The 71905-nt window shown below is 48.4% G+C and overlaps 1 protein-coding gene across 6 annotated transcripts; it reads right to left on the bottom strand.

Moving 5' to 3' along the window:
- Positions 1–22914: 22914 nt before the first annotated feature.
- On the bottom strand, positions 22915–60321 carry JCAD (junctional cadherin 5 associated). Of its 6 annotated transcripts, none has more exons than XM_086333924.1 (5): positions 60182–60320; positions 49135–49242; positions 45570–45911; positions 29972–33570; positions 22915–24617 (listed from the first exon to the last, which is right to left on the bottom strand). In XM_086333924.1, the coding sequence occupies exons 3-5, from the start codon at positions 45851–45853 to the stop codon at positions 24583–24585; spliced, it is 3918 nt and encodes a 1305-aa protein (XP_086190050.1). In that variant the 5' UTR covers positions 45854–45911; positions 49135–49242; positions 60182–60320; the 3' UTR covers positions 22915–24582. The 6 variants fall into 6 exon arrangements, with proteins under 6 accessions (XP_086190050.1, XP_086190049.1, XP_086190052.1 ...); XM_086333926.1 differs by lacking the exon at positions 22915–24617 and adding an exon at positions 29259–29594; XM_086333923.1 differs by lacking the exon at positions 49135–49242 and having other exon boundaries at positions 60182–60321.
- Between the last annotated feature and the right edge of the window lie 11584 nt (positions 60322–71905).

Here is a 71905-nt window from a genome sequence, read left to right as displayed (position 1 = left end):
ATGGTGCACTGATGTGGCGCTTTTATCTTCAAGCAATTTATGACTGTTCACTAGTTGAGTTGGAACAAAAGATCAGAAATTGGCGGGAGGTTCTGGGTATGTGATTTTAAGAAGAATGGATGGGACAGAGATCAAAGAGACAGCCCTCCACCCACTAGGCTTTGTTAAGTGTCCCCCTGGAACCTAAAAGGAAGCCTGCAATTCTACCCTGGGGGGCTGGTTTCTTCTGGACAGTGGAAGCTGACAATTCAGTGGCAGAAAGAAAGTTGGGCTTTTTTTTTCATCAAATCCCACTCCTCCAGCCTTGTGTGGTCATGGTCCTAGAACCAGTGAAGGCCAGCCGATACATTCCCCACAAGGGTCCCAATGTCCACCTCACACTCAAAAGAGGGGAGACATTTCAGCTCGTGCCATGGTCTCTACCTCTCTCCAGTCCCTTTGGGCCAAGGTGGCCCCACAGTCTGAATCCAAGGTCATAATAGTGGTTCTGTGTGTGGGAGGGGTGAGGGATAGTTAGGGAGTTTGGGATTGACAGGTTCACCGTTTCAGGTGTTCAGCAAAATTATTCAGTTATACGTGTACATAAGTCTATTTGTTTTCAAATTCTTTTTCAGTTTTGGTTATTACAGAATATTGAGCAGAGTTTCCTATGCTATACAGTAAGTCCTTGTTGGTTATCTATTTTAAATATTGATATAGTGTGTGAACCTGTAAATATATATAAATACATATATCTATATAAACCTGTAAATATATATATACACACACATTGGGTACATCATGCCTGGATTTGCTTCCACGTGTCTTAATGAAGTATTTCCTGAGTACCCACTCTGGACCGGGTTCTCTGCTGGGTGCCGGGGCCATGGCTTGAATAAGACAGTGTTGTCATGGCCCTCATGAAGTTTCTGGTCTAAGAGGAGAAAGCATTCGACCCAGGAATGAGCACTAATGTATGGATGAAATGCATACTTGTGGATGAAAACTCTAGGGAACTGAATGAGCAGGAAGTCTTGACCTCATCTGGGAGTCAGGAAAGGCTCTACTAAGACAATGTTTGAGGTAGATGCTGGGAAATCAACAGAGAAAAGAGAGGTGGCATGGGGGGAAATTCCAAGAAGAGACACTGGTTCCTCGGCGGAAGCCAGTGAGCCAGGGGACTTTTGAAAAGGACAGTGTGGCTAGAATCCCAGGAGCGAGGAGGCAGTGGAGAGGGAAGAGAGGCTGGACCAAGGCTTGCAGTGTTTTGGGAGTCTTGGGGCAGGCTTGGGTTTTAATCCCCAAAGCAGTGACAAGTCATCAAAGCGTTTTGTTTTGGCATGCAGGATCTTTGTTCCTTTACCAGAGATTGAACCTGTGCTCCCGCAATGGAAGCATGGATTCTTAACCACTGGATCACCAGGGAAGTCCATCCATTACCTTTTTTAAAATGTATCCATCCATCAACCATTTATGACAATGACTGTACTTACGTTGTACAAAGTCACCTCAGCTATGTCCAGCTCTTTGCAATCCTGTGAACTGTGGCCCACCAGCCTTCTCTGTCCACGAGATTTCCCAGGCAAGAACATACTGGAATGGGTTGCCATTTCCTACTCCAGGGGATCTTCCTGACCCAAGGATGGAACCCTCATGTCAGAGGTCTCCTGCATTGGTACACGGGTTCTTTATCACTAGCATTATCTGGAAAGCCCCGTACTTACATTAGTGGAGACATATACTTTTTTTTTCTTTTATTTTGGCCACACCATGTGGCATGTGGGACCTTAACTCTCCGACTAGGAATCAAACCTGTACCCTCTTCATTGGCAGCATGGAGTCTTGACCACTGGACTGCCAGGGAAGTCCCCGTCCAAAGGTTTCAAGGAGGAGGGTTGTATCTTCCTCCTCCTGATTTTTAAAGGTGACCCTGGCTTCTGTGGCACAGAGCCAGGGTGGAGGGAGCGATGTCCAAGTAGGACTCCCCATGGCCATTCAGTGAGAGAGGATGGGCTTGGTAAGGGGGTGTTGGACGAGATGGCGGGGACTGGATGGATGTCAGTTCCACAGGCCCCACAGAGAGCTTTTGCATATGTTCTCCATCAATTATAAATGTTTTTTAGCTGTCAAACATCATCATGACTGTTATCGGTCTGTATATTTGGTTTGGAAATACATAGATAAATTAACATAACCTCATTAAGGGAAACGGCATTCCAGATCAAGAGCTGGCAAACCAGTCCATCTGTGGGCCAAGACCGGCCCTCTGCTACTTTTGTAAATAAGGTTTTATTGGCCCACGGCCACGCCCACTTGTTTCCATATTGTTTATGGCTGCTTTTGCCTGGCAAGTTGACTAACTCTAACAGAGACCACATGTCCAGCACAGCTTAAAATACTCCCTGATTTACAGAAAAGTTTGCCTACCTCTGTTCAGATCTTTATGCTTCCTGTTGATGAAAGCTACACTTCTTAACCCTTTCTCTCTGGCTCTGCCAGTTCTGAGAGCTTCGGGCTCCTCTCTCACTTCTGCCCTTGAGGTGAAGGCAATCGCCAGTCTTCCTGGGTACAAGGAGACCTGATGGCTAAGGTTAAGTCATGAGCTTCTCTGATGGCTCAGTAGATAAAGAATCCTGCAGGGGACGTGGGAGACGTGGCTTCGATCCCTAGGTCAGAAAGATCTCCTAGAGGATGGAATGACAACCCACTCCAGTATTCTTGCCTGGAGAAACCCATGGACAGAGGAGCCTGGTGGGCTACAGTCCAAACTGTCACAAAGAGAAATGACTGAGCAAGCAGGTAGGTGCATACTCTAGTTAAAATTCTATGTCTTCTCATTTTACAGAATAAATAAAAATATAGTTAAGACATTGGCCCCAGGGACTTCCCTGGTGGTCCAGTGATTAAGACCCCACACTTCCAATGCAAGGGACACAAATTGGATCCCTGGTTGGGGAACTAAGATCTCATATTCTGTGTGGCATGACTGAAAAATAAAACAAATTAAAAAAAAACCTTTAGTTTCTCCATTGTAAAATGAGGATAACGACAGCACTAACCTCAGAGGTTGTTTCAACAAGTATTTATTGAATAGCTACAGGGTACTAGGGACCATCCTTGTTCTGGAGAAGACAGTGAGTAAATCAGATAACATCCACGCTCCAGGAGCTTATAGAGTGAGAAGAGGCATCAGTAGGGCCCTGCGGGGACAAAGCGCAGCATAAATGAAGCTGGTACAGACATGAGGGATTATCTACCCACCACATTATCACCCATCATCTCCCAGAGCTCTGTAGTGACCCAAGCTTCCAGGCTTGTGGCTGTCTTAGAATCGAACACAAACTCAAAGCCAGCATTGGGTGAGGGAGTGAGGCAACCATCTCAGGCGCAAACTTTAAGGCGACAACAAAACACTCCAACTAATGCGGCATCATCAAAATAAAAACTAGAGAAAGAATCCACGGTGAACAAATGACCAAAATTTTACATAAAGACAGAATCATCATTGCTGAATTTTCCTTTTGCCTCAGAGTCCTAGATGGCTTGGCGGGAGCTGCACAGACTCGCACCCACACGTCCAAGTGCATTGCTCTACTCTAGGGCACGCGCATCCCTGTGCTGGGCACCAGCCCGAGTCCTCACTTTTCTCTGAAGTGTGACCTTTAGACACAACTCGGACGGCTGAGCGAACGTTCAGAAACCCCCTCATCGCCTCTCTTTGGAGGCCTCGGGAATGGAGTTCCGCTGTGTTTTGTTTTGTCGACATTTGCCAGAACCGTAAACCAGAGAGCGTCCAACTGTTATTGGCAGGGCCTAGGAAAGTTTAAACGGCACCCCATCAATCTAGAAACGCAGCCTCAGAGGCCTGCGGGCCAGGCTGGGGGGAACCCGCAGACCTCACAGCCTGGATGGAAAGAACCCAGACTTGAGACCGAAGAAGAGCCTCCTTCAGTCAGATCCCTGGGATTCCCGGGGGTATTCCTCATCTGTAATACATGCTCACTCACTCTCACAGACACAGGCACACATGCACACACCCACTCATACACTCACACACAACACACACACACACACTCTCACATATGCTCACACTCATACACACTTCACATACACTCACACGATCCCATACCCTCACACACTCACACACACTCACACATAAGACACACACACACTCACACACAAGACACACACCCTCATATACTCACACACTTTCATACACCCTCACACACACTCACACTCACACACAAGACACACACAGCCTCACACACACACTCACATTCACATAGAGACACTCACATACAGATACTCAGACACACACAGATGTATGTATACACATGCATCTGTGTTTGCCAGAAAACTGACATTGACTCTTTCAGGGAGTTAAAACAACAGAAGGCAAAATGATTTGTGTCATGTCAAGGGTATGTATAGGAGCAGAAGACTGAACAAGTAAGTTGTGTGTGTGTGTGTGTGTGTGTGTGCCTGGGAGCACTGCACGCCCGTCCACGTCGTCCGGTGGCTATGGCCGCACAGATGTGGGGCTCAGGGCCATGGCCCAGTGGCTGCCCCGCTGCCCAGTGACAGGGAGCGATCCCACAGGGATGCTGATATATGGAACATCCTGGATCTGGTTCACTAGAAGGAGGGTGGTGGGTGTCTAGCACTTTGCTCTAGATTCTGTTTCTAGGTACGGAGTCTTCTGTGTTGCAGGCAGGAGAAAGCCTGATGCCTCACGTGCAAGCTGGGTCACTGATAGAGGACAGTCCAGCAGGTGAAGGGGTGGAAGAAAGGCCTGGCTAGTCGCTCTTCCCGGGCATCAATCAGTGGACCTCAGGAATCAGGAGAGGTTGAGGTGGGTTAGTCCTATCAGGATAGTCATGTCCATTACTCGTTTGTTACACGTTCATAATAGCCAGGTGTGGTTTGGTGTCCTGGGAGATTCCAGGAAGAGGGATGGACGACGTGACTCCTGCCTTCCAGGGGCTGCTAGGTTGGTCGATAACTGGTAGGGTAACTGGTTGTGAAATAATGACACTGTTTGGGGAAGGATTTGTGCGGTCAGTTCTATGGCTCGACCCCACCCCTGCTATGCACAGTGTCATAGGCTGGTAGACAGGACCGGGAGCAGAAGGACACGGAGCGTCGTTCTGCCCAGGAGGCTTGGTTCTGCGGCTCTGTGACCTCAGGCTGGTGCTTCTCAAAGTGTGAGCCTGATGGGTGGGCCCAGCAGCATCACCATCCCCACGGGAGCCTGTGAGCATGCCAGTTCTCAGGCCCCACCACTGACCTATTGGATCAGAAGCTTCAGGAAGGGATCCAGAAAACTGTCTTAACAAGCCTTCCTGAAATTTGCTCACACGTGAGAACACGGCCTTCAAGCACATCACTTGACCCCTCTGGCTCTATTTCCCTCATCTCCCACCAAGAGAAAGTTACTTGTCCCAGTCCGCCTATTTAAGTTATGAGAATCGAGTAAGCTAATCAAAGCACCTAATAATGCTAAGTGAGAGTCGCTCCTTCGTGTCCGACTCTTTGCGACCCCATGGACTCCATAGTCCATGGAATTCTTCAGGCCAGAATACTGGAGTGGGTAATCTTTCCCTTTTCCAGGGGATCTTCCCAACCCAGGGATTGAACCCAGGTCTCCTGCATTGCAGGCAGATTCTTTACCAACTAAACTATGAGGGAATGCTAAGGACATCAACAAATTATTACCATAAAGAAGATGTGGGACATATATACAATGGACTATTGTGCTTGTCTAAGTCGCTTCAGTCATGTTTGTCTCTTTGCGACCCCATGGACTGTAGCCCACCAAACTCTCCTGTCCATGGGATTCTCCAGGCAAAAATACTGGAGTGGGTTGCCATGCCCTCCTCACAATGGACTATTACTCAACCATAAAAAAAGAATGAACTAACACCATTTGCAGCCACATGGATGGACCCAGAGATTATTATCCTGAGAAAGACAAAGATAAATGTTTATGAAATCACTTACATGTGGAATCAAAATATGATGAATCTATTTAAAAAACAGAAATAGACTCCAAACACAGAAAATAAACTTATGGTACCAGAAGGGAACGGAAAGTGGGGGTGGAACAAATTAGGAGTTCAGGATTAACGTATACACACTTACATATAAAGTAGACAAGCAGCAAGGACCTACTGTACAACACAGGGAACTATATTCAGTACCTTCTAATAACCTATAATGGAAAAGAATCTGAAAAATATGTATAAACAATCACTCTGCTGTATACCTGAAACTAATATAATGTAAATCAACTATTCTCCAATTTAGAAAATAACAATTATTACCAATACAAAGCAGAAAACTTTAAACAAACAAACAACAAAATCCAGTCACTTCCGGCAGTGACTATGACATTCTATTCCAGGAGCGGTCTTCATCAGAGAAAACATCCAAGAGGTGCCTCCCATCTAAGACCATACTGTAAATACCCACATCACAATAAAACCCATCACTCACCCTCAGCAGGGCTGCTCAAGTTGTTCAACAGCCCCTGAGTGAACCGGATTCCACAGCTTCAGACGCACAGGCCCAGCGGGGGTGGGCGCCAGGCCAGGTTGCTTCGGGCCAGACAGGTTGGAACGCTTTTCTTCAGAGTTCCTGAGGAGGGAGTGGTAATAAACTCAAGAGAGAAACAGCCAGGAGGGCTTAGGAAAGCTACCCCATCACCTTACAGGCAAGTTAAATATACAATGGTGCATAGAAGAGAGAAGCTTGCTTCTTAGAACACTCAAGGGAAAAGATTACACAGAGGGTTCAGAGAGAGCCACTCTCACCATTAAAAAACAGAGTGGTAAATCTACAGATAAATTTACAGGTAAAATTACAGATCTGTAAATCTACAGATACAGTGGGGTATTAAAAAAAAAAAGGAATTTTAACATAGAAATTTTCAAAGTGATAGGATAGTCTATCTGTAACATCGATTTCTCCCATGACAGTACTTTTCTATTGTGACAATATAAATATTATAGAATTTACCATTTTTAAATGTATCAGTTTATTTTTGGTTGCACTGGGTCTTCATTGCTGGGTGCAGCCTTTCTCTAGTTGTGGAAAGTGGGGCTACTCCTCACCGTGGTGTGCAGGCTTCTCATTGTGCTGATTTGTTGCAGAGCGCAGGCTCTAGGCTCTTGGGCTTCGGGAGTTGCAGCTCACAGACTCTAGAGTGCAGGTTCAGTCGTTGTGGGGCACAGACTCAGCTCCTCTGCAGCCCATGGAATCTTCCTGGACCAGGGATCAAACCTGTGTCCCCTGCATTAGCAGGCAGATTTGTAACCACTGGACTGCCAGGGAAGTGCCATTTTAACCATCCCTAAGCGTACAGTACTCTGGCATTAAGTACATTCACATTATCATGCAACCATTGCTACCATCCACCTTCAGAACTTTTTCATCATCTCCAACTGAAATCTGCACCTGCTCAACACACTCTCCCCCACCCGCCGGCAACCACCGTTCTGCCTTGACCATGAATTTGACTAGAATACTTAGGTACATCATATCAAAGAAATCAAGCAATGTGTGTCTTTTGTGACCACCTTATTTCACTTAGCATAATGTCTTCAAGTTCATCCAGGTTATAGCATGTGTCAGAATTCCTTTCTTTTGAAGGCTGAAAAATATTCCATCGTATGTCTATATCACATTTCGCTTATCCATTCATCTACCGATGGATAGTATTTTGACTTCCAGGCTTCTATGTGCTAACCACCTGGAAAGGTGGAAAATAAATGAGGTGTGTGGAAAACACTAGGCACAGCCAGATGGGTGTCATGACCCCAGGCGGTGAGTCAGCAGGCAAGTGCGTCTGAGATGTCACTGCTCACAGCCGGCAGGAGACGCGGACGGAAAATGTGACCTAAATGTCCATTCATAGAGAAACAAATACGATCAGGGTAATGTGGATGGTGACATCAACTCTTCTGTCAAGAAGCTCCCAACAGCAGCACTCTGAAATACCAGAAATGAGGCCGCCGTGGTATCTGGCCAATGTTTGTATGCACACAAGGAGCCTGTGTCCACTAAAGATGATGGCAGAAGTATTTGGTGTCTGTGTTGATGATTCTATTTTCAAATTAGTACTGTGTTGATTTCAGAAGAGCTGACTTCTTCCTAAGTGTGTATAAATGCTTTCAGGATGGAAATGTTCAAAGTGCTAAATCACTGGGGACAAAAACAGTGTTTGTTCCAATGTCCGCCTTATTAGGGTCTTAGCAAAGAGTTAAATTTTTGTTCCAATAAAAGGGAAGTGGCAGGGAAACAGGGACCACCAACAGGCTGACCATCCGTGGGCTGTGGGTTGAATATGTGCGTGATGATCAATAAACAAGAAGCATCACCATCTATCGACCTGCGATCCTGACTCCGAAACCTCCCCATTGCCTTCTTTGATAGGAAACAGAGGAAGTGAGGCCCTGCTGCCCCAGCCCTCGCTGCCCTCGGACCCTCACACACCAGCTTCTCTCCCCTTTGGCTCACGTTGCAGACTGAATAGGATGCAGGTGTCGTTATTTAGAGTCTGCTTACTAAGCAGAATGGAAAGGGAGAAGGAAAGTTCAGCTGCACATGTGTAAGGCAGCAAATAGCTATCCAGGGGGAGAGAAAGCCCTGGCCAGCATTTGTGTAGGAAGAACTGCGTGCTGGGGGAATATTTCATTCTTATGCGCTAGTGAGGCAGCAAGGGGGTGATTAACACGTTATTCACCTTAAATCAGGAACCGAAAGGAACCGAGAGAGACGAATCCCTTCCCATCCCTCACGGGATCCCCCCAAAATGGGTCTTGTCATTTTCCTTTGTGCATCTATGCTTATTAATAAAGAACCGGCCAAGGCAGACCTCTCAGGTGTCTTACTCACATCTGGACTGACCAGGTGAATCTGTTCAGGGACAACTGTCCCCATCTGGGACAACTTCAAGCACGTAACTCATAAAAGTCTACATCTCTCACAAACTGACCCCACACGGATCCCGAGGCAATTGCAGTGGGAGGGACATGCATCACCGAGGTGGCAAGAGTTGGAAGAAGTCTTCTAGAAAAGTCCAGAGTTGAAGAATGCCAGATGTCCTGCTTCACTTTGGGGGACCTGAAATTCCCACCCGGCTATGAGGCAATACCTCGCATGCTGGGTGCTTTGCTGTACACTATACCCTCCTGTGTGAGGTTCTTTCCCCACTGCTGCCCCTAGAGATCACTTGTTCACTGTTCAAAATGCATCCCAAACTCTTTCCTCCTCTGGGAAGTCTCCATAGGCCTAGTCAAGCAATGAATTGTGTTATCTTCCCTGATTCCAAATCCATTTATTTAGAGATATCTCTTCTCTTCTTCCCTTGTGGCTCAGCTGGTAAAGAATTCACCTGCAAAGCAGGAGACCTGGATTCAATCCCTGGGTTGGGAAGATCCCCTAGAGAAGGGAAAGGCTACCCACTCCAGTATTCTGGCCTGGAGAATTCCATGGACTGTGTAGTCCATGGGGTCGCAAAGAGTCGGACAAGACTGACTGATTTTCACTTTCACTACTCTTCTACTTAGAAACTGCTCAGTGCACTGAAATTCTCTGTCTGCCCCTGTCTCTGTCTCTCCATCTCTGTCTCTTCATCTCAGAAGACACTGAGAATCTCTGGCCTGGGGACTGACTGACTATGTATTTGGCAGGAGGTATGTGTTGAATGAGTGAACAGGTAGATCACCGTATCCATCCAGAAGGCCAAGTGGAACTGCAGAACTGGAACACAGAAAGGAGCAAAGCATCAATCCACCAGCTTATCAGGTTAGCTGGCCACCACCTGGCACAGAGCTGAGACCTGAAAAAAATGGGATTTAATAAGAAGGGAGGGATTTTAAGCCTCTCAGTGACTGGAGCCCCACTGTGCTCTCCATGTGGCATGCTCAGATGAGCCTACATTCAGGGTGGTAAGGACACTCAGTCACCTGTTTACATGTGTTCCCAACACATGAACATTTGTACCACATGTTTTGGGGATCAAAACTCAGGAATCTCAGCCATCAGACATCATGCCTTATTTTTTCTTTTCTTAAAAAATTATTTTAATTCATTAAGTAATATATTTTTTTGGCCACACCAGGCAGCATACAGGATCTTAATTCCCCCACCACGGAGGGAACCCACGCTCCCTGCATTGGAAGCACAGTCTTAACCACTGAACCACCAGGGAAGTCCCTTCTCCCTTTTTATAAAAAATGCTTCTACCATTTTATTTGAAAATCCAACTAGTGAATTATCAGTGTTCTTGTTTGTCTCTCCAGTGGAGGATCCAACGGGGCGCCCTGCTCCCCTCTCCCGTTCCTTGCCATAGCAGGGAACATGTGGACTACAATAGACTTGAAGGAGAATTTCCTACTTAAGACTTCCGGTGGCCCGCAGAGTACCGCTATTCAGGAATAATTTTGTGTTGGCCAGAGATCAGCGCTGCACAAGGCTCCTGTGGTGCGTGGGGACCCCCAGTTTGTAAACAGGAACTATTTCCTTACTGTTCAAGAATATTTGGACCCAACAACTGCTGCTCGGAAAATGGGAGGAGAGCGACGCTGAGGACCACTGTCAGCTGAGAAGTATTAAAACAAGCGCTGGTTTGTGCACACGCACCATCACCCATACACATGCACACGATGTACACAGCAGTAACACGTTCTGACGACAAAACCAGGCATCTCAGCGCTTGAGACCTGGCTGGGCATTTCCACGAACTGGCCAGCAGGGGGCAGCATTGCAAAGGCGTCGGAGGCACCCAGCCCGGATGCAGCCTATGGATGTAGCCCGCCTGGCTCCTCTGTCCGTGAGATTTCCCAGGCAAGAACACCGGAGCGGGTTATCGTTTCCTTCTCCAGGGGATCTTCCGGACCGAGGGATGGAACCCGCATCTCCTGCATCAGCAGGTGGATTCTTTACCACTGAACCACCTGAGAATTTGTCAGTGACTTCCAATTCCCCAATAGCACTTTCAAAAAGGAGAAGAGATGAAATTTAGTAATGTGTTATATTTAACCCAGTAAAATAGTATTTCGATGTGTAATATAAAAATATGGAACTACTTTGCATTTGTTTTTTGAAGTCTTCAAACCCGGGGTGCAGTTTACACTTTTACAGTTTCCATCCCTGTGGGGAAAGCGCATCACAAGGGTTCTTCCGGGTGAATCAGGCCTGGCGACTGTGGGAACACGCTGGGTGTTTACAAAGCCCCAGGGCCAGAGAGGGGTGGGAGCGGCAGACACGTGACCAGGCCCCACTGCCTGAATTTGGTTTTGTCCAAAACTTGAGGTTGTCACCAAAATCCCGAACGCCAGCCAAGCCCGTTTTCTTTCCCCTTTCCAGTGTGCGTTCCCACCCTTCTCTCTCTCCACACACACACAATGTTTGGAACCTGCAGTTGAAGTTTCCTCAGAGGTCTCTTTAATTAAAAATCTACAACAAAAGGGACAGAAGAGCAGCCACTATGGAGAACAGTATGAAGGTTCCTTGAAAACTGAAAATAGAGTTCCCATATGACCTTGCAACCCCACTCCTGGGCATATATCTGGAGCAAACGTTAATTCGAAAAGATACATGCACACCGATGTTCATCGCAAAACTATTTACAATAGCCATGACAAGGAAGCAACCCAAGTGTTCACTGACAGATGAATGGATAAAGAAGATGTGGTACACATATACAGCGGACTACTACTCGGCCACAAAATAGGCTGAAATAATGCCACTTGCAGCAACAGGGACGGACCTAGAGATGATCATACTAAGTGAAGTAGGTCAGAAAGAGGAAGACGTATCACTCATGTGTGTCATCTGAAATACGACACAATGAACTCAACTACAAAGACTCACAGGCACAGACAACAAACATGGTTACCAAAGGGGAAGGGGGAGGGGTGAATTAAGACTGCGAGATTAACAGATACACACTGCTGTATACAAAAGAAACAGCAAGACTGTTCCGTGTAGCACAGGGAACTATATTCAGTATCTTGTAATAAATTATACTAGAAAAGAATCTGAAAAAGTATATATTGTTGGTTAGTTGCTAACTCATGCCCAACTCTTTTGCCACCCCATGGACTATAGCCTGCCAGCCTCCTCCAGCCATGGGGATTCTCCAGACCAGAACACTGAAGTGGGTAGCCATTGCCTTCTCCAGGGGATTTTCCCAATCCAGGGAATGAAACCGGTCTTCTGTACTGCAGGCAGATTCTTTACTGTCTGAGCCCACCAGGGAAGCCCCAAAGTATATGTACGTGTCTGTAAATATAGAGGTATAGCGGAATCACTTTGCTCTACACCTGAAACTAGCACAACATTGTAAATCAATATAAAATAAAAATTAAATTTAAAAAATTATAACAACAAACACAAACTTGGCAATTAAAAATTTTTTTAAAAAAAGAACTACCATATAATCCAGCAACTCCACTGCTGGCTAATTATACAGAGAGAAAAAACCCAGTGACTTGGAAAGCTGTCTGCACCCACATTCATTGCAACATTACATATATATATATATATAGAGAGAGAGAGCTTGGAGGCAGTACTGTATTTTTCTTCTTAGGTAGCACTAATTTTCAGATGAGGCTTCCCTGGTGGCTCCCTGGTAAAGAATCCGCCTGCCAATGCAGGAGACATGGGCTCAATCTCTGGGTCAGGAAGATCCCCTGGAGGGGGAAATAGCAACCCACTCCAGTATTCTTGCTTGGAAAATCCCAGAGGAGCCTGGCAGACAGCAGTCCATGGGATCACAAAGAGTCAGACACCACTTGGGGACTAACAGGTGCAACAATGTTCAGATTCATCTCCTCTGCCGTATATAACCTGACCTTGGAAACATCTCTAAACTTCCTGAGCCTCTGTTGCTTCACCTGCAAAAAAGGAATGAAAATATCTGTGTGCCTGGCTGACAGGATGATGGTGAATAAGGGTTTCAACCTTGGCTGAAAGGGGTTCAGAAAGAGAGGGTCCTGAGTTTGCCACCCACCTTGTAAGGGAGGCCACCCGGGTATCCTGGGGGGTGGGGACAGCAGACACAGGAGTCAGGATGGGGGCTGTGTGACATCAGCAAGGGCACTAGGTCGGGGGGCAGTATTGTCTTGCCCTGGATCCAAATCCCCAACCCCTAGTTGGCACAGGGCTCCGTGAAGAGGGCCAGGTGACACCTGCCTGTGGGACAGGAGCCCTGCGCTTTGAAAACCCATGGGGTCAGAGGAGCGACGGGTGCCTGAGCTTTGCCCCCAAGGGAGGCGGTCTTTATCCCGCTTGGCTATCCACAAACCTGTCCTTTGCCCTGTGACGGGCACATCTCAGACTGTTCACTTTGCAAACATCCTTGGAAAGCTGATTTGGAGCAAAATCTAGAACAAGAGAGTCAGCAGAAGGGCAGGCGACCCACAGAGAGCTGCCTGAGTTGTCTCTCAGCTGTCTCTGTCTCTCAATACGTATATATATTTGTAGCTATATATATTGTTATATATATACACACACACATATATATGTGTATGACACTTAGGCTGTTTCCATGTCTTGGCTATTGTGGATAGTGCTGCGATGAACATTGGGTGCATGGATCTTTTTGAATTAGTTTTCTCCAGATACATGCTTGGGGTGGGACTGCCAGATCAAATGGTAACTCTATTTGTAACTTGTTAAGGAGCCTCCGTACTGTCCTCCACAGTGGCTGCTCTATGAAAACAAAAAAGCACCATATGAAAGTGTAAGTGCTGGGGACCCATCTAGTGTTCCCACTGCCCTGATGCTGACAATTGTCCCCTGTGGGGGGAGGAGCCAAAATGACTCCATCGTGTTGCTTATACAGATGGGGAGCCAGGGCACAAAGAGGTGACGTGTTTGTCCCAGGCCACCTGGCTAATTGGTGAACTGCTGAGTCTAACACTGCGAAATGTAGACTCCAGACCTCTGGCAAGATGACCTCTGAGATCACTCAAGCCCCATCCATCCCCACGACAACCTACAGATCCCTGGGAGTTCCCGGCAGTCACTGCCCTCAGAAACTTCTGGAGCTGAGCTCCTTTGAAGACAGGTGAAAACATAAAACTATTAGTCGCTCAGTCATGTCCGACTCTGCGACCCCTTGGACTGCAGCCTGCCAGGCTGCTCTATCCATGGGATTGAGTCTCCAGGCAAGAATCCTGGAGTGGGTTGCCATGCCCTCCTCCAGGGAATCTTAAACATGGGTCTGCTGCATTGCAGGCAGCTTCTTTACCTTCTGAGCCACCAGGGAAATCTGGAAAACAGGTGAGAGGGGTGCAAAATAACTCGGCTTTGTCTCAGGTTATCATGCTTGCAGGGGCAGTGGAGGGTTACCAGGGAGCTAAGGACACCCAGGAGCAATTGGACCCAGAGCTGCCCAGGGGGTTGGGCATGGGCAGGGTTGTGGGCGTTGGGGGGCGAGTCTGGTGGTCAGCCAGGTACCCTTACGCCTGTGTAGCCGATGCTGTTGTCTCCTAAGGATCCATACCCAAGGGACAATTTCTATGCAACAAAGGTAGCCAGGCTCCAGAAGTCATACAGCCTAGGACTGAGGTCCATCTTTGCGCTTCTGTGGATGTCGAGGAGGGTCTCTTGCCCGGGAGGGACTCTGCAGGGAGGTTTTGGGGGGGCATCCTGCAAGAGCTCCAGGTCCTGCCCCCTCTTCTCTGGGGCTTGTACTCAGCATGGGCTTCCCTGGAGGCTCAGACAGTAAAGAATTTGATTGCAAGGCAGGAGACCTGGGTTTGATCCCTGGGTTGGGAAGATCCCCTGGAGGAAGGCATGGCAACCTACTCCAGTATTCTTCCCTGGAGAATCCCATGGAGAGAGGAGCCTGGCAGGCTACAGCCCATGGGGTGGCAAAGAGTTGGACATGACTGAGCAACACAGCACATGTGCCCAGCATGGCTGCTTTCCCAGGCCGCAGCATGACAGCTGATGAACTTTGATTGAACAGGCGCTTTGCTAAGCTCTCTCGTGCGTTATTTTATCTGACCCTCATGAAACCCTCTCTATGATAACAGGAAGTGACCAGACGCCTGTTTGTCCAAAGCCGCATGGCTCTAAGGCACATATATGCTTCCAACAAAAAGCTTGTGGGTTATCTGCATATTTTTACAAATCAAGTTTGGGTCCAGGAGCAGAATCCCTGAAGAGCCTTTGTTTCATGCTGACTGATTGCAGCAAAGTACCTCAACCCAGATCTTAGATGAGTAGGTCAGAGGTTCCATTTGCGGGAAAAGCTGCCAGCCTCCCCAGAGCCAGGTGGTACCAGATGCTCTGGACCAGCTTCCTCCTCGGAATGAGCAGATGCTGCCCTCTAGTGTCTGAACACTGGTGGGACACCTCCACCAAGGATGCGCAGGTTGACAGCCTTGTCATTCTCATCCCTGGAGTCACAGGACAGAGTGTGCACCTCCCGGCTCTGAAAAGTGTGCTTCTTCCCAGTGCCTCTCCACACAGACAGCCAGGCCCTGCCCGCCAATCTCGAGCATCCTTGGGCTGAATCTTGAGCATGCCAGGGCTGAGCGGAGCTGTCAGCACCCTCCTGCAGGCTCGGCTCTACAAGGAGGGCTTCTTCCTCTGGAGGGGACTTTGGGACACCCTTTGCCACAGTCGCTCATACCTGAGCCATTTATTCCAACGGCTAGGAGCCAGTGTTGCTATTTGGCAGGAATGCCAACTCGAATTCCACGAACCTCAGAGGTATTTCCTTGTTTCTCTCAAGTGACTGTCCCTTTAGAAACCAAGAGTGAGAGTGTTAGTTGCTCAGTCGTATCTGACTCTTTGCAACCCCATAGACTGTAGCCCACCAGGCTCCTCTGTCTATGGGATTCTTTGGGCAAGAATACTGGAGTGGATTGCCATTCCTTTCTCCATGGATCTTCCTGATCCAGGGATCAAACCTGGGTCTTCTGCATTGCAGGCAGACTTTTTTTTTTTTTTTTACCATTTGAGCTACCAGGGAAGCCAACGATATTTCCAAAGACATGAATCTGAGCACTAAGAAACACAGCATCTCCTCCTGTGAGGATTTTGGAGAAGTGCTTGAATGTCCAAAAAGCAGAGATGCCTCTAATGATTTTTAGCCTTTGAAGAAGCATCAGAGGAAGGATCTGAGGTCAACTTGGCCCTCAGGTATAAACCAGGTGGGTGAGAGGTGAGATTTCCCAAGGCAACCAGCCCAGGTCAATCTAGCCATGTTTGCGGAGGTAGGCATGGGGTCAAAGGGCAGAGAGCTAATCTCTTGAGCACACACCTCCCTCTGGGTGATTCTTGATATCCCCAAAGGCCCTGACCTCAGGCATTTGCAAATTATAAAGATTCATGGAGTCCTCCCTGGCTATCCAGTGGTTGGGACTTCACCTTCCAATGCAGGGGGTGCCGGTTCAATTCCTGGCTGGGGAGCTAGGATCCCACGTGCCACATGGTCAAAAAACCAGAACATAAACAGAAGCAATATTGCAACAAATTCAACAAAGGCTTTAAAAAAAATTCATGGATGCCTTGAGAGCACACAAATCTCCCCATAAACACAACAGCATATAATGAACCATGGAATTAGCCCATATCTCAGTCAGCAGCTTTGTTACTGTATAATGCTGTGTCACAAGCAACCTCAAATATTTCAAGAACATACACAGTAAGTATTGGTTTCTCACACATCTGTGGTCAGCTAGGGTGACTCCTCTTCAGCCTACAGGTCTTCGGGTTGACTGGGATACGTGTGTCATCCATTTTTCCAGAATGAGGGGCTGCTGGAGCATATTTTCAAGGCAATGGGAGTAGTCCAAACATCATACCCTGTGGACCCCAATGTACCTCTGAACTAATCAGTGGATGGAACACACGGAGGCACATGCTGGGCTGGCTCCCTGGCCAGTGATGTACTGAGACTCACCAGCTTCAAACTGGAGGATTTATGTGCAGCCTCAGAAAAAATGACCAATTGCCACGTTTCTTAAATATCACTCAAGAACAAACAAAACTGTGCAGCCAACCTGGCAGAGACTGAGGAGTGGGAGTGAGAGTTTCCACCCGGTCTCCACCATTTGTGTCATCATGGTGTTCCCCGTGGAGATGACCATTCGGTGGGAACCCAGATTGTGATCCCAGAGCTCACTTGAAGCTCACTCTGGGTTGTCCTGCAGAGATTCTTCGCTACACTATGAGCAAGTCTTATTCAAGAAACCACCTTTTATTTTCATAAGAAGAGGTTTTCTATTGTGGGTGATGGCAGGATCTAGGCAATGCTTCTGTGACTTGAAAAGTTAAAAGTGAAAGTTGCTTAATTGTGTCTGACTCTTTTTGATCCCATGGATGTCCATGGAATTTTCTAGGCCAGAATACTGGTGTGGGTAGCCTTTCCGTTCTCCTGGGGATCTTCCTGACCCAGGAATCGAACCAAAGTCTCCTGCATTGCAGGTGGCTTCTTTACCAACTGAGCTATCAGGGAAGCCCCTGTGACTTGAAACTTCTCTGAATAAAGAAAAAAACAACCCCCTTCATATACACCATCCATTGGAGGTGCTCAAACTTGAAAAAGAAAATCTACTGTGAGTGAAATAAAGTCTGCAAACTTTAGCTTCTTTTTCTTCATGGTACAATCTTATGTACATGAATTGTAGCTGAACCAGATATAATATGGGCATGATCATACCTCTGATAGGGGAATCCTCCAAGAGTAACAGACATTTATAATAAAGACAGTCATTTAAAAAATATTGGTATAAACTGTGTGGCTTAATATCGGTGTGACTCAAACGCAGACTTCTGTCCAAGTTCATGCATGCAGTGCTTCCCAAAGGCAAAAATAACTCTCCTGACAGCTTGTGTATGAAAAAAGGCGGATCCTATGGTAAAATTACAAAGCTCTCAAAATGAATCCTCCCAGGCCCTATCTTACATTTCTTATTCTTTCCCCACTAGCCATCACAAGTTTCCCTTTTGCTTTCACTGGCAACAAAATTCTGATTATATTCAGGTCTATAATGGTGCCCAATTTAAAGGACTACATTTCCCAACCTCCCTTGCAGCTAGTTTGACTCTGTGACTAAGTTCCAGCAAATGGAATATAAGCAGAAGAGTTTAGGACTTCCTGGACATCTCTTTAAAGTAAGCTAACTCATGTGGGAGGAGAATTCTTCCTCCTGTCAGCTACCTGGAAAGTGTCCAAGGTGACTGGCACTTTGGCAGCCATCCTGGGCCAGGAGGTTACCTTGAGGATGGAGGCCACCATGAGAGGATACAAGAACAGAAAGACACAAGGAGCCCAGGCTCCCCAGTTACCCTGGAGCGGACATGCTAGCCCTGGACTGCCTGCCTCTGAGTTCCTTGCAAGTGTGAGAGACATAAGCTTGCATTTCACTTAAGCTACTGGTTTTTCCAATTTTCGGATAAGCAGGTGAACCTTATTCTAACAGATGCCTATGGTTTTGTAAGATGTTACCTTTGAATTTCTTGACTAACTAGAGGATCATTCTCTTGTCCTCAGGGATGCAGCAAGCTAAAATGAGCAGCATGCCTTTGGGGTATAGGAATAGGTTTGAACCCCTGCCCTTTCACCAGCTGTGAGCTGCATCTGTAAGCAATTACTTATCTTCTCTATACCCATGTGTCTTTTGTAAAGTGTTGTACATTGCACTTATGCTATAACATACCTGGCACACAGTAGGAACCCAACGATGTTGGTTTCCTTGTTTTCTTCCATGGACTTGCAAAGAGTTGGACACGACTGAGCTAGTAACACACACACATAGCTGATTAACGATGCTGTGATACCAAACTTCCTAACCATCCCTTCTTCCCCTCTCCCCAGCAACCAGAAGTTCATTCTCTAAGTCTGTGAGTCTGTTTTGTAAGGAAGTTCATTTGTACCCATTTCTTTTTATATTCCATATATAAGGGATGTCATACAGTATTTCTCCTCCTCTGACCTCACTCAGAATGACAATCTCTAGGTCCATCCATGTTGCTACTAATGGCATTATTTCATTCTCTTTAATGACTGTGTTATATTCCATCGCATATATGTACCAATCTTCTCTATCCATTCCTCTGTTGATGGACATTTAGGTTGCTTCCATGTCTTGGCTATTGTAAACAGTGCTGCGATGAACACTGGGGTGTATGTATCCTTTCAGACTATGTTTTTCTCTGGGTATATGCCCAAGAGTGGGACTGCAGGATCAGATGGTAGCTCTGTTTTTTAAGGAACCTCCATACTAGTCTCCATAGTGGCTGTACCAATTTACATTCCCACCAACAGTGTAGGAGAGTTCCCTGATTTTAAATACTCAGAGGAAATTTCAGGTAAACGCACATTTAGGTTTGTTTCTATCCAGATTGGCCCTGCCATGATGACCTCTGAAATGCCAGTGGGGTTAGGCAAGGTAAAAACAGCCATAGGTAGTAAAGCAGGAAGCACAGGACAGAAGTAGCCATGAGACGACACAGCAGATAGAGCCTCTGTGTGATCAGGCACAAACCTCTACCTCAAGAGCTGGGTTCTCCCACTGAGTCCAGACCAGACACCGGCTGGGCCTGGAGGAACGATGCTTCCCACAGGGCTGTTGTCCCCAGTGCTGAGCAATGGGGTGATCGACAGCGTTTCCAGTCTGTGAAGTACAAACTGACTATCTTGGGGGAGATTTATGCTCGGGTAGAAGCAGAAAGGCCGACTTAGCTGGGGAGAGACGAACTCTCCGAACCTGAGTGCATTTAAATTGTGAGAAAAGCAGTCTATACGGACAGTGCAGATTAATGCCTTGGACTGACTGCCAGGCTCATAAACACCCCGGTACCCTGTTCTAACCTAAGAAAAATGTTTGGGAGAATTCAATGTTGTCAGTCTCTTGGCTGGTCTGTACTATGGTGGGGGGCGGGGGGTGGGGAACAAAAGCATGATAAGTTATTGGAAGAGGGAAGGGGGACGTGGACCACCCCGGTGAAAGATTAAGTCATGGCAAGATTCCCTACCCCGGGAATGACCCAGTCCTCCATCATGTACAGCCGCAGTTTTCAAATTATTTTACTCTTGGACTGTTCTGTCAGGGCGAAAGACCCTATGGACTTTCAATTTCACCAAACAATAGTTATTTCATCTTAGAGTTGGAAGAAACCAGCTAATATAGTTCAATCCCTTTCCCCCACTTAGGCAATGTTTCCAAGTGGGTAGCAGAGGTGGCCATGGTCACAGAGAGTTTAGGCAGAGCTTAAAGCCAATTCCTGGCCCAAGTGCTTCATCCTACAGCATTAATTTGGTCAAGGGACTTCTTTTCCAGTTATATTCTAATATGTGCATTGAATTACCAACTGGCAGGGAATAGCTCTTCATTTTAAGGCCTGCATCTTGACATGATCTGAAATTTCAGACAAGGGAGAGGGCCCTGGAACTCTTGAGCTTTGAGCTCCACACACATGGAGCCAGGAAAGGATGAGGGCAAGTCTGCAAAAGCTGATGGGAAAGAGGACCTTTTTTTTTTTTTTTTTTTATATACAACTCGGAAACCACCAGGTAGCGTGGTGGTAAAGAAACTGCCTGCCTAGCAGGAGACACGAGAGACACAAGCTCAGTCCCCGGGTCAGGAAGATCCCCTGGAGGAGGAAATGGCAGCCCACGCCAGTACTCTTGCCTGGGAAATCCCACGGACAGAGGAGCCTGGCGGGCTACAGTCCCTGGGGTCACAGAGTTGGACACGACTGAGCAACTAACACACAACCCGCAGGCGCCCTGTCCCTCCCGCCGCTGCCCATGAACCTGAGACTGTTTTGGGGGCCTGTGAATTAGACCCCATCAACGTTTCCCAGAGGCTGAATTACAGTCTTTACCACTCCTCCCCACCTTTTATTTAAAAAAAAAAAAAGATGTGCAGGCTGGGGACCATTCTATCTTTCATGTTATTTTATCATCTCCTCCTTCTTGGCTTGAGGGGTCCCTGAGAGGACAAACCCACACTCCTGGAAAAGGACCTCCCACCAGGCAGACTCTTAAAGGTCACTTGGAATCAGTCTCTTAAATACTGTCCTGAGTAGCAACCCTCCTCCCACAAACAGATGTGCAGAATCAGGAGTTCAAAACAAAACAGAAAGAAAATGCAGAAGTCCCCTAGGCCTGCAACAGCTTCGGCTTAAGAAACACACTTGCATCCTTCACTCCATCTCTGTGCTCAGGTGGACCTAGCAGAACAATGACCTTCCAAAGACTGATGACACTGCGTCCAGGTCCCTGAGCCCAGATATTTAAAGGGATTCTGCAGTGCTGGCCTGTTTCCAGGGGATGCTAACCTGACATTTAACTGTGTATCATTTAGTCATTTTAAACAAAACAAAAGACGCACAAGTGTAATCTTGGAAGGTCACGGATGAGATGGTGGGTTCACCTTATCTTCCATCAGCCCTTTCTGCTCAGAGCTGGGAAGTAGTTGTGTCAACTGAGAATCAAATTCATCTTTTCCCCAGAAACCCACAACCAAGGTGCTATCAGAGAAAGTCATTTTGCTGTTGCAAAAAGCAGTCATTTGAGTCTAAGCTCAATAGGGTCATTTGGGTTTAGACATTTGGACTTCTGTGAACAACGGACAGCCCTTCACAAACCGTCACGTGAAACAGACAAGGATCTACTTAGAATTTCCACAGGAATCAAACCTCAACCTACAACTCTCAGAAGGAAATCAGGATCTCATAGTACATACATTTTTAAGGGATGTTTTAAAAAAAAAGGGACCCAAATAGTTATGTACAAACATGGAAAAGGATTCTAAAGATGCAGTCAGGGATGGTGCATCCTTCACAGGGAGTTTTCTGTAGTTTGCAGAAACTGAAGGTTCAAAACAATAATAAAGACGTTTGGTTTTCAATGGCCCAGGAATTTTCTTCAAAGAAAGGTAATTAGAGCTATATTGCCAATATTTTCCCCCTTCTTTTGCAAAACAAGAGATACAAATACATTTCAAATGTGATTCCTCACATTTTTTAAGTCCAAATAGTCAAAGTTAGAACTTTTAATCTTATAAGCCCCCAAATATTAAACATCAACAGTAAATCATATGAATGAGAAAAAGAATGACAAATACAAAATATGAGTACTTCCTTTCCAGCCACAAATGATAAGAGAGCTGTGCATGTATGAGAAATAGAAATAATAAAAAAATAATTAGCAAAAGTTCAAAACCTCTGGAAAAGCTACTTTATAGGATTAGAAATCGTTATTTACCTCAGAAAATGCAAGTTTAAAAGTCACATTTTCAGGTACCTCTCCTCCCAAAAACTTATGTACAGGCTAGAATCTAGAAATTAAGGTTAAAGGGATAAATACTGATAATTTCCCCTAAATTTTTAGAATAGTTTCAGAGTGATATGATACAAGGATTTAGAAGAAAACAGAGTATCATATTCTGGTTTGTTTGTGATTTCTTCCCTTTAGGATCCTTCTCTTTCTCTCGAGGAATAAGCTCTGATTGACCTCTTTTGATTAAAAGATGTTTTAGATGGAATCAAAGACTGTAAGGGGAAAGTCAGAACTGGTAATATGTATGCACACACATGACACACACAAGTATGTATGTGTCTGTGTGTGTGTACATACATGACACATGCATGCGTCTATATGCATGTTTATGTACACACAATGACACATGTATATACGTGTATGTGTATATACATACACCCTCTCTCATCTGCACCTAAGAGGGATGTACACCCCGTCACGAGGACCCCCAGGTGGCTGCTCCCAGTGGTACCAGATGACTCCAGTGATTTTCCCGGCAGAGGCCTGGCCCGTCATCCCCACGGGTTGTGAGAAGCAAAGCTTCTAATATCACACGAACTAAAATCTGGAAAGGAGTGACCATGAGAAACAGGGAAGAAGCAAAGCTGCAAAGTGGATTTGAAAAGACTTCTCAGAACTGCTTAGATTCTGTGTTGTTTATTACTGTCCAAATACATGAAGTTCTGATGAAATAAAATCATATGGTACAGATAAAAACAGGCCATGAGAGCCCAGAGTTGTTTTAGGGCCAAATGGCAGACCACTCAACAGTTCACATTTTAGGAATTCAAAATGCTTAGAAATTGATAAGGTGATTTCTGAAAGAGAGAGAGAAGGAAAAAAGACGAAAAGGAGGGAGGGAGGGAGGAGACAGAAACCATTGAGGAAATGTTAGTTCACGAGAAAGCCTGACTTAGAAAGAAGTGACAAACGCATTAAAAAAATGCATAAACTTTGTGCAGATTAATGCAATAGTAAACGGCAGAATACATAGGCCTCATAATACTTCCGTAACGGCGTACATATAATGTCTCTAGCACTTTTGGAAAATATGCAGACGCTAATTAAAGATCATTCTAGATAAAAATACACATTTCTTTAAAGGGACGGTGGGGGTGAGGGGAGGGGGGATCTGGTCTCAGGGCACATCCCTGCAGACGAACAAAGATGAAACTATGGGGTTTTTTTGGTAATTCTAGTGAATATGGCAGCAAAAATTTGTTGTAAGGATGTTGGCTGGTTTTAAGAGGGTTATTTTCAAATATAACCTTATAGCTGCATTTGTTAAAAAAAAAAAAAAACTTTGTGAAAAGTTAATTTTATTAACCCTGAAAAATGTCTCTATTGACATCTCTTTCTAAGATAAACTAAGAGTAGCAAGAGTTGTGAATGGGTGAGGGGTTTATGCTTTAAAGCAAATGTGAACCCTCTCTGGGTTCCTCTCACACAAAGGGATACAGACTCTTAAATACAATAAACTTCCTTAAAAATCTGCCACCTAACAATTGTTTACATCATAGAAAAATAGCATTTTTTGGTAAAAAGAAATATAGTTACTTTGTTAAAATGGTCTATTTTACCAGCAATTATTTCTCATATAAAGAATTTCTAGACATCCATACAGGAAATAAAAATAGATAATACTGAGTGCAAAGCAGACGATGGCATGTTTGCAAAAGATCAGAGCGTCTCATTGCCGATAAATAATACTCTTATCCATCATGGTACAAGGTTTCATCTTTTGGAAACTTGCAAGCTACCGCTTTCATCTGCTGATGGCAAGTTACTTAATAGGTAAAGTGACTTCAGCAGCAGAAGGCCAAATTGATGAGAAATGGATCATACATACGTGTTCACATTTCCCGGAAACTCAAAGTGCTAAAACACTAGCAATGGCCTATGTTCCCCAAACTCCCGAAAGTGAGCGTGGACAGCAGGCCACAGGGATGCGAAGGGGGATTTATGACATTCTTGGTCCTTTCAAAATCACTCATTAAACCACCTACATTTGAGTTTTCACATATAGCCAGATTAACACCAAATGCTCCATCAGCTGGGCTAAATCCATCATTAAGGAGGGTCCTTGTGACTCTTTTCTAAACATAGGTATTAACCCTTTGTGCTATAAAAACAGATGCTTTCAACAGACTACTGCTTTATTTCCACAGAGTGACTCTGTGGAGTCGACGTGTGTCCTGGCCACGGGGAAGGATGGCCCAGTGAGGTTCCTCCCAGGTGGCGGGGCTGAGGCCAGCTTGGGGGGTCACCCGTCAGCAAAAGACGCGGCCCCACACTCCAGTGGCGTGCCATCACACCCTCTCCACCCTGCTTGGGTCATAGGAATCTGCAAAAAAAAGGAAACAAAAGAAGATGAGTAGTATATTCCACTGGTCTGCTTTCTATTTAATCCTCAGGCCAGAAATAAATGTGTAGGGATCAAGGCCCACCGACCGTATTTTTTATCTAGGAGTAAACGGCTACCATCTAAAGGCTGTTTTGAAGGAACGGGTATGACCCATGCCTAATCACAGATGGGAAATGGGGGCAGCTTAGTATTTTGACCGTCCCTTCCTGTTGTTCACAGGGAACATAATTCACTTTAACTGCAACTCTTGTAAAGCAGTAGCGACGCTCTCAGCTGACGCTAAGCAGGATATTGTGTGCATGTACGTTAACGGCAACTCTAAGGAAAGCTTGCCGTGGGACCAGTGATGTCCCAGGGTGGGGCTGAAACCCTGAGAACTGGGCCTGGTGATGGCAGGCCTCCTATCTCTGACCCCACAGCCAGCATGCAGGCCCCGGCTGCAGGCTCACCCGCCAGCCTTCCACACACAGCAGTGTGTGTGAGTCTGAGTTGCCATGCTGATCCACTCTACAGCTACACACACGGGGCCCAAGTGGCCCCGGTTTCTAAAAAGGGACACCATACAATAGAACAACGGTCCTAGATCATCACTTGGGCTGTGGCTGGGCCCTCGGGCATTACAGATCTCTGGGGTCCAGGCAAATCTGAGGCTCACACGTGTACCTCCTATGGTCAGAATCTCCTCCCATGGCAGTTCAAAGGGCTCCTAAGTTCTTAAGAGCAAATACGTAAGAAGTCTGGAAGGACGGTACAATTTAACAGGTATTAAAACTATCACAGAGCCATCTCTTCCTCAACCCCTCTGGACGACAGTGCATTCTGAAGGCCATGCAGAGTCCCACTTCTCTGGCAGCAAGATATCTTGCTGTGTCCTCTGCACATCTTGACAATGGAGGAGGAAATGGCAACCCACTCCAGTATTCTTGCCTGGAGTACCCCCTGGACAGAGGAGCCTGGAGGGTTACCATCCATGGGCTCACAAAGAGTCAGACACGACTGAGGGACTTTGGGCTTCCCCGGTAGCTCAGCTGGTAAAGAATCCACCTGCAATGCAGGAGAACCCGGTTCGATTCCTGGGTCAGGAAGATCCCCTGGAGAAGGGATAGGTTACCCACTCCAATATTCTTGAGCTTCCTTGGTGGCTCAGATGGTAAAGAATCTGCCTGCAATGCAGGAGACCTAGCTTAGATTCCTGGGTTGGGACAATCCCCTGGAGGAGGGCACGACAACCCACTCCAGTATTCTGGCCTGGAGAATCCCCTGGACAGAGGAGCCTGGCGGGTTATAGTCCATGGGGTCGCAAAGACACGACTGAACGACTAACACACCACACACCTTCTTGACTCCTTGGGATGTACTTATGATGAGACACCACAACTGCGACAACTAAGACAGCGTTTATCGCACTTGGGACAGGCTCCACTTTTTGGAAGGGGTCTGCTGCTCCTCAAACAGCACCAAGTGCCCGTCTTGTTGAAAGCAGGCAGAGATCCCATGAACAAGCTGCCTTCTGCGGGTCTACACTTAACACCCACTGTGACAACATGGGTCTTAGTAGCTGAGCCCCTCTCTGAGCTCAGCTGGCCTCATTCAGTGCCGATTCTGGGGGACCCCCATGAGCGAAGATGAGATGGAGGTGGGTGGTCATGAAAGGATGAAAGGGCGCGCTGGCGGCAAGGAGAGGCCTCAAGGGGCTGAGCCTCCAGGGACATAGAGCCCGGCCCTCAGCAGCCCACCTGAGGGCAGGTATGTGGAGACTGCCCTATAGGACATGCCTGCAGCCCAACCCCAACTGCTGAAGCTGAGGACCCAGTGACAGAACCACAGAGAGAAATCAGTATGACCAAGGACTCCTTCTTTAGACCATGGAGGGTCGGGTTCAATAAAAATACAATGTGAGCCGCAGCATGGTAAAGTTTTTAGTAGCCATGTTAGGGCAAACAAAAGGAAGCAGGTGAAAATAGTTTCAATGGTGCATATCATGTCACCAAATATATCCAAAATGTTATCATTTCAACAGGTAACCAAAAAAAATTATTGGGACATCTTAGATTTTTTTTTTTTTTTGGTGATGTCTTTGAACTCTGGCATGCGTATCACACATTTACAGGCCATCTCAATTGGGACGAGCCATGTTTCAAGTGCTCAGGAGCCACATGTGACCAGGGGCCACCACACTGGCCGGCAGAGGTGCCAGAGTACAGGGAAGTCATGCCCCTCCTGGTTCCTGTGGGCACTGTGTCGGGGGAAGACAGATCACTAAGGCCCACCCTGGTGGGTATTTTGCATATGAACACCCTCGAAGGCTACCACCTGTGAGGATGTGCTGACGCCCAGCCTTCTAATGGCATCATGAGGCTCCCCTCAAGCTTGCCCTGGTTATCCCCACCCCAGGCCCGAAGAGGACAAGCTGTCCCCACTCTCCTCCTGAACGTGTACCAGGAGAGCGGCCAGCGGAGGTGGACGGGACCAGACCAGCAGGCTCAGACACTGATGCGCCGGATTAGGCTTCTGACATAATCCATCCAGCGGAGATGGGAATGCTGTGACCTGAATTAGTTTTGAGCTGCTGATTTCTTAGCCAGAGCTCCCCCGACCGAAAACCACTAAAACAATGTTAGCTGAAATGACTGTCTTTAAGCTGAAGGCAAGTCTTTATGATATGATGGGTACATAACACAGATAATAAAGTTCTAGAAGAATGTGTGTGTGGGGGGGGGTGATTTACAGATATATGAGGTACGATATTGTTTGAAAACTCCAGAACAAAATTTGAATTTAAGTGGGCTGTGACTCTGGGGCAGTGAAGCGGGTCCCACACCCTGAGGTGACAGAGGCAGGGGTTGGGCGAGGATGGAGATGATGACTTTTGTGTTTAAATTGATAAAAATACATCAAAAGGAGAGTCCAAAAGCTTATGAGCAACAAGGCTTTCCTACCTCGATTAAGGCCTCTTGGAAGGACTGGCTTTGCACAGTGAGACCTGGTGACCAGCATGTGGAAGGCTGAAGGGGGTACATGAGTGGCTGCACACATGAGCAGTCGCCCTTATAGGTCTCGCTATGTGGCCACTTCAGGAAGCTGTCCCCACAAGGAGCTCTCTGCCTTGAGATTTTTGGTCATCTTATTGTGTATTAAACAGCAAATGCACCAAACGGAATGGCAAAAAAGTAATTAAAAATTTCTAATGGTTGGAAACTACAGCTACAAGATAGATAATATTAAGTCACAGGTGAGGGTGTCTGAATGGCTGGTTAAAATGGAAACTGACGTTATCTGGGGGATTTCAGACACCCATCTGACCCCATTCACATGCCAGATACTCAGGCTGAGAATTGAGGGAGAGCTGAATGAAACTAGAAATTTTATAACACATTCCCCAAAATACGTGGCCATGGATGGAGGCATAGAAATCTCTACAAAATGATGTTTTTCTTATAACAGGATGCATCTTCCTTTAAAATTCTTCTAATTCTCAGGAGGACTAACACTCTCAGCCTGATTTACTTTACAGATAAGAAACTCACTTTAAAAGCTTGCGGCACAGGGGACATATGTACATCTATGGCTGATTCACGTTGATAGTCTGACAGAAAACAACACAATTCTGTAAAGTAATTATCCTTCAATTAAAAGAAAAAGCCTATGATGGCTTTCGAATAGCCAGGGGGTCTATTTTTGGTGGGGGTCGGGGGAGGTCTCCTGCTGCAGCCTCACAACGGCTCACAGGTGGGCCATGGAGCTCTTTCCACGGAACGGCCGAGGCTCCACACCCCTGCTGTTCTCTCCCACAGCAAAGACCAACGTGGTCACTCAGATGACCCAGGAGGGCCCTGACAGACGGCTTCCGTCGATCCTGGATTCTATGAGAGGGTGGGAGCATTAAGGATTCCTCTGCATTTGGGAGAAAACTTAAAAAATGTGAAGATTTTTTTTTTAATTGAACAAAAATTTCGGGATTCTTCCAGCTGAAACAAGTGATCTTTTCCATCTCCTTATAAACCTGATTTCAAAACAGAAAGCAGAGCGGCAGGGGTGGGGAGGACCAACCCGGTCAGGGCAGCTAGGCAGATAGAAGGGCTTGGCTGCCAGGACGGGCTGGGGTAGGGGCAGCGCCAGACCACTGAGGACAGGGCACCCTTGCCCCTCCCGGAAAAAGGCCCCTTCCAGTCGGTAGTTCAAGATGGACGCCTCCCCTCCTTGAAGCACGTATAGGGAATATAACTGGTAATATCGTTGATAACCCCCAGGCCTGGACCAGAAATTCCCAGGGCTCTCTCGCCTGCTCTTGTCAGAGCTGGGAGAGAGAACGGTGTTTGGGGGCACAATGTCCCCGCTGTGAGAACCTGCCCCGTGGTCTATACAACGAAGAAGACTGGAGAGACCTGGGAAGATGAGAACACGTGGGGCTTCAGGTCTGCAGGAGGCTGTTGCCAGAACCGGCTCCCCTGGGCCAAGTGATCAGAGCTGAGGGGCTGGAAGAAACAGGGTGGGCCCATGGGCTTCGAGGGGCGTGTGGGCTGGTGCTGAGAAAGTGCAAACTGCTAATTCTGTCTAAACCTCTCAAGTCTTTCATGAATGGTGTGGTGGCGAAAAGAGATAACAATGGAGGACAAAGGATTCGCTAAGAATCCCAGGGCAGGAAGTTTATTGAATCACTCGGGTATGTCTTTTCTCATTAGGCTAACCAAGCAATGCAGGTTATCCGCTTCCTGCTTCATTCGCTTCAGTCGTGTCCGACTCTTTGCAACCCCATGGACTGTAACCTCCAGGCTCCTCTGTCCATGGGATTCTCCAGGCAAGAATACTGGTGTGGGTTATCATGTCCTCCTCCAGAGGATCTTCCTGACTCAGGATCAAACTCACACCTCTCGTGTCTCCTGCATTTGCAGGCGGGTTCTTTACCACTAGAGCCACCTGGGAAGTCCGAGGGTTATCTGGGGGAATGTCTATTATCTGGGGAGAGAACAGAATACAAACGCCCTAGTCTCCTAGGAGACCGATCAAGGTGCCTACACCCTGGCTGGCATAGCTTACTGATGTACCTCTTCAGAGTTAGGGGTCCCATGGGTGTTTATATAGGTAATTTTATCTAGTCACTTACATAGACAATATCTATGAAGACTGGATCATTTAAAATGCCAGGTCTTACTATTAAGAGAAGCTTCCGGATAATTCTTGGGTAGAATAAAGACTCTTTGAGCACCATAATTCACAGAGTCGATCTCATCTTTTCTGAATCTTCAGGTTTCATCATCTACCCACTAGGCATTTAGATGTTCTCTGGACGTCAAATGCAACCTGAACGCCCGCCCCTCTGCCTGACTCCTCACCTGGGCACCAGAAGTCCCGGCCGCCGTTCTCCCTTCGTGCTGCTGGATGCCCATCTGCTTCCAGCGACAGAGCACCTTGAGGGTCGGAGAGCTTGTGCCCGGCACTGGGAGCCACCAGGCCTCCCAGCCACGCCCCGGGGCCCCTCTCGGCCTTGGGCTCCTCCGCGGAGTCCGCGGCCCGGGAAGTCAGGAGCCTCATCCGAGACACAGAGCTCACCTCCTTCATCCTCGTCAGGCGGTCTGGGTCCGCCTTCCTGGGCGGGGAGACCAGCTTCTCCTGTAAACTTTCGATCACTCTGGAAGTGTTTCGGAGCTTCTTTTCTGAGAATGCCAAGTTTGGGGTCCTTTCTATAAAGTGGAACAAGGTGGACCTGAAGGGTGGCTTTGTCTCCACGTCCTTGGGAAGGAAAGGCTGGGACTCCAGGGGGCTGGGCGGAGTTTCGGGGGCCTTGGTGGGGACGGCCCCGTCCACATCCGCGGGCTCAGAGGCCCGGGGAACCTCCCGGGTGCTGTCCCTCTCACCTACGAACAGAGGGCTCTTGGTCCAGCCGCACTTCCTCCTGCCATAGAAGGCATCGGCGGGTGCGGTGGACTCATTGGGCTGGGCCAAGCTGGCCGCTGCCTCCTGTCTGGGGGACTCGGGTCTGAGGGCACTTCCATCCGGCTCGGGGTGCCGTCTCTGCCCTGCCCTCTGGGCGCCTGGCAGCAGGGATTCCACAGCCACCTCGATGCCGAGGATCCTGGCGGCCCTGGCTTCGAGGGACTCATTTGGGGGTATTTCTATTGCATTGGCATCACCCGGAGACCCCGCTAGCTGGCTGGTACTGTGCTCCTGCACCAGCGTCAGCCCCACAGACCTCAAGTCTGGTGCAGACAGGCCCCGGGATTTGCCGGCAAGAGAGAGGGGCGCCCTTGTGCTTCCCTGCTCCCCACCGCCCGCCCTCGGAGGGCCGGCTGCACTCAGCTCCACAGCTCCGCGACTGCCCAGGAGCTCCTGGCTGGGCAGGGGCTCCCTCTGTTCTGCTGGATCGGGTGGGGGCTCGGGTTTTGCATCATTCAACCCAGAAGATATTGCTCGTTTCACAGGCCTTGGGCTGACTGCCAGCTGGGCCACCCTGTCCTCAACCTCTCGGTCCCCATCTTCAGCAATCCAGCTCCCGGGGGGCGACAACCACACGGAACCTCTGCCTTCTGCCTGCCAGGGCCTGGGGGACCGAGGCCTCCCCTCCTCGCTCCAGCTCTCGGACTTGCTCTTGACTCTGCCCGGCCTGGTCCTGGGGTCCTCGGGCACTATGTCCTTCAGGAGGCCCGGCAGCTGGGGTGCCGGGCGGGCACAGCTCCCCCAGGGCAGCTCTGTGTCACTGTCCTCGCTGCCACTACCATCACTGCTGCTGCCACTACTTCCTTCCTCCTCCTGAAGCTCCTTGTTGAAACTCTCTAACTGGCTGATCAAGTCCCAGGGGCGGCGGCTTACTGGCTTCAGGAGGAACTGCCCGAACAGCTGTCTACTATTGCAGGGGCCTGTGGTCTCCCCCTTGATCACCTCGCCCCTGGACACGGGGCTGGCTCGGCGGCCAGGGCCATCAGAGCCCTGCTGACCCAGGCTGGCCCTTGGCACGGGGCCCTGGTTCCGGGGCCAGGAAGACCCGGAGAAGGCGCTGTTGCTGGATGGGCTGAGGGACCCTTGACTTTTCGGGGAATGAGCCCCGGGCCTCTGGTTCGGGTCACTGGATGCCAACGCCATGTGCATCTGAACCTCGAAGGGTGCGGGGTCCAAACACCTTGGAGGCAGCACGGGGTCGGGGGAGCCCCCTGGCCTCTCCCCTGGGAGGGGCTGCAGGCTCTGAGGTTCGTGAGCGAAGCTGGTTTGTGTTTGCTGGTCTCGGAAGTGGTGCCCAGGCCATGGGCCAGGCCATGCGAGCGCGCGGTGCTTTGCAGGGCTGGGAAATCTGAGGTCGTCTGCTTGCCGGCCCCGTCCCGGGCCCCCTGGGTCTGGTCTTGGCAGCTCTGTCCTCGTGGCCATGCTGCCCGTGAGCGCCTGGAGCTCCAGGTCGGTGGAGGACAAGCTGAGCACACTCTGCTCCTGTAACGCCGCGCTCTGCTTCAGGTCATTGTTGTTCGTGTCTGTACCTGGCAGCTGGGACTCCGATTTCACCGGGATGGAAACCAAACAAAAGATCGTCTCGCTCGTTTTTTTCTTTGAGCTTCTCTTGGGCTGCAGCCCTGCCTCGAACTTTCTGAGCTGGGTCTGCATCTCGCATGAACTCTCGCCCTGGGGGCTCGGGGAGGACACCAGGCTTTCTGGATATTCCTGTGGGCTGCCACTCACATCAGGCTGCTTTCTCTGTGTGACAATGCAGGGGTCTCTTTGGTCAGGAGAGCTGCCGTTTTCTCCATTCCTGGGGGGCTGGCCCCACAGCCACGAGGGGCTGGGATCAGCAGGGGCAGGACCCCTCTCCTTCCCTGATGGGCCCCACACGGCCCCCTCCTGCTGCAGGCTTCTTGGGTCAGGGGCAGGGACCGCACCATCCAGCTTCACATCTTCCCAGAATCCATGGGGTCGGGGTAGTTTAATGTGTCGTATCCGTGGGTCGTCGAAGGGAATTATCAGGATGGAGCCGTCGTAAGCCGTGGTGTGGTGGGGCTGTGGGGGGACACCAACAGGAGAGCATGGGCTGGCCCCCCACTCACTCCCAGCTCCCCGGGAGCCAGAAAGAGGCTGACCGCCAGCAGCAGGCCTCTCCATTGGATGCTGCGGTACACGGCGGCCTCTGCCCTCATGCCTGGACACTGCCTCCTCGGGGCAGGGGTGTGGGGCGGGCTGCGGTGGTGACTTGTACGAGGGTGGGGGCACGTACACTGGGGGCTCCAGGCCGGGGTCAGGCCCGTAGAGGTCCTGCCTGGCACTGTTCGTCCTGGCTGAGTGGGCAGCACCCGGGTCCAGCTGCCGGCTGTCTGTGTAGCTGCCATTTTCTGCTCCGGCCTTGGAGTGTGGCTGGGAGCCATAAGACGGGGGCTTGAGGGGTCTCCCAAACCTGGGCTGGGGCAAGGGGGCCGAGGTGCCAGCCTTCTTGGGGTTCCTGGTGGATTCCAAATTGGAAGCACAATTTGGAGGCTGAAGTGGCACTTTAGGGACACCTGGTAAATGGCCATCGCTCAAAGGGATGGGGACCTCCATGCAACTCAGGCTCTCAGGGGAAAGGACTCGAGGCAGTGATTGGGACTTCCCTTTGCTCTGGGAGGTCAGCCCGTGCTCCCCAAGCATGAACGGGTACAGGTCCTGAAACAACTTCTCGCCAACACCGTCTGACATCTGCCTGCCTAGTCTCGGGGGCTGGTTCCAGCTTCTAACGCTGACGTCCTGCCATCTGGCGGGACCCGCCATTCCCAATTCGTCTTCCCAAACAGCCTTCTTCATCACGTGCTCAGACCTTCCTCCAACTTCCCAGGGACCCTCCCTCGGATGCGCGGGCAGGCTGGGGACCGGGCCTCGGCTCCCTGGGTCCTCCCGGGCCTCCTGCTCTCTTCTCCTCCAGTAGGCGTGGCTGCGGCTGGTCAGGGGCTGCGAGGACCACGCGAGCACCGGCTGATGGTAGAACCTGCGAGACAGAGGGCCACAGGTTACACCTGGAGGAAGCCCACGGGAGCAGCGCGCACCTCTCTGCCTATGGGACGGTGTTCTGAGTCAAACTTAGGTCAGAAGCTTTGAAAGACATATTTCCAACCACGGTACTCATTCACTTGAAAGAAACCATGGCCCAGGAATTACAGCTGGAAGGCAGCCACATGTTTTGCCATCACGGACTTAAGAGTGGCAGCGACATGCTGCCCACAAGAGCATTAGGACTAGACTTGTACCTGAGTGGCACCTGAAATGCCCAAGAGACATGGGTGAGCCCAGAGCAGGGCTTCGCAAGTGTGATCCTGGGCCTCTGGGGTCCACCACCCCCAGCTCAGAACGGAAGACCTTGCTTTCTGGGAGCAAGTCTGGGTACCTGCTTCCAGCAGGTGCAGGAATCCCACCCCTGATGCTGACTCTGAGGCCTGGGGGGACTCTGTAAAGGGCGCTTCTAACAGGTCCCGGGTGCTGTGGCTACTGCTGATCCCAGCGACCCCTGAGGACATCACAGCCGGCAGGCATCAAGCACGGCTGCACAGCCATCCGGGGACCCTGCCCCTCCCGACGCCTAGGCAGTACCCCGGCTCTGACCTGTCAGAGTCTCAGGGGCAGGTGGAGAGGCAGGTGGGACCCCAGCTCTTCCCAGCGTGTGACTGGGACGGCCCCTTGGCTCTAGCAGAGCAGAGTTTCCACACCACTGTGATGGTGGGAGCCACCCAGGGGGCTCATTAACTACACACATTACCAAGTCCCTGCCCCCAAAGCTCTGATTCAGTAGGTCTGGGTTAGGGTCTGGGTGTTTCCCTGGTGGCTCAGATGGTAAAGAATCCGCCTGCCACGCGGGAGACCCGGGTTTGATCGCTGGGTCGGGAAGGTCCCCTAGAGGAGGAAATGGCAACCCACTCCAGCATTCTTGCCTGGAGAATTCCAAGGACAGTAGAGCCTGGTGGGCTACAGTTTATGGGGTTGCAAAGAGTTGGACACGACTGAGAGGCTAACACGTCTATTTTAAGCAAGCTGTCAGGGGCATCTTTTCTTCAGGGCGATGGGGGAAACACCGCTCGGACTGACTTTTGAGACTGACAGAGGAAGTGGGGTCTTGCTTGTGGGCAGAGCTCTCTGCCAGGCAAGGAAGGGCAGCACCGGCAACAGCCGAGGATTGCCGACCCCAGGCTGCCGCCCACCGCCTGACTGTGCATTGAAATTTCCTTGTGAGCCATTAAATAATACTACGACCCAGGTCCCTCCCACCCCAGATGGGGGATTTAATCTGTCTAGCCAGGAGCCTGGTACCTCCTTGAATGACTCTAACACACACCCTGAGTTGAGAATCACCCTTGTAATGGAGCCAAAGAAACAGCCTGAAGAACCCTGGCACACTGTGCAGAAATGTTAAGCTGCTGACCACAGGGAGCAGAGACTAGGGCTGTAACCCAGAAAACCCACTGGGCAGAGGGAAGCCTGGGGCACTCCATGAGCTCGATTGGCCACGGGCTAATCCAGAAAGGGTTCAACTTTTCTTGAAACCAGAAAAGGTTTCAAGCAGCTAACAGTGCTACTTGCTTTTCACATTATAGAAGAAATATGCATTCTGTCATTTTCTGCCACCTATCAACGCATAAAGCAATTATCCTTCCGTTAAAAATAAGTAAATAAATAAAAATAAAAGTAATATGTAATTTATTGCTGAAAATTTGGAAAAATACAGGAAAGAGTAGAAATCAAAAGTCACTGGCAGTCCTTCTACCCAGAGGTACTCACTGTGATTCACAGCTTCTAGTGTTTGTCTGACAACGTGGGCTTTTCAAACGGCCTTAGTGTCACTCTACTGGGATCTGGCTTTACGTGAATGTTTCCCAACAACTGTGTCACAAATGCCAGCTGACGCTCACACAGCGGTGACAGCCCTCCAGATCCTCACTAAGTGCCCTCCTAACTCCTCCAAGCTCCGCCAGCACCCCTCTGAGGTAGGAGGAAATAGGCGCAGAGAGGTTCAACGACTCTCTCAAGTCACACAGCTTGTAAGTGGTGGGAGAAGAGTTCAAACCCAACGAAGGTGACCATAAAGCCCATCAGCCACCGCGTTCTACTTCTACCAGCATAATGACAGATTCCTCAGCTGCACAGTTTCAGTGGGAGAACAGTCTCTCATGAGTCATGCTTTATTTAACTGTCACCCTGCTGTTGGACATCCGTGCTCTTGTTGTTCAGTTGCTAAGTCGTGTCCGACTCTTTTGCAACCCTAAGGACTGTAGCCCACCAGGCTCCTCTGTCCATGGGACTTCCCAGGCAGGAATACTAGTGTGGGTTGCCGTTTCCTTCTCTTGGGAATCTTCCTGGACCAGAGTTCAAACCCACGCCTCCTGCATTGGGAGGTGGATTCTTTTTTTACCACTGAGCCACCAGGAAGACGTGGATATCTGTGTCTCTTAGTTCTAAAACACTTAGGAGAAATGCTATTCGCCATCACTAATCGTGTCTCAGCCTCTGAAGAATCAATCCTGAGAGAAGGCATCAGCAGGTCAGGGGATCAGGTTCTCCCTGCTGTGCGATCTGCCCGCAGGTTGGAGCAGAGCTGGTCCTGCTGGACTGTGCCCGCATCTGATCATCAGGGCTCATTTGTTTCTGCACTAGAGAAATGAAAGCAATCTCCCATTGGTCTCCATTTGCATTTCTGTGATTACTAGTGAGGATTACTGTTTTATGCACTTAGGTGCCATTAGACCACACTTTGTGGTTTGGAATGATTTCTATGCCACAGTCCACTTTCCAGTTGACAGGATGGTACAGAAAACAGGGAGGATGCCCAGCCCCTGCAGCCACAGAAGGTGATGGCCTGGGGACAAGGCACTGTGGGCTATGGGCTGAAGATGGGACGCCCACCCCAACCCCTGCAACACACAGGCAGAAAGAAGGGCTGTTCTACAGGAGCTAGATGGTAAACAAATGGTAAAAAGTTATTATTATTAATGACAGTATTAAAATACTGTCATTTTTATTTTGGAATTCATTTCTTTGCCTTAAAAAGTGAAGGCAGCTTCTCACATCCTGCATCCCGCCCCCTGCCCCCCAGTAACTTCAGCAGCCACTTAGTAAAGCTGAGTCATGGATTGAAAAAGCAGAAAATGCCTGAAATGGATTAGAGGTAAAGCGTTTGCCAGAACCGCCTAACTGCTTCTGCATTTACTGCACACACACAGCGCAAGCTGTCTTAACCCTGCCCACAGCTGAAGGTCAAGTTCTTTGTTGCCTTTGTCGTCATCACAGGGTGTTTGGGGGCATTTAGGTTTTGAGGACTGACAGAGCCTTCCTCGGGTTGGGTTCTATGAGGACTGGTCCCTGTGGAAGCTGCCTCACTGGCCTCCGCGTGCATCGCCCCCACCCTCACCCTCAGCTGAGCCAGCACAGGGCATCCAGAGCTCAGAAGCTAATGTTCCTGTCCTTAGGGACACCCTCTGGCTGCCTGTCCCGAGTCTGATACTGACAGTGAACCATGGTGCATCTACTGGTTTCAGGGTCTTAGACTCTGTGCCAAGTCCAAGGGCAAGACTCAAAAGTGAGGCTTCATAAGATGCTACAATCATTGCAAAGCTAATTAAGAGAGTAAAACAAACCACCCGGAGTGTGTGGTCGATGCCCAGAGTGGGAATCTCCTTTCTCGCCTGGTCTATAGCTGACGGTGAGTGGGCTTCACCCTCCACACCTACTGACTGGCTCCTTTCAGACCCCTGAACGTTTGCGGCCCCTGGCTTCACGGAAGAGACCTTGCTGTCTGGCTTTTGCTCACTTGGTCAACAGACATTCCAGTTTCCCTGTAAATGCATGATCTGTTAAATACCAAGAGGGGCTGAAATCCCAAGGTGCGGTCTTCCCACGTTTGGGCCACGAGCACAACTGGAGACTAACAAAGGACGACAGAAACAGGACAAGCACACAAACAGGCTGCAGCTACCTGCACCAGGAAGGGGGTCAGTTTCCTTCCTGCTGAAAATTGCGACATCACCTTAACTTCATCCAAGTTGCCATGTGTAATTAATCAAGATGGCCAAGCATTCTGGGCTAAACTTTTTTTTTCCATTTGCACCATACACCAAAATCCCAGTTTAAGGAAAACACAGGGCCACTTGGAGAACTTTAAATAACCTATTTTAACAAGTATACATGACACAGAAAACTATAAAGTGATTAGTTCACCAACATCTAGAGTGCACCTAGTTTGTTAGTCATTCAGTCATATCCGACTCTTTTTTGACCCTGTGAACTGTAGCCTGCCAGGTTCCTCTGTCCATGGGATTCTCCAGGCAAGAATACTGGAGCGGGTTGCTATGCCCTCCTCCAGGGGATCTTCCCCACCCAAGGATTGAACCTGGGTCTCTTGCATTGCAGGCAGATTCTTTACAGTCTGAGCCACCAGGGAAGCCCCAAATTTACATTCACAAACATTAACAATGGGACATTCCACAAAAACATGCTGAACACATTCAAACAGGGTGGGAAAAAGATAAGGAAGCCAAGTGGAGTGTGTGAGCCCAAATACATAGTGTCAGTGAGGTTAGGGAGACAAGCAGGGTCTTTGTGCAGAATTCCTGGGAGAAGAGGTCAGAGAGAAGACAGAAGCTACACTTGCGAGCAGCTCCCTGATCTATCAGCAGTGTCATGTTGATGACAAAACCACTGATACAGGGTGTTTAGAAAACCTCTGAAACAGGAACATGGGGCAAACAACATGTCTACTGGAAAAAAGGCATATCTATTTGCTGAAGGTATAAAAGCTGGTGATGAAAAACATGAGACCTGTCTGTTCACATGACATTTGCCATGGCAACAGAAAATCCCACCATCCTTTTAGAAAGGAAAGCCTACTTAGAAGGGCAGCAACGCCATGACTTTTAACCATGGTTCCACCCGTGGCAGGACTATCCCTTCCATGGTCCCTAGACCATGGAATTGACACAGCACAGGCAGTGTCACCCGGGCACGACACAGCGCAGCTGGGTGCCCGCTGCCCCATGGGTCAGGGGAGACACCCTCCTTCCTCCACCAACAAAATCCTGAAGTGGGTCCCCAGGGGGCCTCTGGAGTCTCGTCTTCCCTGTAAAGATCAGGGTGGAGGGAGAAGGCCCCACTGAAGAGGTTTCCGGTCCAGTGACTTCTTCCCATCAGCAGGGCCGCCAATCTAGCAGCTGCCAGCACCACCCATCATCACCTTGAAACAGGGCCACGTCCTACAGAAGCCACACCCTCCTCCAGGTGGGTGGAGTCTGAGCATAAATGTAGCATGTCTCACTTAAAGAAACCCCCACCCCTTAAAGGAGAAGCTCTCTACTTCTGGATTGGCAGGGGCACTAGGGCATCTCTTTCGAGTGACTCGGAGTTATCAGTCCAGTGTTAGGTGTTTCTGGGGTGGGGTCAGCCATCTCATGCTACAGAACTTGCTCTTAACACTCTCTGGCTTGGAAGCCTGAAACTTTACTTTTCAGCCAATTGTGGTATATTCAACATATTACAACTGGGTGAATGGCCCTCTGACTCAGAGTAATAGACTAATTTTGGAAAAGGGAGCTATAAGGTCAAGAGGAGATCATGACAGAGGTTAAGAGGATAGCACAAATTAAAATCCATCAGAAAGGATAAAGCTGGTCTGGGAACATATTGCATGAAGATCACTATGCAGCCAAGTTCAATTTGAACAAGAATTGCTAGTTGCACTGGCATAGATATAACTAGGAGACACACAGCTGCTGGGCCACATGACTAGCAAACCGTTAGGCCTGCTTTTCACAGTGTACTGATGAAGTGAAAAGTGAAAGTGAAAGTCGCTCAGTCCTGTCTGACTCTTTGCCACTCCATGGACTGTAGCCCACCAGGCTCCTCTGTCCATGGAATTCTCCAGGCCAGAATACTGGAGTGGGTAGCCGTTCCCTTCTCCAGGGGATCTCCCCAACCCAGGGATCGAACCCAGGTCTCCTGCATTGCAGGCGGATTCTAACCATCTGAGCCTTGAGGGAAGCCGCTATGTCATGCTAAGTAAGTGCAAATGATTCCAGCTGAGATCAAGGAGCAGGGAGACTATTTCAGGAGGTTACTGTTTGATTATCTTTTTTTAAATACACACACTGAACAATGGAAATAGGAAGCATTATGAATGACTGGACTGATGAATGATGCTAACTTTAGCATATGGGGGGTGGGGGTAGGGTAGCAAGACAGTCTAGAGCACTCACTGCACACAGGTGACCAAGCAGATCCACCTGGGAAACCTGCCTGCTGACACTGGAGACGGAAGGCTCTGAGTCTGGTCCCCCATGTGGGGGTCTGAATAACTGAGCCTGAGTCCAGTTCTACAGAGATGGGTTCAGAATGGGCAGCCTCCTGGGGAGGTGATGGTGCCAGGGGCCAGCCTGCTCTGCTGCACAACCATGAAATCAGACGTTGCTGGAAGTGGACACAGATTCCTCCTGTGGGGGCCGGCGGCTTTCCACATCATTGCTGGGGTAGGACTTCAAGAGCCTTTTGATGCTTTGAGGTTTGGCAACCCACTCCAGTGTTCTTGCCTGGAGAATCCCAAGGATGGGGGAGCCTGGTGGGCTGCCGTCCATGGGGTCGCACAGAGTCGGACACGACTGAAGCGACTTAGCAGCAGCAGCAGCAGCAGCAGCAAAGACCTAAGTCAGAGGCCCTGCCCCAGGAGGGAGGGGTGTTTGGGGTCATTACCTGCTTTTTATAAATCACTGCCCAGAGCTGTAGTTCTGGGATCCATGAGAGCCCCCCTCCCCTCCCAGATGTGGAGCCCACCCCCCATCCCCAGTGACTGGGCAGCTGCCCCCACACTTACTCCAGGTGATCTGGCGCCTTCTGATGGGTTTCCAGGCTTCAGGGAGAAAGGGCTCAAAACAGAGAACAGTGGGATGAGAAGATGGTGCCTGTGATCAGGCTACCGGGAAACTTGCAGCCAGTCCCCAGAGAGTGCTGCCCACCAGCAACAGGGCTGTGAACCACAGGGCAGCTGCCCAGGGCCGAGGGGACCACCCACGATGATGCCACCAGAGAGCAGGGTGGCCAACCTGCCAGGAGTGTGTGTGCATCTTGACGAGGGGGACCTGGCTTTGTCACCAGTGTCCTCAGCAAAACGCTTCACCCCCTCTGGCCTCAGACTCCTCGTTGCTATCGAGTGGGTGTTCCTAACGTCTTCCTCCTCAAGTGTGTTGCGAGAGATTCATGAGATAATACATGTTACATGATTGGCAGAGAGTCTGATATACTAATCCCTTGTTTTCAGCTATTAGTACTATCTGAACCCAATTAATATCAATTCTCAGTGGAGTAGGATCCATTTCAAAGCTCTTGCCTCACATCGTCCAAGGAAGAGGGTGAGGGCCACGCAGGAAAGAGAGAAAGAGTGAGTGTTTGTCTTTGCGCAGGCTTATTTTAGACTGAGATTGTCCCCTCCTCAGCTGTGATCAATGGGCCTTCACAATACCAGGAAGCCACGATGTCCTGACTGTCATAACAAGACCCTGCCCCTCCGGCCGGTCTCTAAGGGAGGATCCATAACCATGATGTCCAGTCATCCAGTGTTTAGTTTATTCAAACAAAGCAGGAAGAGCAAGCTGGGACCCAGTAAACCAGTAAGTAAGGCAGATTACTCCAGGAGTTTCCTATTTTCTCTGTAATAAGTATATATCCTTATGGATACGGGCTTCCCATATCCATGTGGGAAAAGAATCTGCCTGCAATACAGGAGACCTGGTTTTGATTCATGGATTGGGAAGGTCCCCTGGAGAAGGGAATGGCTACCCACTCCAGTATTCCTTACTAGAGAATTCCATGGACAGAGGATCCTGGTGAGCTACAGTCCATGGCGTTGCAAAGAGTTGGACACAGCTGAGCGACTAACGCACTTATGGATATATATGGGCGTTTCTTAGCTTGTTAATTAAACTAGTTCTCTAGTTAAAGAAGAAACTCATCACCAACAAGTCTCCTCTTGGTGGTAACGTGGCTCTTAGACAAATGGAGCTCCAGGCTGCACTTCTGTCTTCCCACTAATTCTGGAAGCGCCCCACCCTCCCATCACTGTTTTCTCTGAAGTCTTCCTGGTAATTTTGAAACACCCGTTCACACTGTTCTTCCTGAAATCTCATGTTCAAACAGTCCAACCTGCTTCTTCTTGGGAAAACATGGTGACAGAAGGGCAACACGGGAATGTGTGCAGAGAGGACCAGCGTCCAGGCTTCTGGAAGCTTACACTGCCGACGAACAAGAACAAAGTGCCCCAGGAGAAGAGTTTACAACAAGGCAGTGGGGAAACAGAAGGTCCGAATCCTCACGTGTGCGGCTGAGACACCAGCTCACACAACTCTTACTTTGCTCGGTGAAGAGGTCAAATTAACAAGGCCTAACACTTAGGAAATGAAGCAAGGAGATGAAACAAGACCAGTGATGTTTGTGGAAGTGTCATTCTGTACAGAGAAAGAGATACATGGAACCAGATGTTAAACTCGAGACATCCCTTTTTAGGAAAGCCATTATAAGCAAGATGGGATTTGAGAGAAGCTTAAAAAGCCTCCAAAAAGGAACTGTTTACTGAGTCCAGTAGCACCACCTAAAACGATGTTCACTGAGCAGATGGAAGCCTCCCCAGACCCCACATCAGAGACCCTCCCAGACTGCGGAGTCTCTAATCAGTCACGACTGTGCTGATGACAGCAGATAATTACAAGCGAGTCTCACGGTTAACCAGCACAAACTTCAGCCGGGATTTCTGGGGTAAGCAGAGAACAGCGTATTATGCTACAAGGTTCAGATTCAAACCTCTGCTATGTTACGTTATTTTACAGCTTCCTTCAATTATAACATTTGAAAGGGAACACAGTAAGGAAACAGAATGCCTGATAACAGTGCTTTACAAGTTTCACAGGAGCAAGCTGCTATGTGTCCCCGCTTTTATTTTCCTTAAGCATTTTCCTGATACAACCAGCTCATACGTGAGAAACTCTAAGGCGATGGTACTTATCAGTCTTATCATCCTCCTCCCTCAGGAATCCTGAAGTTCCAGCCACGCCCCAGATGACAGCGATGGTGCCCCCACCCGTGTGGCCTGGCATCAGTGCCCGGCTCTGGTCTGGGAGCACAGATGTGGTCCTTGTGCAGCTCCCTAGACAGGAAGGGGCGCAGCCATGCTGGGGAGCTGATCCCCCACCTGCGAGCAGCGGGAGAGGATGAGGAAGTGAGGGTGGTCCAGCCCGGGGACGGCCCCGCCAGCGAGGGTGCGGCCAGGTCCACTGTCTCTGGAGCCAGAGCCTGGCTTCCCTCCATGGAAGCACTGAGCGAGTGGCCCTTACAGAGTCACTGACATTCCCTGGGCTCCGCGCTCTTGGCTATAATGACATTGCTAACGTGCCTGCCTCTCTGCCAGCCTGCCAGAATAAAATAAAACAGCCCAGTCCCCTTCTGGCCCCTGTGGCCTTCCAAGCCACCGCCGGGAGGTCCACGGGGTGCTGAGAGACACAGTGCAGGACCTCACGAGAAACCGCAGGTGGGGAGTCCTCATGATGCCTTCAGGTCACCCTGATGCCCAGGAGTTGGGTAGCACCTCCTGGGCCCCATCGCCTGACCCCTCCCCGACCAGACCCGGAGGCCAGGCCAGTGGGGTCACTGTGAGGACCAGTGACTGAAGGCTGGGATGTGGCCAAGCACCACTGATCCATCCAGATTCAGAATTCCCAGGAGCCAGAGAATTTGGCTTCACAGGTTGAAGCCTTAACTATTTATTTCCTATTTATTTATTTCCCCTCAGAGCACATTTCTCCTGAAAGGGAAAAATAACTCTCCTCCTGCCTACCTTTCCGTTTGCCTCTTGTTTCCAGCTCTCTAATGGCCACTGAAAGAGAAAATGTCTTTTCATTTCAACCCAGGAAGCCAAGCAGCAGGTTTCTGAGGTGCTGGGCGTTGGCATGGGTCTTTGCCAACATGTGTGCACTGTCTCTCTCTACCCTACAAGACAACCTTCAACCCCAAAGCTCAACACCTCCCAAGTTAACCAGCCGACCTCAGAACTGGGAGGGAATGGTCGGATCTGTCAGAACTCTATGGACCGACAAAGCCGTGCCAGCGACGCTCTCAAACCAGCTGAGCCCCTCATTCAAGACAGGAGGAAAGGCACCCGAGGGTTGGACAGAGGCTGGGCTATAGGGCCTTGCAGTGCTCAGGCCCCATGATTACAGGGGCCTGGGGAGTCCTGGGCAGGCTGTGGATGGGGCGGGGGTCTCACTGCCCTCAGAGAATCCTAAAGGGGATTCTGTTTCCCCCACCACCCAGGACCCAACCCTAATCTCTGATTCAGCCCTTCCGGACTGAGAGGACCCCACATATGGCACATTCATGGGGATAACATGACTACCATCTTTTCACCTCATTAGAAACTGAGCCTTCGGCTCCTCGATGGCTGTCATGAGGCCGGAAGGATGAACTAAATCTCGGGGCTTATCCTGAGCACCCCGTGTGTGCAACACTGGAGTGAGCTCTGTGGGACACATGGGGCAGGGGGGTAGGGTGCAACCTCGGCACCCCGAAATCCACGGTGGGAGGTACAGGTACACTCTGCAGAGAACCAGAAGCCCAGGAGGCAGAGTAACACCCAGCATTTGTGTGGTAGAAGCGAAGGCTGTCCTGACCCTCGGCCCATGCACCCACAAGCCCCCTCTTCCAAAGTCCATGGTGGGCAGGCTTTTCAGGGACTATGGCTGCCAAGACCAGGGCCCCAGGCAACAGTAGACACAACTGCAAGTTCTGAAGGACACGGTTAAACAGAAGCAGCTTCGAGTCCTTCTCCATCCCTCCTGAACCTGCCCCATCGCTGACAACACTAGCCCTCCCTGAAGAGGTGGGTCTGGGTAGTAATGCAAACCTGTGTCTGCTCCATGGGGCATGAAGAGGCGCCCTCCCCTTGGGGAGTACTCCATGACCAAGGGGTTGACTGCTCTGACTTGGAAAAGCAAGACCCCTCCCCTTTTTGCCTGAAGTCTGTCAACCAACAAGAAAGATTCTCCCTGTGGACAGACGGGTGACTTGAAACCATAAGAGGCCATTCATCCCCTTTGGACTTGACTCACTGTCCTGTTTGCGTGTTGGTTTGTTGCCTTAAACACAGGCCTCTGCTTCCACTTGTAGACAGAGGCCACCCTCCTGCCTAAGCCTAGTGTCCACGTAGCATTAAAGACAAACACAGCTTTAGGAAGCGATGACAAACGTTCCTCCAGGTTAAAACTGCTGGCTGCGGGCTGCAGGGTTTGTAGTGAGCTGCCCAGATTCCCTCCTATTTACCTCCGTCCCCATCCCCCGGCCAGTCCACCCTCTTTTTCAGTTGTAAAAAAACACCCACAGATGCAGCTGTATTGAGGTGAGATGCTCACCTCAGGGCCCATGAGTGTTGGGAAAAGGCGGGTTAGAGGCCAGTGGAATGACATGAATATGAGAGAAGAGAGGATTTGCTTTTGCCCAAGTGGAGGGGACCACAGGCATCTCGCAATGCTGTAATGTACAAGATATTGGAACGCATCTGTATTTCAGGTACGTACAGGTGTTTCAACTCTGTCAGGTATTGGAACATGTCAACAAGGAGCCTGGATGTGCTTGGAGTGTGTGCCTGACACGAACTGGCCTTTCTAGAGTTTTTAAATGATTCCTGGCTGAGGAGACAGGATGAGACTATGAGGGAATAAGGAGGCTGAGGATTAAAATGCTGCGTTGGCAGGAGAGAATCCGCTCACTCGTCACTGTGTGCTGAAGGCTTCACACACCCGACCCTGCACTGGGTGCCACAGAGCATCCCAGATGCTCCAGGGAAGATGCAGCCTTGCCACTCAGTTCCCCTCCCTCCCAGGCCCTGGCCACACAGAGGCGGTGGCCAGGATGCACGCGTACACCTGCTACCAGACCCCCGGGCCAAGGAAGCTGGCGGGTCCTGGTGGAGCTTACCCGGCCTCAGAAATCCTGGCAGCGGCAGCAGTGCTGGGGCGCTCCCCGTGGCCCCGTGGCCCGAGGCGGCGGCTCTCAGGGTCACTCAGGAGGCCCGTCCCCGGAGAGGCCTTGCCCCGGGGGAGGGCGGCGGGGCCATCATCGCAACCGTTCAGCAGGCTGGGGCCCGTGGGCACCGTGGTCCTCGCAGGTTGGCGCCGCTCGCCATCATCCTCGTGCGGGGCTGGCAGCTTCCTCGACAGCTTGTAGCCGTGGGAAATCAGCAGGTCTTCGACACTGTACATAGTGCTCTGGCCGCATCAAAGCACCACCGCTGGGACCGTCGTGGTGGCAGGGCCCACGCTGTGGGGATAAGGAGAGTGTCTTGTGAGCTGTGGACAATGCCCTCAGGGCTCCTGTACCTCCTCCCTCCCAGACCCTGACCATATGGCACCCTGGTCATGGTGCCTGCAGAGAAAGAGAAGAGGAGGGGGCTTCTTCATCTCACTCAGACAGAGGGTGGAGGCAGGAGGGCTGCCTTCCCGTGGTTGGGTGAGATGGTCCCTTCTGGACCAGAGAGGGAGCATTTGATCTTGGATTCCACAGAGCCAGGATGGGGCACTGACTCTGGGGACCCCTCCCCAGATGGCCACCACTTGCAGGAGAGTCCAGAACAGCATTTAAGCCACGGAATGACGACCAGTGTCCCCCACCCCAGACCTCTAAAGACAACACACACAGGAGAAAGGTAAAAATAAAGAGACTCGGAAGCCGCAATTACTATTCCACGCTGCTAAAAAGAGAAACCCCCAGCGGCCAGCTCCATCTTATTATCTTCCCTGCTTTCATCTCGCAGACACACCTTTTGGTCCAAAAGGGCAAGGCAAGATCTTTAATCAACCCAGGGTTATGATGCACTTCGGCGGAAGCAATCTGGGTGGGTAATGAGCCACCGAAAATAGATCTTAAGTCTTTCAGCTCATAATGAGAAATGCTAACCAAGCCTACACAGCCCGTGCACTACACAATTCCAAACTTCTTCCCATACGGAACTCTGAAGAATCAGATTTCTCTCCAGTTTATCTTGGGGAGACAGTCTGCATCTCTGAGCCCAGGGTGTCCACATCCGAGTCCTGCCAGGGTGCATGAATTCAACAGCAGCAACGATTCAAAAACACTCGGTCCTAAGACAATGGTGCCAGCCAAGAATGAAAGTGAACAGGGAACCTACATGAAAGCGCCTGTGTGCGCAGAGGTGGGGCTGCTGCGTTTATTTTCACAAGGGAGCATCTCCTCTCCCAAGACCTCCTGTTGCTAACGCGGTGGTAGGCAGTTTGGTCAGTCCTGCCACTGCCTCCCCAGGGGCCACGAGGCGGGCCTGGGTGAGCAGCACAGGAGAGGCGGGCCTGGAAGAACACGGCTGCTCCAGCCCCTCTTGGCTGCTGGACGGAAATAGCAACTATCAGCAGCGGCAGCCCCTGCAAACAATAGCCAGGAAATGCCTGCCCCCGCGTGCAGGTGAAAGGGGGGCCCCTGTGCTTCCTGCCAGTGGGGCCTCTCCCCGGGGCTCATCACAGGATCCTGCTGACTGTGCCGGTCCTCGGCACACACTGGGCTCCAGCAGCAGCCAAGTTGCTGCCGGCATGGAGAGGGCAGGAAGGATCAGGCTCTGGAAGCCTGTGGTTCTCCATCAGGTCCCCACGTTATGGAAAATCCACACGCTCCTGCAGGGACTGTAGTAGGAGAAGTAGCTCCGCAGCACCTCGGCTAGTCCCAGTGCTGCGCTCCAGCTCCACGTCTTCTAGGGGCTGGCACAAGACAGACAGAGAAATGGCAGGACCAGAGGGGCGAGCATTTGTTCTGAGTCCACTGTTCTGATCCCCAGGCTGGGCCTGCAGAGGACAGGGACCCCATCACAAACCCAGGATGTGTTTGTGGAAACATCGAGACATCTGCGGGAACATCGAGGCAAGCTCTGCTTCGTTCAATGCTACGCCCCCAGCATCCGGCACATAGTACGTGCTCAATAAATCACTGTCAAATGAAGGCACAGTGGGAGAAAGTGATGTTTGAGCTAGGTTTTGAAGAATGATTAGGAGCTCACTGAATAAACTGCACATGCACATGTGTATGAGATGGGGAATTAACATTTAAAATAGATTCAGGGTACAATCATCCCGGGGGAAAGAAATGACACGGCAACAGAATCCTGCAGGTGAGACTGTGGGTTCCCAGACTCAGTGTCACACATACAGTTGGCACCATGGTCAGAGTTCAGGTCTGAGGACACTCAGCTCCTTTCTGTTACTACATCAGGCTCTTTAAAAGCAAAGCTAAGTTCATAGCACCCTAGCTGGCCACCCATTACACAGAAGAGCAGGCCAGCATCAACGACAGAATCCACTATGAGGGTGGTAAGAAGCAATGACCTTCCAGAAAAACGCCAGAGGGTCACTGTCCTCCTGGGGATAGGCGAGCTGGTCCATGCTGCCTCTGTCTGCAAGGTAAGTACACTTTGCAAACCCTTAAACAGTACAACAGATCAGGCCCAGCCATGAATATCTTTCGTACAAACTCGTAAGAACTGTCCTTGACCCTACAGGTCTGAGGTCAAATGTATATTGATGTAGGGGGACTCTTTTAACTTGGTCTCGTGGAAGCCAGCAGCCTGTGGGGGGCAGGAGGATGAAGCACACCAGCTTCAGCACTTGGGGTGCAGGCCCCACGAGAGGGGATGACCCACAGCACAGGCCCCATGACCCAGATGAGGGGTGCCCCCAATCCCCAGAGGACTCCTTCCTTTGGCTGACACCCGCCACCTTGTGGACCCTAGCTCAGAGCCTGGCTTCTACTTCATTTCCAGCCCCATGTCAAACATCGTTGCTCCCAGCAGACAGACTTCTCAACAGCCTCATGGACCATCCAGTCCTTTTTGTATTCAGCATCCTTCCTGTAATATCCTTCCCTACCATGGATGGACCAGCGCATCTCTAACACATCAGTCCCACGGCCACCAGGAGGTCATGCCAAGGACCTGAGGAGGAGGGGAGTCCTTTCAAAGTCCCCGCCCAGCCCTGAGGCAGCAGCCTTCCAAATCAAAGGTATTCGAGGCCACCCCCCACCCACCACCCAAAGGGCTGCTGTTCAGAGAAGCACACAACAAAATTGGACCTAAGTGTAAATTATTAGAACATGGTATTTCACATGAAAAGGTGTGTGTGTATGATGGGCCCTTGTGGCACTGACACCCGGGTCATCATAAATCTGAGGGTAAACTTTTCAGTCAGGCCTCTGTATACGGGGTCCCTCCGTATGCATATCTGAGGTTCCTCGGCCACAGGTTCAACCAAACCTTGGCCAGGCTGGCTCATACCCTGTAAGCAGGTGCTTACTGAAAAGAATCTGGCCCCGCGCAAATCAAACCCAAGTTGTTCAAGGGCCACTCAAGTTAAAACAGCACGGGCTTGGCATGAGCCCTTTCATCCCCAGGTGGTGCTGACACCAGCCCCGGCTGTGGTCCTGGGAGCAAGTCATTGGCTGCACCAAACCTCAGTTTTCCAATCTGCAAAATGGCAGGGGCACTCACATCTGTCTTCCCAGACTGTTCCAAGGGCCACACGGTGTTGTTCAGTTGCCAAGTGGTGTCCGACTCTTTGCGATCCCAGGGACTGAAGCACGCCAGGCTTCCCAAGGGCTATGTAAGTACACGTAAAAGCGTAAATCACACACAATCTGAGATAGCATTTATCACGCAGCAATGGCGGGTCCATCTCTGAAGGGCTGCCTGTCCTCATGGAAAGCTTTCACCGTAGTTACTCGCTGTGACCGCTGGACCGTTCCCTGATTCCTCATGGATCACTTGGCCTGTGACTTGATTCCCAAAATCAAGCCCACTTTCTATCTCCCAGATTCCTGTCTTCCAGGAAGGGGTACTTCTGCCACCATCTGAGTCACCGAGGACAGCAAACATTATTTCACAGAGTCCAGAACACGCACACGCACGTTCCGAGGGCTTGGGACACACTGGGCACTTACACTGTAATGATGAACGAGACCCACTCTTTGCCCTTGAGAGGTTTACTGCAGCGACAGCAGGAGAGCAGGCCAGGGAAACACGGCACAGGCGTGTGTTAGTGACGGGAGCGTGCCTGCTCCCCACAGTGTCAGCACTGCGATGGGGACAAGGACAGGAGGAGAACATGGGACCCTCACCCAGTCTCAGGGAGTCAGGACGGCCTCTAGAAGAGCGTGTCAAAGCCAAACAAACCCTTCAGGGCGAAGCTGTGCTGTGAGGTCACCCTGTAAGGATGCTTCTCCAGTCAGTTCACATAAGAAATGTCTTCCTTTGCTACTTTGTCACCTTGCATCAAATACTCAGAGTGGAACATCTAAGAAGAGCGGTCCAGGCAGTGCTCGTGCCCAGATATGTTCTCAGAGACAGAATCCTGAGAACACAAGGACCAGAGGCTAAGGAGCCCACTTACAGTAACTCATTCATTCTATGACTAAATGCAGGGCAGACAATTAAGATAAGGATACACATGTTGGGCTGTCCTAGTGGCTTGGCAGTAAAGAATCTGTCTGCCAATGCAGGAGACACGCGTTCGATCCCTGGTCTAGGAAGATCCCATGTGCCTTGGAACAATTAAGCCTGTGCGCCACATCTATTGAGCCTGTGGTTAGAGGCTGGGAGCCACGACTACTGAAGCCCACACACCCTGGAGCCTGTGCTCTGCAACAAGAGAAGCCACCGCAATGAAAAGCCTGCACACCACAATGAAGAGTAGCCCCCACTCACCATAATTAGAGAAAAGCCCTCACGGCAGTGAAGACCAGCAGAGCCAAAAATAAATAAAATTATTAAAAACAAAAATTCTCATGTTAACAGAACAGTCCATCAAGGCCTGTAGTGAGGAGTTCCTGGCTGGGAGAGTCTTAAGTGGAGGTCAAGGCAATGAATTTGCAAATTCTATTGTTTTTACAGCAACCCACTGAAGGTGTGCACACATATTTACCCTCACATCCTGAGGGGCACTGTAATATTTTCTATTCTATTTCACTTTTGAAAAATGCTGGTTACTACACACTAAATTTGATGTCACAGTAATTGATCAGAACCCAGCGTTTGGAAAGCACTAACGGAGAAATCAATCCTGTGCTGGTCAGGATGCTGGACTAGATGACCCCTGAAATTCTGTCCAGTTCAACGATCTCATCAATCGATGAGAAATTCCTTAACAAGTTCCTTGCTTTGTTCTCAACAGCAAAATACAGCTGTTCTATCTGATCAAAAATTTCCTTTCCAAGAAAAGCCACAGCAACTAAGTGAAGCTGCTTTCCTATTCTTAAGAGCATAAGATGAAAAGAAAGAACTCTCCTGAAGGGAACATCCTGGCTCCTGCTTCCTTCCTCTACCTGTGATCCACCTGGGGCTTGAGACCCGAGGCCTCAGAACACAGCACCACTGGTTGACAGATAAAGCCAGCATCGTGGAAGGCGCCAAGGAACCCTCAGGATGAACGGTACCTACAGTACTGCTGCTTTTATTCTCTTTTTGGTTTGAAAGAGCCAGGAAGCAGACTTTTGTCTCTTTTGAGTCCACTACGGCTCTTTTCATCTTTTCCTAGACTGTTCTCTGCCCCATATATTCCTGGAGTAAGCCCATCATTTCAAAGACAAAACAGAGAAAGCAGTTTAAAAACCCTACCACCCTAATAAAAAGCCTGACAGTCTGGCAGAAGGGACATGTGTCCTGGTGGGTCTCCTTCCCTGGGTGGCGTGTGTTCAGCTGTTTCTTCTCATCTCACGCGGAACCTGCCTGCAGACTTTCTCCCACCTGATCTGAGTGAAAACGGAGCAGATCAGTGTGCTTTCTTGATAGAAAGGCTTCCTTCTATCAAGCTTCTGCTTGGAAGATGGCTGTTACCAAGGGGCTTAACTTCCAAGCCTCAGTTTTCTAAATGGATCGGCCACTTATGCTAAAGACAAGTATGTGGTATCTAGTAGCTATTAGGATGTCAGGCTGGTAATTCCTACTGGACTTGGTGGCATTGCTCGATGATACCAAAGAGAAACCCGGGCCCGACCTGGGCTGCCCAAGTGGCTCAGTGATAAAGAACCTGCCTGCTAATGCAGGAGACACAAGAGACGTGGGTTCGATCTCTGGGTTGGGAAGATCCCCCAGAGAAGGAAATGGCAACCCATTCCAATATTCTTGCCTGGGAAATCCCCTGGACAGAGGAGCCTGATGGGACACAGTCCATGGAGTCACAAAGAGTTGGATACAACTTAGCGACCAAACAACAACAGATCAGGACCCCCGGCTCAGAGAACGTCTCACCTGGTTATACAACTTGAGTTGAGCGACTCAGTCATTCAATGAAAGCAAATTCTGTAGACAGTGTACAGAAAGAAGGCAAACTGGATTTACAACAAGTCGCTTTTTATAGGAGAAAACTTTTGTGCTCAGTGTATAACAACACTCCAAAAGACAGTTAAGCGAAATGCAAACTTTAGCTTTTTCCCCTCTGTTCTGTTATGAAAATGCATGCTTACAAGCGTCAAAACTAACATAACGGAAGAAACAGTGACGGAAACAAACACGAGGAACACGGAGCTGGGTGAGAAGTCTGCGTTCAGCCTACAGTTCTCTTGTTCACCTCGACAGGACTGGTTTAAATTAGATTAAAGTCACGAGAAGAGACCCAAAGAGAAATGCTTATGGCACGCGGGCTCTAAGTTAGGTGGTTTAAAGGGGAACCCAGGGAGAGGAATCACGAATGCTGAACAGCCGAGCTTCCTAGGCTGGGTTTTTTTCTATTGATTCATTACATCACTAGATTTATAGTCGATCACTTTTTTCCCCCTTGAGGATGCTTGGGATAAGTGGTAAGATGCTCAAATGCCCTCCAGGAGATGCGTAATGAATTCACCAAGAACATCTTCCAATTCGTGGTTAATTTATACCCCCCACCCAGCCACTACCCTCATTAACTCTCCCTATACACAGAGAAGGAAGAGCCTGTTCTCTAAGCTCAGAATAGCAGCACACGAGAGATAACATCATCATCCATCCGCCGAGCATCTGTGATGTGCCAGCCACTCTGCTGGCTGCCTGGCACTCTTTATTTTCCACTCCCAGGAACCGTCCTGCTGTAGATATGAACGTCTCCATTTTACAGACAAGAAAACCGAGGCTGAGAGTCCAAGGTTACAGTGTGTAGGCGCAGATTCAAGGGTCAAACCAAGGTCTGTCTAGCTTCAAAGCTCATGCTACTATTTTAGGCTCTAAATTTTCTTCCTTAATAGCAACAAAAGTTTCCCAGTTTACCAAATAATGCATAAAATATAAATAAGAAAGGATAGAAGGCGTGGTGGCATGAAGATGAAATACAATAATAAAAATGAGAAAACTCCTTTATTCTCTTGGGCTAGGATGGCTCTGTGAGGTGACCCTTGCGGCATGCACACACACAAGGCTGATGCTTCACTTCACTGCAGTGTCTTGATGGCGATACTAACACTGACTTCTAAACACGCAAATAACATGATTCATTCACAAATACACCACGTGATGCTCTGTGACCTTCAGCAGACCTCTTCAATTATCTGGAGTTCCAGGCTCTCCATCAGGGACCTGGAGTTCTCATGAAACCTGCTGTGTGAAGCTGAAAAGCAGACAAACTACATCTATGAGAAATGGGAGGGGAGCTTGTAACTTTTGTAAAAAACTAAGTTCTCAGAGAAAAAAATTATCTACATAGTAATAGCCACTGTTCTCTGCAGTGTTAATACAATCTGGACTTGAATTAGTAGACTGTGGGAAACCACCGAGGGGTCTGGGCAGATAAAGGAAAGGTGTTTTACAGTGACTCTGGCAGGAGAGCGAAGGAGTAATGCGGGCAGAACAGGACAGATGTGTGGACAAATAGTCACAAGTCCCTTCTGTTGTAATGTGCATGGGTGGATGGGAGGGCGGGAGATAAGAAAAAAGAAAACTAATGAGTGTAACTTCCCAGGGAAGAAGTACAGTGAAGTTTGGTCTTGGTGACTAAAGTAATCGTCCTCTTGTTATGAGAAACACAGAAATCGGAAACAACACTCAGTTGGAGATGATGACGGGTCATTTGATTTTGATTTAGCCAACTTATTCCTGCAAAGTTTTTTTGTACCCAGATCATTCTCCAATGGCTTTTCATCAGAATTCTTGTTCTTTCCAGAGAACCCAAATGAGACCACAGTAAGCCATCTTCCAGTGTGGTGGGCTTCTAAGTTCTGTCCTTATCAGCTGTATCCTTTCTATTCAGGTTGAAAGGATGCTGATAACAGCTCATAGCATTTGGGCATGGACTGGAATTGTCCACCCCCTCACAGTAGGGATGAATTTCCATCCCGCCACAGTGGCTTAATACACAACTGCTGTAGGAACTGAGCCTAAGACGATGCCTAGGAGAACCTATGGGGTTCGGTCTTCTTCCCAAAAAGTGAATTAAGAAGGCTGAACTAGAGGATCTTCTGGGTCCTTCCAGCTCTAGAGACGGCCCCCCTCTCTGGCCTCTTCTCCCCTGTGATGAGCAGCATGCATTTCTCAGTCAGTTAGCTCGGTGGAGAGAATACAGCTTGTGGCCGTGACACAGAATAAAGCTAACTGGGTCACAGGAAGATAGACCCTCTGACCTTGGCCTGGTTAGCAGCACCCATACAGAGGCCAGCCCAGAAAGCAGAGCTAAGAGGCCACACAGTGAGAGGAGGGGGAGGTGGCGAGGGCCAGGGGAGTCCAGCACCCAGCATCGCCCACCCCAGGAGACCCGGAGCGCAGCCACGCCCACTGACTGCAACTTGCTTTGCACCAGGTTTGCAGGCCCTGGGCTCTGAAGACATGGAGATACAGAAGAAGCCCCCATCAACACCCTCCCCTGTGAACCTTCTAAGCTGGGAGGCGTTACTGAAGTCACAGGCACCTTCATCACTAGGGGACGAGCCTCGCAAATGAATGTTATCTACACAGGCTCCACTGCCCGCTCCCTTCCCATCTGTAAAAATATGTTTTCTTTTCATATTGGCGCTTCTCAGGCTCCTCAAGACAGGGAAATGAAACAAAATATTAATAAACTCACGAAATCGACCAGCACTTTTCTTCCTTTTAAACATCCGCCCAGAACTACAAACTAAGAAAGAGACAAATACTCAATTAAAAATATCAAACAAATGTTCACCCTCACCTGAGATAAAAGATATGCAAATTAAACCCAAAAGCCACTATCCACTTCTCACATTACTGAAGTTTCTAGAAAGCAATAGCTTTTGTTGAGGGCATGGTGAATGAGCTGTCAGGGTTCTCCCATTCGTGAGTGTATGAGTGGGGTTGGTGGGGGGAATAGGTCTGTATGTAAACGGCTATTTCCTTTCTTAAAAATGATTAATGCTATAAAATCTTTAAAAATCTGAGACCCTATAGACTAATAATCCCACGTCTTGGGATCCAACCTAATGAAATAATCAGAGATACATACTAAGTTTTATATAAGGATACTTACCCAAGTTTTAATTATGATAATAATTTTTTAAAAAGCTAGATTAAACAGTCATTTAAGGGATGGCTAAAAAATTCTGGTACCTCCATGTGGAAGATTATAATATGCACACATGTGTATAAAATGATGTTTTTAGATATTGAATGGTACAGGGAGAAAATGCTCATGGCACCATGTTAAATAATAAAGACAGGATACAAAAGCCTAGATTCAGTGTATATAATACCAATGCCATGTAAATAAATACAAATACAGTATGGGGAGAAACACCAAGAGGAGACATACCAAAATAGCAACAGTGATACTGGATTCTAAGTTTTTTAAATGCCTTTATTTATACTTTCCTGTATTTATAATATTCAGTCATGAAATATATTAGATCGAACCATACGAAGCTGCCATTTTACAGGTAAAAAGTGGTCAAGTAGTGGCATTTTCTTATACTTACTAATTCATCATCGGGGGGAAAAAGAACTTAACAAAAAGCTACATATAGGAAAGATTAAGAGAAAATATCTTCAAAAACATATTGCATATTTCAAGACTCAATGAGAATAAGAGAGACACAGGAGAGAAGAATAAATGAAAAGTAAATTACATAAGGTTTGAAGAGTTTAGGATATGGTATTTATGTCTTATCTGCTACCAAGAGATACTTAATTTGAATCTAGCAGGCTTAAAATCCCAACCTGCTGATAAAACTGAATACAAGATCCCAAGTGGCATTCTAAAGGTCCTGATGAGACATTGGTACTAGAAAACCTAAGGCTTCTCTCTTGTATTCATTGACATTCCACCCTTAAGATGCAATTAGTCCTTCAAATTGTTGGCAGTTGACTATAAATATTTCTCCAACTGACAATTTTTCGGTCTAAAGTTGTGATTAACATACAACAAAGTACTTTCTTTAAACAAGAGGTAAATAGCCAAGATACAAAACAAACCAGACTGAGGCAGGCTGCTAATTGATGCACAGATTTTTAATACTCTCTACAGCTTTTTTTGTTTTCTTGGATGGCAGAGTCATGGATTTTATTATGAGCAATAGGATTGCCATTTCCCTTTCCAGTCTTATTAATTAAATAAAGACAGTGTCGTCACCACACCACAGAGGGATGACCACTTCTGCCAGGGCCCTCAAGTGGTCACAATCTCCTAAGACATAAAAAGCATATTGAATCTGTGAAGTTGTGGTTTTAGTGGGGTAGCCATCTCGGAGTTAAGTTTCTTTAAGGTGGCAAAAACAAAACAAACAAACAAATGAAACAAAAAAAGAGAAGGAAATCTTGGGTCTAAGATCAAGAGTTTCCTGGAAAGCTAACCTTGCTGGGTTGGGTTGGTATTAAGGCACTGATTCAAAAAGAGAAGAAAGTACAGAGCCAAACACCATGGACCTCATTTTTTTTTTGGTAAATATTACCTTTTTAAACTTCTTTATCTCTTCCCCTACCAACTGTATGAACACACACACACATTTCACACATATATACTCACACACACTCACGCTCTCCTGCCTTCTTTCACCTCTAAATTCTATCACACAATTACTGCTTTGGAGACCTCAACCATTTTTAAGAGACTCTAAGTATCTCATTAACGTTTCTGAAACATTAGCAGTCATTAAGAAAAGAGGACTGAAATTGGGTAACATTTTCTAAATCTTCTGGAATTGTTGACTATCTGCAAAAACAACTCTAAAACTTATAATAGGTTAGAATTAAATTCCACTATCATCACAGATGTCAAATTCCACACATAAAGATTTCTAAAATAATCTCTTAAACTTACAACACACTAGTTTTGCTTTTAAATATCTTTAGAATAGAACACCCAAGGTTTTATAAAAATGTCAAAGTTTAAGCAAACCTGTATAATTCTTACATTATTCATTTTCTAATTATGAAAGTCATATAATATTATTCCAGAAGTAAACACTGAAAAATTCAGTGTTTAACTAGAAAGTAAAAGTTGCCTCAAACTCCACTGTGTCAAGAAATAACCATCTGGTTTCTATTTTTCCAACTAGTCTTACTATGTATAGTTGCTTTCTCTCACTCCCTTTTTCCCCCTCTCCTCTTTGAAATATTTATCTTGGTGTCTTCATAATAGTATCTAAATTCTTATATTTCCATACAGAAAAAACACAAGCTGAATAGGCAACTCCAGAGAGATAACCAGAAAGCAACAAACCACAAGGCTATTTAGTGGTCTGAAAAAATAAGGTTTTGTCATTTTGGCCAGGCTGTTCTCAACTATATTATCTATAGACAGTTTCTGGGAAATATATTTGGTCAAAGAAAGTTAAGGTAAAAAGTCAAATTTTAAACAAAATACCGCAAACTCAAATCAAGGTAATTGAGGTTTTAGCATCTGGGCGGTTCCTGTATTCAGTGACATGAAAGGTTTAAAGGCTGTATCAAAGCATTGGAGACTTCTCAGCCTCCTGGCTTTAGCAACTGAGTGCCCCTCAGCATTCCTGAAGTCGGCCAGCCTTCATAACAAAGACCAATAGCAAAGTTTCAGTGAATGAGATAACCCTTGCCATCCAAAAGGTGAAAAACATCTGCTGAAAAACCAAATGAACTTCAGTGATGGGTTCAGCGATCGGCCTGGAGGATTTCAGAGACATGGTCTTTGCCTCTGGAAAGAAAAACCACAACAGAACAATTGTCTCAATCCCACGCTCTGTGTTCTAAACTCTCTTTAGATCAATTAGCATGAAGTCCCGCCAAGCTCATTATTAGAAAAACTCTGGGCTCCTACAGCCCCATGGTGTTAACTGTCCTCCAAACTCCAGAGCTCTGCAGCAAGGACAATGAGGACTTGATGGGGGTGCAGACTCCTTGGGTTTTCTTTGCTGATAGCCATTTCTAGAACTTATTTTTAAACTGCATTAAAAAAATTAAGACTCCAAGCATCTTTTCAAAGATTTTTTTTTTAATTGAAAAACTGGTCCTTATTTATTCTCCTGTGTACCTCCAATCTCCAGTTACCTTTTATAGCTAAAATTTTACAGCCAAATGTTTCTGGAATCTGTGACTTACTCAGATGCCTTATTAGATAACTGTGATTAGCTGTCAAGACCTCCAGAGCTTGTGGACACCCTGGCATCTTAAGTTATGTTCTAAGGAGGTAAAAAGAATGTTTTTTTCTTTCTGGCACAGGCTTCCTCCACCCACCCAATCCCCCTAAATCTCTTGGGCCTGCCAAGGGCCTGACCTTCCGATCTCTGCAGCAGAGGGTGAAGTTTGGCGGGAGGAAGGCCCAGTAGATGAAGGCCTCTGTTCAACAAATATTTGCTCACCCCTCCAGTGGGAGGGGAACCATTTTCTATAAGCTGCCTGCCTTGAGTAACACTTGGAGCCCTTCAGGAGGCTTGTTCAGCTGGTGGCCTAGAATTAGACACCTAATATCAAGGTAAACATAAAGTCCAAACCCACAGAACATTATGGAAAACCAAACCAATTTACCACACTTCCCAGGTCACATCAAAGCCAACACAAGTTCCTGGAAATAGAATCTGCGTGAAACTTCAAAAAAAACTTTTCACTCGCCTCTGCCTTGCTGGATGGTCTTAGTCCAGTTATCTTAAATTCTAAAACTACCTGACCTAGGACGACACTCCCCTGAAGTTTTGCCCACTCAAACTACTGAGTCTGCAATTTTTGTCCACGCATTTCTGGCTGCCTGAGTCCCCGTTCCACTCCCCCTCCCATCTTCCAACCCTCCACTCAAACCCCCATACCCTCCCCACCCCCACCCCGCCTCTACTTGCAAATCTGAAAAGACAAAACAGCCAGGGAAGGCAGAAAACCTCCTAGTTGTGTGGTCCTCACCGCTCCACCCTCTCCCCAAGACAGGCCAGGCGACCAGATCTGGGGAGGGAGATGCTGAAGGGGGTGGGACGGGGACGAAGGGGATGGGAGACTGGGTGGCAGGGTGTGGGTGTGGGCGGCTGGGGGTGGGGAACTGCCTAAGCTAATTCCCCAAAGTCCTCTCTCCTAGAGAGTGAGGATGAGCAAGAGCTAGGGCGTAACCAGGTGGCGCGGGCATAAAGTTCCCGGGTTTTTTTTTTTTTTTCTTCAGTAGTGGAATCACAGCTTCTTTTTCAAACCCCTAGAAGAATCCGGGGCGCCAGTGACAGGGGGCCAAAGCGGCGCTCTCAGCTGTAAGTGCTGAGGTCTTGCGGTCGGGTCTTCTAGGAAATCCCTGGTTTTCGGGGTGAACTGATGGCGACTTGGGGTGTGGACACGCAGGGTGAGCGCGGAGACCCAGGACCGGCGGGCGGGCTCCGGATCCCAGAAGTGGGCTTATTAACGGATTTACAGCGCTCTCAGGCGGGGCTCTTTCCTTTCTCCCACCCTGTTTTCCTTTTTCTCTCTTTGGCTTCAGCGCCAGCCGCCTGGGGGAGGGCCGGGCCGCCGCGCGCACGGCTAGGAGGCAGCGGCGATTAGCACCCTAATCCCGGCCCTGACCCCAAGGCGGTGGGCGCGCGGGCCGGGCGGAGACGGGGCGGGGCGGGGGCGCGGCCGCCGGCTCCCAACGTCCCGCGGGCAGGTCCCAGCAGCCGCGGGTGGGGGCAGGCAGGAGGGGCGCCAGTGGGAACTGGGGGCGGCGGCTGTCAGTTCCCCGCGGTGGAGATGCCCGCGAAGTCGGAGGGCGCAGGCGAAGAAGCGGGTGGGCTGGACCCGGGCGGTGGCCCGGACGCCGGGAGCTGGGCAGCGACCCCCGCCTCCCGACCCCCCGCAGCCCCGACCCAGCGTGGAGGGGCAAGGCGAGCGCCAACGCCAGCCGCGGCCCTCGGCGCCGACAGGTTAACGCGAGCCCGGGGCCGGTCACCTGAGGACGGGGACTCATCCCCCCCACCCTAGCAGAGGGGCGCCCCCGACCCGAGGCTGCGGGGCTGGGGGCCGCGCCGGGGGCTCTGGACTGGGTGCGGACATCCCCCCCGGCGCTGGGGAGGGCGCCGACCCGACCCACGTCCAGGCTGGAGAAGTTGGGGGGCGAACGCGGGAGGCTGGGGCGAGGCCCACGGGGCGCCGAGGGAGCGGACCAGATGGACGAAGGGAGTCAGGAGGGGCGACAGACGCCGGGACTTACCGAGCGGCTCCCTCATGCTGCCCTGCGCTGCCGCCGCCGCTCGGGCCGGCCGGGGAACAGCGCGACCCACCCCGCTCGCAGCCTCTGCGGCCGAGCATGCCCGGAGCCGCCGCCGCCGCCGCCCCGCTCTCCGCGGCCCCGCCCATCACCCCGCCCTCCGCGACCCAGCATCCCGCCCATAGCCCCGCCCCCGCGGCCTCGCGATCCCCGCCCCACCCATCGCTCCACCCCTCGCGCTCCGCCCCGCCCCGTCCGACGAGCGGCCTCCAGGCTCTGCTCTTGGGCGGGAGGGCGGCACCCGGGGAGGGGGCGGACCGGTAGCCAAAGGCACAGGCCTACTCCGGCCCCGCCTACGGCACAGGTGAATTGGTCATCTTTTCCTCTTTCCAGTCTCTTGGGTTTGGGCAGCTTCAACACTGTACGAATGTCCACACACACGTATGCATACGTACACTGCCACACAGAGATGCATACAGCCACACACAGACACACACACACACACACTTTCACAAAAACATACACGCAGGGAAGGTGTGAAGAGCAGAAGACAGTGACAACAGCTTAGTGCTTGGAATCTCCTTTAAAAGCAGACGGCTGAGTATCTAAGCTAGAGGCTTGGGGAGCCTTTACAGGTCAGCTACTCAATCCTGTCTCTTGGTAGATGAGGAAACGGGAAGCCAGGAGAAGGCAGAGGTCAGACAGATTGAACACATACTGCTCCCGGCCTCTCCACCTCCCTCACAGCCGCGATCAGACTGCTGCCAGGTCTGCTCAAGGGCAAAAGTCCTTGCACTTTGGAGGGCAGAGAAAAGACAAAATGTTCAACTGCTGATGAGTCATGGAGAGGGCGATGGTATTGGCTAAGTCAGCCGCCGGTCACTGCAGAAGGATAACCTTTCAATTGGACTTCCCTGGCGGCCCAGCGGTTAAAAATCTGCCTTGCAAGGCAGAGTATTTGGGTTTGAGCTCTCCTTGGGGAACTAAGACCCTACATGCCTCGTAACTACTGAGAGAGTGAATTCTCAGGTAGGTTGATAAGAAACCCGGAGTCCCCAAGGAGGAGAAAGGGGTCTGGGGCTCTCGAGGGGGAGAAAGGGACAAACATTTTTTCTACATCACTTTGTCTTAGTCACATAAGACGTTTTTTCTTAAACTCTGAGTTATTGTGGCAACAATTTTTAAGAATAACTTTCTTTAAGCCCAGAGCTAATGATTACACAACAAAACAACTCATCTTGGTCAAGGGTATGTTTTTCCTTAAGCTCTATACTAATGATTATATATCCAGATAACCACGATGGTGTGATCTCTCACCTAGAGCCAGACATCCCAGAATGTGAAGTAAAGTGGGCCTTAGGACCTTGGCCCATCACTATGAACAAAGCTAGTGGAAGTGATGGAATTCCAGTTGAGCTCTTTCAAATCCTAAAAGATGATGCTGTTAAAGTGGTGCACTCAATAGACCAGCAAATTTGGAAAACTCAGCAGTGGCCACAGGACTGGAAAAGGTCAGTTTTCATTCCAGTCCAAAGAAAGGCAATGCCAAAGAATGTTCAGACTACCACATAATTGCACTCATCTCACATACTAGCAAAGTAATGCTCAAAATTCTCCAAGCCAGGCTATAACAGTACATGAACCAAGAACTTTCAGATGTTCAAGCTGGATTTAGAAAAGGCCAAGGAACCAGAGATCAAATTGCCAATATCTGTTGGATCATAGAAAAAGCAAAGAGAGTTTCAGAAAAACATCTACTTCTGCTTGATTGACTACGCCAAAGCCTTTGTGTGGATCACAACAAACTGTGGAAAATTCAAGAGATGGAAATACCAGACCACTTACCTGCCTCCTGAGAAATCTGTATGCAGGTCAAGAAGCAACAGTTAGAACTGGACATGGAACAATGGACTGGTTCCAAGTTGGGAAAGGAGTGCGTCAAGGCTGTATATTGTCACCCTGACTATTTAACTTATATGCAGAGTACACCATGCAAAATGCCGGGCTGGATGAACACAAGCTGGAATCAAGAGTGCCTGGAGAAATATCAATAACCTCAAATATGCAGATGACACCACCCTTATGGCAAAAAGCGAAGAAGAACTAAAGAGCCTCTTGATGAAAGTGAAAGAGGAAAGTGAAAAATTTGGCTTAAAGGTCAACATTCAGAAAACGAAGATCATGGCGTCTGGTCCCATCACTTCATGGCAAATAGATGGGGAAACAATGGAAACAGTGACAGACTTTATTTTGGGGGGCTCGAAATCACTGTAAATGGTGACTGCAGCTATGAAATTAAAAGATGCTTGCTCCTTAGAAGAAAAGCTACGACTAACCTAGGCAGCATTTTCAAAAGCAGAGACATTACTTTGCCAACAAAGGTCCATCTAGTCAAAGCTATTGTTTTCCCAGTAGTCATGTGTGAATGTGAGAGTTGGACTATAAAAAAAGCTGAGTGCCAAAGAACTGATGCTTTTGAACTGTGGTGTTGGAGAAGACTCTTGAGAGTCCCTTGGACTGCAAGGAGATCCAACCAGTCAGTCCTAAAGGAAATCAGCCCTGAATATTCATTGGAAGGATTGACGCTGAGGCTGAAACTCCAATACGTTGGCTACCTGATGTGAAGAACTGACTCAGGATCAGGAAAAGACCCTGATCCTGGGAAAGATTGAAGGCAGGAGGAGAAGGGGACGACAGAGGATGAGGTGGTTGTATAACATCACTGACTCGATGGACATGAGTTTGAGCAAGCTCCAGGAGTTGGTAATGGACAGGGAAGCCTGGAGTGCTGCAGTTCATGGAGTGGCAAAGAGTGAATGAACTGAACTAAACTGAATTATTATATAACAACAATGTGTCCAATGAAGGACATGTTTCTCCTTCTTAACAAGAACCTTCTGACTAATCTTGTTATATTAAGACCTATGTTTTGGGAGTGGGTCTGGTAAGATCTTTCTATTGCTGGTTCTAATCTTGTTAATTTAAGATGTATGTTCTGGCGGTGGATCTGGTAAAGTATATAAGGCCTTGATAAGACTAGTGACTGGGGCAGTCTCTGTCCCCCTTCTCATGTCTATGTCAGAAGCTTTCTCTGTCCTTTTTCGCTGTAATAGAACTTTTGCCACATGAAGTTCTGAGTATCTGAAGCCTGGTCCCTGGTCCTGAAGCAAAATCTTCTTTGGAGATCACAAATCTGACATCATTCACTGTAAGCTATCCCTACGGAGCCTGCATGCCACAACTAGAGAGTCCATGTGCTGCAGCGAAGATCTGGGGAGCCACAACTAAGACCTGATGCAGCCAAATAAACACATTTTTTAAAAAAGAAGAAGAAAGGAAACTGTTCAGTCACATTACTGATTTCTGGCTGTGCTCTTTGCCATCACACCAATAATCTCTAAAGTCATTGCACTGTCACTGCAGGGAGTCCCAGGATGAGCCCTTCAAGTGCATGATTTTGTTTCAGTCCTCACCATTGTCCTATGAGATGGTGCCACTGGGAACCGGGGCTCTGAGAGGCCCTGCTGGTAGGCAATTGCAGAATCTGGCCCAAGACTCTCATTCTGAACCCTAACCACAAGGCGTGTGCAGTCTAAGAGAGCATAGAAAGCCAAAACGCTTGTGCTGAAAAAGAAAGGCGATATGGTCAAGGGTCATGTGGTGAAATCATCTTTCTTGTATCCCAGGAAACCAGGAGGGGAAGATGGGAGCAGACAGCTTGCTCTGGAGCTCAAGGGGCAGATGGCTTGCGTACTTGATCTTGGGTATTCCTGCCACTTTCTAGGGGCTTCCCACATGTCACAGTAGTAAAGAATCCACCTGCTAGTGCAGAAGATGCAAGAGATGCAGGTTCGATCCCTGGGTCCAGAAGATACCTTGGAGAAGGAAATGGCAACCCACACCAGTATTCTTGCCTGGATAATTCCATGAACAGAGAAGCCTGGTGGGCTACAGTCCATGGGATCACAAAGAGTCAGATACAACGAGCACATGCTACTTTATAGATGTGTGACTTCTGTGAGCCTCAGTTTCTTGCCTAATACTATAAGTACAACAACAGTACTCACCTTGTAGGGAAGCCCTGAGCATTAAGTGAGATGAGGCCTCTTTAGCAACCAGCATAGTGCTGGCACAAGGTAAGAAGGCAGAAATATCAGCTCCTACCACTAACACCTATTCTAATGGTGCTCTGTTGGAAGGAAGGCTTCATGGGAAACGCCTCAAAGGCCTGGTAGGTTGCACTTAGGCAGAGCAAGGCTGGGCAAATAAGATAAGAAAAAAGCAAAGAAAATGATATGCAGAAGTTTTCCTGGGAAATCATAGTTAAGAAATCATAGTTATATACAGCAGTGACATGACTTCTTGTTATGAAAGCATGTCTCAGGGATAGACTGCTTCAGTGACACACCATTCCCATCTGTCCTCAATTTGTCAACTCAATGAAATAAATTTTTTTTTTTTTTGCTGTGGAGCATCTATGTGCCCAGCAGTATGCACACACATGGAGCCAAATGTTCCCACGAGATCATTTATCAACCAGCACGTTGAGATCAGGACACGGTTTCCCACGGAACAAAGTTATATTGTTGGGTTTCTGGGTCAACCCCGCAGAAGTGTCCTAATGCAGCTGAATGGCTGTGTATTTGCAGCAGAAGACAACACTGAAGCAAAGGGAGAAACAAGCTAAATCAACCCACATAAAGCCTCTGTAATAAGAAACTGTTGGGGCAGAAAGGTGGGTGAAGGCAGCTTTCTTTAGAGGAAGGTGACAAGATTGCACTATCACAGATTCCGGAGAAGATGACTTCATGATTTCCTAGATTGTTGTGGTTTCCTGACACCAGCTCTCTAACATGATAAGCTCATTCCAAAATGTTTGCCTTTCTGCTTTCTCCAGCACAGATACATCCCTGGCCCAGCTCTCATGCCTTCCAGCCATGACTAAGATCATTTCAGATGCACAAGGAGAATGAAAAAAATGAGGATGGGGCAGAGTGGGGGCAGGGGGTGGGAAGCAAGGAAAAAGATGGGAGCCTTTTCTGCAGATTTGGGGCTACAATTGTGAAGAGGAAGAAGGGCAAGAGAAAAAAGGCAATGAGTATGGGATGGTGACTGTCTAAAGAGCACATAGACGGGGCGTGGTGTTTCCCCAAATGAAGGTGGAAGCTGAGGAGGAAAAAACCCATTGCACACTAGTTTATAGTACTTGGACCTGGAGTGGTGGGCGTGAGAGATGAGAACCAACTGTGTATACATGTATATGCCTGTGGTCTTCTGCCTTTTGTACACATACACACACGGGTATATGGGGCTTCCAAGATGCCTCAGTGGTAAAGAACCCACCTGCCAGTGCAGGAGACACAAGAGACACAGGTTTGATCCTTGCATAAGGAAAATCCCTTGGAGGAGGAAATAGCAACCCACTCCAGGATTCCTGCCGGGAAAACTCCACAGACAGAGGAGCCTCGTGGGCTATAGTCCTTGGGCTTGCAAAAAGTTTTACACAACTGAGCACACATGTATATGTACGCTTGTTATTATATTTTTAGAAAAAAAGGGCATTTCTTCATCAGGCAGGTCTCTGTAACTCAGAAAGCACCTGCATAGGTTTTATTTTGCCCATAAAAGGAATCCCACTCCTTCACCACCTCGCCTCCCAATCTCCCAATTATAAGGAAACTTCACCCCTCTCTCTCTCACCTACTTGATTTTGGGAGACTTCAACACAGGAAAAATATCTATCGCCTGCTTATGTAATTGTGAGGAAACAGAAAATGTGGTTTAAAGCAACTCTGAGCATGATGCTGCCCGGGACCCTGAGCCAGGATGCCTCCCTGGCTGCCTCCACGACCCCGCCTCCTTGCGGGTTCTGGAGAAGGGATTTCACAGACTCAGGAAGGAACTGGATTACTGAGTCATCAGGACAGATGTGAGATGACCAGAGCAAGAATGCTTAACGGTCTTCTTCAGGAAAAATAAAAATTAAAAAAAAAAAAGGCAAAACCCTTGTTTCTTTGATTTGCTGCTTTTTTTCAAGGACTCAGTGAAAAAAAAAACAACCCTCCTTGCTTTAGGGCCTCAGTGATGACCTACCACAAGGTTTCCTTTAACTTCATTATTCTTTGATGTTTTTCTCAGTCTGTAAAAACACTACCAGTTCTTATTCTCTGAAAAGATTAATGTTCTCGATAAGATCTCAAAGTCCCTCTTGTTGGCTTGTTCTGGAAAGTCAGACAATAGTAGTTATACAAAAACTAGAAAGGGTTTTATGTTCACAAGTGCTAAGAAAACCTGTTTTTAGATATAGATATTTCTATTAATTTAGAGGCTATGCTGCATAATCACTTTTGACCATGAACTAGGAATTAGGCATGTTTTCCCAAGTGTGCTCCATGGATCGCTCGCTTCAGGATCAACTCGGGGGGGTCTGACTAAAAGCCAGACTCCTGGGCCTCATTGGACACCATCAGAATTTCTAATTCCTACAGTCGAGAGCCTGAAATCTCTATTTTAAGTACGTGCCCGGACAATTCATACACATGGGCAAGTTTGAGAAGCAGAGAAAGAGTACAAGAGGAAGAACTAGTGTGTGGAGGGCCTAACAGAATGATTGGCACACGATAAACATTCCCAGAACGGTAGCCATCAACGTCACTCCGTGAGGCTGGAAGACGCCCCAGGGAAATAAAGTGCATTAGGGGTGTGTTAACTGTTGCCTTAGAGATTTGGCACCAACCCAAACAGAAAATTTACAACCATGGGGATTAAGAAAAAGGATGACAAATACATTTCAGTACTATACCTTCACTCTAAGGAGACAGGATCTGCATGGTTATTGCATGAGAAAAATCACTTGCTGTCTCTTTCTCCACTTTCTCCTCCATCAGGCTACACCTTCATGGCCTCCCCGCCACGCACTACCACCGAGCGCCATCACCACCCACTGGAGCAGAATTGAGGTTCATTCCAAGCATCCCCCTGCCTGCCGACTGTGGTGCTTTGCCAGATTCATAAGGAAAACCCAGTTCTCCTGTTTTCCAGGGAATGACAGTGGCTGGCTAGAATTGCCTGGGACAAAGGAGATACAGATGTGGCTTCCAGAGGACAGTGGACCAGCGCTGGCATGTCCACACACAGGCACGTCTGGCCTCCTCTCCTGCCATCTCACACCAGCTGATTGAGAATCTACCAGAATTAAGCTGAGTATTTTCTTTTTTCTTTCATTAAAAAAAAAAATTATTAGCTGGGTCAGGTCTTAGTTGCAGCATGTGGGATCTAGTTCCCTTACCAGGGATTGAACTCGGGCCCCCTGCATTGGGAGTGTGTAACCTTAAACACTGGACCACCAGTGAAGTCCTAAACATTGAGTATTTTCTTTACCCTGTGTGACTTTTTTTTTTTAATGGGAGATATGTGAACAACTATGAAACAAGTTGGTTATCAACATTAATTAGAAAAAAAAAAAGAGCCTGGTCTCCTGTATTGGAGGTGCATTCTTTACCATCTGAGCCATCAGGGAAGCCTTCCACTGGGGGAGAGAATAACATTATCAGGCTTTTATTGGGTCTGTGATAGCAAGCGATACAAAGATGACACCAAGGCCAGGGGAGAGGCAAGAACTTCCTTTCATGTTTGCTGTGTGCCAGGCATGTGGCTAGGCCTTGACTTAAATTCTTCCACAGTTTTGTTACCAGGGTTACTCACTCAGTTGTAGCGCACCAGGCTCCTCTGTCCATGGAATTCTCCAGGCAGGAATACTGGAGTAGGTTGCCATACCCTTCTCCAGGGGATCTTCCCAACCCAGGGATCGAACCTGGGTCTCCAGCATTGCAGGAGGATTCTTTACTGTCTGAACCACCAGGGAAGCCCAGGGTTGGATGATTTTGAAGGAGTGATTTGAGTTGAGTGCTGGAGAGGCTATGAATCTCCCATATAAAGAGAGTTTTCTACATCTTTGCTTGTTTGTGTTCATAAAACACCCACAGCAATTGGTTTAAGCTTCTAGGATTGGATTTATCATGATATATCTTGGATTTGCTGTATCAGCCTGCATGTTTAGTTCAGCTGCTGGATTTTGAGTTCTGGATTGTTCGTCTCTGTCCTGTGTTTTCTTAGGCTCCATGTTTATCTCTTTGGCATCCACTAATCACAAAGCCAGAGCAGTGGCCCGGTTGTTTACAAGTCTTCTGTGATCGGGGGCCCAGGCTGGAAACTACCTCCTTATCTAACCCTCACACCCCAAGCCAGTATTGTCCCTTCCCTAAATCCCCCCCAGGCAACCAGGGAAAGCCCTGATGCCCCAGAGTCCCCCAGAGCCACTCAAACCAGCCGGTTCCAAGCTGGCTCCCTAGCCCTGCCTTGCCCTTTTCCACAGGCACCGCAGCAAAGGCTGTGGCCCACGCTGTCCACTTGTTCTTCTCTGGCGCCTGGTGGACACTGGTGCTTCCCCCGCGGCCCTGCGTGCCTCTCCTTTCTAGGGGAATTGTGAGCGACACTAAACTTTTCCATCAAAACCATTGGCCTCTCTGAATTGTCACTCGAGCATGTGTGCTTAGTCGCTCAGTCATGTCCAGCTCTTTGCGACCCTATGGACTGCAGCCCGCCAGGCTCCTCTGATTATGGGATTCTCTAGGCAAGAATACTGGAGTGGGTTGCCGTACTCCCCTCCAGGGGATCTTCCCAACTCAGGGACTGAATCCACATCTCTTATGTCTCCATTGGCAGGCAGGTTCTTTACCACTAGTGCCAGCTGGGAAGCCCAAATTGTCACCCACCTCTATAAATTAAGACCCAAATCAACCCCTCTGTTCACTGCAACCTCGAACCACACCTTTGAACAGGTAGATAAAACAACTGCTCGTTCCATTGAATTATTGAATGTATCTGAAGTGAAAAATGGCCATCTAAACTGACATTGTGCAAATTCTGAGTTAAAAATCCTCACAATATGCACACAGTGAAAACAGGAAGCAGAGGGCTGAGGGTCCCCAAAGGAAAGATGACCAACACATTTAGAAAATGCCTGAGTTTTCTTGAATTTTTGGTCTATTTGTTTTAAATCTGTTTTGAGTTTTACTTCTGCTTTTTCTGTATTCTATCATAAACCCAGCTTAGTGTTCTCAAACTTTATTAGCCTCTTAAGTTCCTGGTGATTGATTGACCATATATATATGGTCAATCTATATATATATATATATATATGTATATATATATGGTCAATCTGATATATAGCTATGTATCAGATTGCTTGCTTTTTGGCTAAATCCAACAAAATTACATTTTCTAAAAGCAAATAATATAAAACATGCAAACAAGAGAGCCAAGGAGAAGAATTAACGGTTTGTCAGAAGCTAACTAACAGACATGAAATGTAAGTCTTAGAAAAGAAAATAAATCATTAGTGAACGTCAGCTTTTCATCAGCAGTGGTTACAAAATAACAGTAAAAGTCCAATCCCAGTGTCTCACTTGGTTGGAACACTTGGTTAGGAAGCGCCTGGATAACTCCGTGACTCCTGGCATGTTCCTTTTGTCAGCCACCGTCCCCTGGATACATGGAAACTTAGTCCATTTGTGGGGGGTCACCACTAATAAGGTCCAGTGACTCCCCATCTCAGCATCTGGGGTGGCCAGAGCCTCTGTCCGCACGTGGGAACCTGCACACACCTCCCATGGGAGAGGAGAAATTGAGTGCAGCTCTCAAGTCAGCAGGGAGCCATGTGTATTTCCTAGTGTTCTCAAACTAGTGAATGTATTCATCTTTGTCTCAGTATTTGTACAGGCTTCCCTGTAGTTCTTCATGCCTGGAATGTATATTAGAACTTCTGCTGAAACCACCAAATACCTGGAGGTTACCATAACTAACTAGTCACAGATGTCGTATTAAGTTCATCCCTATTTTTTTTCCCTCTCTACACGGTATACACTGGAGCCATAATATCATACATTCTTGAACAGATGCTATTCATAAACAAAACTAATATCTTTTCCAGAGAACACTGCCTGATTTGTGGTCAGGGCCCACCTGCTTATCAGTGAGCAAATCTGTATATGAGGTTATGATAGATTTTATATGTTGAAGGGGTAATTTAAAATTTCCTAGTTACTAATTCTCTGCTGCTAACTCATAATAAATTGTTTTATTATTATTATTTATTTTTCATTTTTACTTTCCCCACCTTTGCTAATGAACTGCAGTGTGAACAGGACACCATATGGGTGCAGAGATGGAGGATATGAGGATAAAATATTCTGATATTGAAGCAATTGCAGGATGGTAAAACTGACTTTCAGACATTTGATATAAAATGATAAGGTCTTTTTTATTGAAGTATAGTTGATTTACAATGTTGTGTTCGTTTCAGGTGTACAGCAGTGATTCAGATTATATATATATATATCTGCACGTGTGTGTTCAGCTACTCAGTTGTGTCCTACTCTTTGCAACCCCACGAGTTGTAGACCACAAGGCTCCTCTGCCCATGGAATTTTCCAGGCAAGAATACTGGGTTGCTATTTCCCACTCCAGGGGATCTTCCTGACCCAGGGATAGAACCTGTGTCTCCTGCATCTCCTGCGTTGGCAGTCAGATTCTTTACCCCTGAGCCACCTGGGAAGCCTATGTGTGTATATATATATTCAAATAAATATTCTTTTTTAGATCCTTTTCCATTATATGCTATTACAAGATACTGAATACAGTTCCCTGAGCTATACAGTAAGTCCTTGTTGTCTGTTGATTTCATATATAGTAGTGTATATATTTTAACCCCAAACTCCTAATTTATCCCTTCCCCACTTCCCCGTTGGTAACTATAATTTTGTTTTGTATGTCTGTGTTTCTACTTCTGTTTTGTAAATAAGTGTATTTGTATTGTTTGCTTTTAGAGTCCACATATAAGTAATAGCACATGGTATTTGTCTGACTTACTTCACTTAATACGATCATCTCTCGATTTTAGAGGTGTAACACCTATGTTTAAGGGAATATATTTAAAAGTTAAAAGAGAGATAGGTTTTCTTAGCTGCAGGTTTGAAATACTCATATAAGGACAATAAGAAAGAACCCTACAGACGCCAATACATCATTGCTTTGGAAAAAGAAAATCCTCTCCTTTTTTTCATAAAAGGGGGTGACCAGAGGTTAGTATCACATAAACATACCTGGCATTTAAATTAAAGTCCATGAAACATGTTTAGTGCACAGTTAACTGCCATTGCTACTCAGTAAAGTATATTTATTGAACACTCCCATTCTCTGGATTATGTGCTCTGTTTTATGTCCCATGCTATGTGAAAGTGTTAGTCACTCAGTTGTGTCTGACTCTTTGCAACTCCATGGACTGTAGCCCTCCAGGCTCCTCTGTCCATGGAATTCTCTAGGTAAGAGTAGTGGAATGGGTAGCCAATCCCTTCTCCAACCCAGGGATAGAATCAAGATCTCCTGCATTGCAGGCAGATTCTTCACTCTCTGAGCCACCAGGAAAGCCACTATTTTTACTAATATTTCAAAATAAGAGTGTATTTTCCTGCAGAACCCACACATACAAAGTCCTCTTTCATCTCACAGATTGTAAGCTTCTTAAAGACAAGACACCCAATGACAACCTACCATTCACAACAGAAACCATTAAGGCTGGAAATGTCAGCTGATTTTATTAAATTTTGGGGCCATTTGAGAAAAAAAAATATGGGTAGCTGTCAGTGGCTAGGAACTCAGAGATGGGGC

This window comes from Bos grunniens, chromosome 13, assembly GCF_055505025.1.
Source record: "Bos grunniens cultivar Pamir isolate PY7600 chromosome 13, Bosgru_T2T1.0, whole genome shotgun sequence".
NCBI classification, from domain to species: domain Eukaryota; kingdom Metazoa; phylum Chordata; class Mammalia; order Artiodactyla; family Bovidae; genus Bos; species Bos grunniens.
This window is presented reverse-complemented; position numbering and strand designations above follow the sequence as displayed.

Coding starts and splice junctions, on each gene's coding strand:
- JCAD (XM_086333921.1), bottom strand. CDS start 45,853: ATGTACAGTGTCGAAGACCTGCTGATTTCCCACGGCTACAAGCTGTCG. Junction 33,571..45,569: donor GCCAGGATTTCTGAGGCCGG/GTAAGCTCCACC, acceptor TCTGTCTCGCAG/GTTCTACCATCAGCCGGTGC.